This window comes from Solanum verrucosum, unplaced genomic scaffold, assembly GCF_900185275.1.
Source record: "Solanum verrucosum unplaced genomic scaffold, falcon-dt-bn FXZP01000194.1, whole genome shotgun sequence".
NCBI lineage: Eukaryota > Viridiplantae > Streptophyta > Magnoliopsida > Solanales > Solanaceae > Solanum > Solanum verrucosum.
The window spans coordinates 714,848-786,936 of record NW_026020416.1 but is presented as its reverse complement, the minus strand read 5'-3'; the positions used below and the strand labels follow the sequence as shown (position 1 = coordinate 786,936).

Here is a 72,089-nt window from a genome sequence, read left to right as displayed (position 1 = left end):
CACTAACAGTTTGGGTGTGAGTTCCATAAGAGGACCACTTGTGACTATTGCATTCATGTTTAACTGTTATTTATATTGGGTAATTGTATGTTGCTCCGAAAATGATAACTGAACTGTGTTCTGTATATGTGTACTTACTATGTGGTAATTGATTGTATATATTATGCTTACGGGAGTAGCGGCGTGGTCCTACCAGTACACCGTAGTTTCGTGTACTGATACTGCACTTGCTCTTTCCTTGTTAAGTATAGGGCATCTTCAGGCGGCTACTGACAGACCTCAGTTAGGAAATTATTGATTGTGACCGGATTCAAGGGTGAGCCAGTTCTTTTATGCTGCCATGGATCCTTCTTTTGTTTAGTCAATTCTTTTTGGACTCAGACTATATGTTTAGGTTGTTTATGTTTAGTTTTCCGGGTTCCACCACTTTTTCTTAGACTTGTTAGTTAAATAGAGTTTTTGTACAATGACTTTTAGTTCTAGGGCTTGAATTTCCACGATAATGTGTTTGTTAGACCTACAGAGTTTATGGGAACTCCGTATTTTATTTAGTCATTTAAACCTGCTTCCATATCTTTAAATGTTTAGATTTCATTAATTGCTTAGTTGGGTTGTAGTATGATTCTCCCACCGGAGGGTTAGTGTGGATACCAATCACGACGGTCTGGATCGTGAAAAAGTTGGTATCAGAGCCCTAGGTTTGTTGATCTCATTGTACCAACACAAGTTTAATAGAGTTTTGCGGAATGGTACATAGACGTCTGTATTTTTGTTCGAGAGGCTACAGGACTTTAGGAAATCTCTCTGTCTTCTTATCCTTTTGTGTATGACTTGATTCCAATTGGTATCCAATGATCCAAATTGGTATCTAATCTCCTTCACTCTTTTGTCCGCAGATGGTTAACACATGATACAACTGCGTCAGGATCGTAGCTCCTATCAATGAGCTAGCAGAGGAGTCCGCAACCAAAGGTCGTGGTCGAGGCAGGACTAGGGGAAAGGAAGGACCAGGGGCCGAGGAAGAGTGGCACCCACCAAGGGTGGAGCCCCAGCTGAGAATGTTCCTAGGAAAGAGGCCCCTCATGCACCCTAAGAAGAGGTAGAAGAGAATGTCGAAAACGAACACGATGAGGATGTTGGACTAGAGGAGGATGCATAGGCTGGGAATACCAACATTCCTCCAATAGACCTAGTGTTATTCCAGCAGATCATGACCTTTGTGAAAGGGTTGGTCGACCCCGAAGGCCTTTTCACGGTACAAACAACTTAACCACTGGCCAACCGCCCCATTGATGCTATTGTTCCCAAGATGGATGGAGCACCAGGATGCCTTCTTCCATTCCTTATTGGGTCCTGTGATGAGTGGTGCTGAGCATGAGATATTGACTAAGTTTCTGAAACTTAAGTCACATGTGTTCCATGGTTATGAAAGTGAGGATGCCTATGAGTTCATCTTTGATTGCTATGAGAGGCTTCACAAGTTGGACATTTGTAAACCAACATGGAGTAGAGTTCGTGACCTTCTAGCTTCAAGGTGAAGCTAAGCAGTGGTGGATAGCCTATGTGGAATGCAGATCTCCAGTCTTGCCCCCATTCACTTTGACACAATTCCATGCTTTGTTCCTGGAGAAGTATGTACCTCGGACTTTGAGGGATAGCAAGAAGGATAAGTTTATGGCTGTGGGGCAAGGCGGTATCACTGTAGCTTCCTATGAGGCGAAGTTCTATGCCTTGTCTAGATATGCTACCCAGTTGGTAACTTCAAAGAATGAGAGGATTCGTCTATTCGTCAAAAGATTAAACGCCGAGTTACATGTATTGTTTGTTCACATGACCTCTGCAGGTAAAATTTTTAATGAGGTGACAGACTTCCTGAAGAAAGTGGAAGGAGTACAACGTGATAGGCAGTTCAAGGCTTTGTCTAAGAAGCTCAAGAGCACATGTAACTTTCATAGTTCCTACTCCAGAGGTTCAGGTAGGCTGACACTTGCAGCCCGATCAATTTAGTCAGCCATGCCCGCTTCTATAGTTGGTTACTCGGGAACTCCACAACAGAATCTTAATCAGGATGAACAGGGAGCCGCACCTGCGTATGGAAGCAGGCCGTCTTTGGACCGCAGTTATTACAATTGTGGAAAACCTGGGCATATGAAGAGAGATTGTCCCCATCCGCGTATGTCTGACTCAGTGCAGCAGCAGACTAGAGCAGTGGTACCAGTGGGCAGTGGTACCAGTGGGCAGCGGTACCAGTGGGCAGCGGTAGTAATGGTAGAGGGCGTCAACAAGGTGGGAGAGGAGGAAATCAGGAGGCCGGGGAAATGGTAATGCAGGTAGAGGATCAGTACAACCAAGCAAGGAAGTCACCCGTCAAGATGACATGGCTCAGTGTTATGCCTTTTTGCACAAGATTAAGGTTGAGGCGTGTGATGCAACGATCACAGGTTCTATTCTTGTCTGTGACCGGATGGTTATTGTCTTGTTTGATCTGGGTTCTACTTATTCATATGTTTCAGTTCAGTTTGCTTTGATATTTGATGTGGTATGTGATGAATTTGATGCCCCCATCCATGTTTCTACCCCAATTGGAGAGTCTGTCATAGTCAGCCATGTCTATCGTACTTGGCTTATCTTGTTTATGGGTTTTCAAACTTGGGTTGATTTGGTTATTTTGGATATGACTCACTTTAATATAATTTCAAGAATGACTTTTTTGTCCCTCTATTATTTTTTTCTTAATTGTAATGCTAAGTCTGTGACTCTAGAGATCCCGGGTAAGGTAAAGTTAGAGTGGGAAGCGGTGTACAAGACTAAGCCAGCTAAGGTCATATCTTTTGTTCGGGCTAGGAAACTGGTGGGGATAGGGTGTTTGGCATATTTGGCTCATATTCGGGATGTTAAGGCTGAGACTCCCTCTATTGAGTCTTTTACTGTAGTGTCTGAATTCAAGGAAGTATTTCCTACCGATTTTCCTAGTATGCCTCCGAATAGGGATATAAATTTCTGCATTAACTTGGAACCGAGCACTTGCCCCATCTCCATACCTCCTTATCGCATGGCTTCGGCAGAATTAAGAGAGCTTAAAGCTCAAATCCAGGACCTTTTTCATAAAGGTTTCATCCATCCTAGTGCTTTCATGTGGGGTTGCTCATGTCTTGTTTGTTAAGAAGAAGGATGGTAGTATGAGGATGTGCATAGACTACCGACAGTTGAATAGGGTCACCATTCAAAATAAGTTCTTGTTACCCTGGATAGATGATCTCTTTGACCAGTTGCAGGGTGCGCCAATTTTCTCTAAGATGGATGTAAGGACTGGTTACCATCAGTTAAAGATTTGGCCTGAGAATGTACCCAAAACAGCATTTAGAACCCGCTATGGGCACTATGAGTTTTTAATGATGTCGTTGGGTTGACCAATGCGCCTGTAGCCTTCATGAGTTTGATGAATGATGTGTTTAAACCATTCTTGGATTCTTTTGTTATCGTCTTTATTGATGATGTTTTGGTTTATTCGAAGAGTAAGGAAGAGCATGCCGACCATCTCCATATTATTTTTTATGTTCTTGAAAAACAAGAGTTGTATGCCAAAATTTCCAAGTGTCAGTTCTGGTTGACTTCAATTGCCTTTTTGGCTCTGCGGTTCAAATGAAGGGGTAATGGTAGATCCCCAAAAGATCGAAGCAGTCAAGAACTGGGTCCAACCTAGATCTGTGAATGAAGTTAGGAGTTTCGTGGGGTTCGCTAGAAAATATCACTGGTTTGTGAAGAATTTTGTTTCTATTGTCACACATTTAACAAGGCTAACTAAAAAGGAGGTACCTTTCAAGTGGACTGACAAATGTGAAGTGAGCTTCCAGAAACTCAAGACTCTTCTGACACTGTCGGTGGAAGGTAAAGATTTCATTATTTATTATGATGCTTCACATTTGGGCTTGGGTGCTATGTTAATGCAGGAAAGAAATGTCATAACTTATGAATCGCGTCAGCTGAAGGTGCATGAGAGAAATTACCCAACACATGATTTGGAGTTGGCAGTGGTAGTGTTTGCTCTCAAGATCTAGCAATATTACATTTGTGGTGTCAAGTGTTAGGTGTTTACTGATCATCGTAGTCTACAACATGTATTCACTCCAAGGACCTGATTTTGAGGCAGAAAAGGTGGATGAATTCATTCAAGGATTATGATGTTACCATCGAGTATCATCAGGGTAAGGCTAATGTGGTGGCGATGCACTAAGCCAGAAGACGGTAAGTATGGGTAGTTTAGCTTGCTTGGGTGTGTCCAAGCGGCCTTTGGCCAAGAAGATTTAGACCTTGGAGTCTAAGTTCATGCAGTTGGGCATCTTTGAGAAAGGTAGGGTGTTAACTAGCATTGAGAGGAGGCCCACAATCATTGAGGAGATCAAGGCCAAGCAGTTTGAGGATGAGAGTTTGAATGAGCTCACAAAAAAGACATATATGGTAAGGCACAAGATGTGGCTCTTGATGCGGGAGGTGTGCTCAATTTTAAGGGAAGAATTTTTGTTCCTCGAGTGGATTACTTGATTCAGAAGATATTGACAGAATCCCATGGTTCGCGGTATACCATTCATCCGGGTGTTACCGGGATGTACCGAGATTTGAAACGGCTTTACTGGTGGCCTAGCATGAAGAAGGACATAGCTGAGTTTATTGCTAAGTGCCAAAACTGTCAGTAGGTAAAATTTGAGCACCAAAGGCCTGCAGGTTTACTTCAGCGAATGCCGATTCCGGAATGGAAGTGGGAAAGGATAGCGATGGGTTTCGTGATTGGTCTTCCGAAGGCCTTGGGGAAGTTTAACTCCATTTGGGTGGTGGTTGACTGACTAAGTCAGCCCACTTCATTCCAGTCAGAGTAGACTATAATGCTCAGCAGTTGGCTAAGGTTTATATGAAAGAGATAGTGAGGGTTGCATGGGGTGCCCCTTTCTATCATCTCGGACCGTAGTACGCAGTTCACATCCAAGTTTTGGAGAAAATTGTATGAGGAGTTGGGCACTCAACTAACTTTTAGCACAACTTTCCATCCACAGACGTCCGGGTAGTCGGAGAGAACTATTAGAGTGTTAGAGGATATGTTAAGGGCATATGTGATTGACTTTAGAGGGCATTGGGATAAGTTCCTACCCTTGTGTGAGTTCTCTTATAATAACAGTTGCCACTCCAGCACTGACATTGTAACACCCCGTGTCCTAGACAGACCAAAAAATGGAGAAATCAAAAATTGCAGGTGCCACCAACGTTGCCACCTACGGATCGTAGGGTGACCCATAGACCGTAGGTGGGGTCCGTGGTTGGCCACCTCCTGCCCCTCCCCAGAAAGTCCAATAAAAATTGTCTAAGGGTCGACCCACGACCAGACCCACAGACTGTAGGTCAGACCATGGGTCATGGTCCTGGTCCGTGGATCGAGACTTCAGAAACCCCCTTTCTAAAGCGGGTCAACAGTCCATCGGTTAGCCCCGACAACTTTTAAGTCAGGGGTTGTTTTGTCTTTTCCTATGCATTGGACCCCTAAACTACGTTGTTTTAGTCAGTTTTTGCCTAGTAACTTAATTAGAACTTACCCTAGTAAACTCATTCTGCAAAAAATCATCAAGTCGAACAGAAAAAAGGAGAAAGAGCCAACCAAGCCCTTTCAAAGAACGCAATGAGTTTTCTTAGTTCCATCCCCAAAATCGAAAGATTTCTCAATGAATTTCGTCACTAGGAATGTGGGATTTCACTAGTGGGTTCCTTTCACCCATTAGGTCCCTAGAATTCAGTCAGATTCTTGATTCTCTATATCATGCTTAGACCTAGGGTTTCTAAAATTTTAGATTTATGTTGTGATTCAGCTATTAGATTAATCCAAATCATATTATCATGCTTAGACCTAGGGTTTCTAAAATTTTAGATTTATGTTGTGATTCAGCTATTAGATTAATCCAAATCATATTATCATGCTTTCGTAGAATTGTTGCTTAGTTCTTACATGAAACTTAGAACCCTAGTTGTGTAGATTCGTTTAGTTCATCAATTACACTTGCTAGGTCAGTTTATTCATATATACATGCCTCAGTTAAGAATGTTTCATTATCAGTATAATAATGTTGCATTTTCAGTTAGCATGTCAGTATTTTGAGCTATGTAGTGTTACAGAAATTCAGTAATAATGTGTTATTTAGATAATCAGTTGGGAGTAGGCTTAATACCGAGTGTACTAAGGGTTAGTCACCCTCATAGTCTCAGAACTACATGCCCCACCCCCGTAGGATAAGTCCCATCTGTGGGCAACATATTTAGTGATCACGCCAGTCATGCCTTTATACCCTTGGCAAGGTATATTGGGTCTTTCCAATGGGGTGATACATCGGACTCCACAGATAGCTCTCGTGGTTTTATGTCGGTTAACAGTAGCTCCCACAGTCAGATTCTAGTGCATTGACCATGTTATCAGTATAGTTCAGTATTCAGTCTCAGCATGTCATGTACTTGCTCATTGCATTCAGTTAGCTCAGTATTCAGTATATTTCAGTATTTACCTTATGTTCTGATGATATCATTGTTCTTATTGCTTTGTTCAGTTATGTTTATGTTGTTCAGTTTATTTTATCATGCATGCTAAGTAACTTTCAAGTACTGACACATATTCTGTGCTACACCTTCTCGTGATGTAGGTTCCGGTCCTCATCATTCAGAGCACGCATAGATTGGTTCTCGATCTCCAGTTCAGCAGCATTAGTGGTGAGTTCTCATTCTTCGAAGACGATTGACATGTCCTTTATTCAGTCATTTTATTTTAGTTCAGTTTTTGCTAGAGTTAGTTGGGGCATGTCCTAACATTTTTAATTAGTAGAGGCTTTTATTCAGAAATAGTTTAGATTAACTTTTAGTTTTAGTTTGATCTTTCAGTTGTCATTAAACTCAGTTTTATATATTCAGACTTAGAATGGATATTCCCCATCATTTTATTTTATGATATGTCTTAAGCTTCCGTACAAAATTATATTATTTCAGTTATCTTAGCATGCTTATGATATGCTAGCAAGGTTAGCTTGGGGTCACTCGTGATCCAAGGTCCCGTGTTAACGTCCAAGGGGTAGCCTCAGGGGTGAAAAACTTGGCATCATAGCACTAGGTTTAGGAGTCCTAGGATGTCTGAAAAGTCGCACTAAGTATAGTCCCTTTCATGAGTGTGAAGTGCACCACACTTATCAGAGGGAGGCTACAAAGTGTTTTAGGAAAAATTCAGTTTTTATTTATTCTTATCGTGTGTGGGTATGATCTCCTATGTAACTCGACGTTATGCGTTTTCAGATCATGCCTCCTCGTAGAGCTTACCCAAGGAATGCTAATGCCCGCAATGCTAACGCAACTCATCCAGTCCCAGATTATAAGGTCTCAAATGGAGAATTTTAGAACGTCATTCAACTATTTGCCTAGAGTGTAGCTAACCAGAACAATCAGCAAGTTCCACTTCCTACAAATGGTAATGATGGATCAACTGCATCTTGGGTCCGTGATTTCGTTAGAAGGAACCCACCTGTGTTTCTAGGTTCGGAGGATCCCCAAAATTTTATTGGTGAGGTCAAGAAGATCTTTGGAGTGATGCAAGTAACTGGAAAGGATATGGTAGAATTGGCATCCTACTAGCTTAAGGATGTGGCTTACATATGGTTCATGTAGTGGAAAGAAAACATGGATGAGAATGCCACTGATGTGACATGGGAGTGTTTTACGTGAGCATTTCTGGACAGGTACTTCCCAAGAGGGTTGAAGGAGGCTAAGGCTCAAGAATTCATGAATTTGAGACAAGGTTTTATGTCGGTCCAAGAGTATGGACACAAGTTCACCCAACTCTCTAGGTAAGCTCCACATATGGTTGCCGATCCTAGGGTGCAGATGAGTAAGTTTCTATTTGGGGTATCTGACTTGGTGAGAACAGAGTGCAGAAATGCGATATTGTTAGAGAATATAACTATCTCAAGGCTCATAACTCATGCTCAACAGGGTGAGGGAGATAAGCTCAGAGAACAGGCTAAGGACAATAAGAAAGCTAGGACAGCTAACTATGAGTACTCTCAGCAAAAATTGGGTGGTGGAGTAGAAATCTTCAGCCCCAGCACCTTTATTTGCTAGAGTTCCATCCTCCGGGTCTCGATAGGATCAGAAAGGTAGGGCATCAGGCTCTAAGACACAGGGAAGTGTTTTCGTTACTAGAACCTACCCAACTTGTCCAAAGTGTGGTAAGAACCATCTGGGCGAGTGTCTTGCAGGAAAGGATGGATGTGTTGGATGTGGTAAGACTGGTCACAGATTGAGGGATTTCTTTTTTTCTAAACAGGGTCATGGAGGTAATAATAGTACTGCCCAGTCTACAGCTTCAGCAGCACCAGCAGGTCACCTGACTCAGTAGGGTACTACATCTGGTACAGGTGGCGGTTAGCGCAAAACAGGTTGTATGCTCTCCAGGCTCGCCAGGATCAGGAAGATTCTCCTGATTTGGTTATTGGTACGTTGCGAGTTTTTCATTTTGATGTATATGCTTTGTTAGATCCAAGGGCTACTCTTTCCTTTGTAACTCTTTATATATAGCAGTAAACTTTGGTGTTAGTCGAGAAACTCTCTCTAACCCTTCTCGATCTCTACTCCAGTCGGTGACCCAGTTACAACTAGAAGGGTATACATATATTACCCTATCATAGTCTCTTAGAAAGTCACCTCAACAGATCTTGTGAGTTAGAAATGGTAGACTTCGATATCATTCTAGGCATTGATTGGTTACATTCCTGTTATGCCTCAGTTGATTGTAGAACTAGGATCGTGGGTTTGCAGTTTCCATTGGAACCAATCTTAGAATGGAAGAGTAGTAGCTCAGTGCCTATGGGTCGATTTATCTCTTATCTTAAAGCTAGAAAATGATTTCTAAAGGGAATCTATATCATCTAGTTCGACTTAAGGATTCAAGCTCCGAAACCCCAACTCTTGAGTCAGTTCCAGTAGTAAATGAGTTCCCAAAAGTGTTTCCAGAAGATCTTCCCGGAGTTCCTCCCGAAAGGGAAATCAAATTTGGAATTGATCTCCTTCCAGTTACCCATCCTATTTCTACTCCTCCTTATAGAATGGCACTAGTTGAGCTTAAGGAATTGAAAGAGCAGTTGAAAGACCTTCTAGATAAGGGCTTCATTAGACCTTGTATTTTCCCATAGGGTGCACCAGTGTTGCTAGTGAAAAAGAAATATGGGTCTCTCAAGATGTGCATCAATCATAGGGAGTGGAACAAAGTTAAAATCAAGAATAAGTACCCTATTCCCAGGATTGATGACATGTTCGACAAACTTCAAGGTGCTAGTCATTTCTCAAAGATAGACCTCAGATCCGGTTATCATCAGATCAGAGTCAGAGATAGTGACATCCCAAAAATAGCATTCCAAACTCGGTATGGTCATTATGAATTTGTAGTTATGTCATTTGCACTAAACAATGCTCCTACAACTTTCATGGATTTGATGAATATGGTGTTCAAGCAGTATTTGGACTTGTTTGTTATCATCTTTATTGATTATATCCTTGTTTACTCTAGGACTGTAGAAGAGCATGCGACTCACTTGACGATTGTCCTACAAACTTTCCTTGGGCATATAGTATCTACCGAAGGGATCCGAGTGGATTCTCAGAAAATAGAAGTAGTGAAACAATGGTCCAGACCTAACTGTCCTACAAATATTAGAAGTTTCTTGGGTTTGGCTGGCAATTATAGAAGGTTTGTGGAATGATTCTCATCCATAGCCTCCCTATTGACTAAGTTGACTCAGAAAAAGGTTAAGTTTTAGTGGTCAGACGAGTGTGAGAAGACCTTCTCACTGAAAACTAGGTTGAATACAACTCCTATTTTGACTCTACCAGAGGGTTCAGACGGTTATATGATCTATTGTGATGCATCCAGAGTCTGCATGTGTTGTGTGTTGATGCAACAAGGTAAGGTTATAATATGGTTTTAGATAGCTTAAGGTGCATGAGAGGAACCATCCGACTCATGACCTCGAGTTTGCAGCCATAGTATTTTCCCTAAATATTTGGAGACATTACTTGCATGGTGTTCACGTAGATGTGTTCACATACCATAAGAGCCTTCAATATATGTTCACCCAGAAAGAGTTGAATCTTTGCCAGATAAGATGGCTTGAGTTACTCAAGGATTATGATATGAATATGATTTACCATCTTGCTAAGGCCAATGTAGTAGAAGATGCTCTTAGCAGACTATCTATGGGTAGTGTAGCACATTTTGAGGAATAAAGAAAAGAACTATTGAAAGATGTTCATAGGCTTGCTCGCTTGGGAGTTCACCTTATAAGCATATCAGATAGTGGTGTAACAGTTTAGAATGGGTCAAAATCTTCATTTGTAGCGGAGGTTAAGGAAAGACAAGACAGTGATCCCATATTACTTCAACTAAAAGGTGCAGTTCATCAACATAAATTTCAGGTTTTCTCCTAAGGGGGAGATGGTCTGATTCGCTATCAGGATGGATTATGTATTCCTAAGATATGTGAGTTGAGACAACAAATTCTCGCAGAAGCCCACAACTCCAAGTATTCTATTCATCCAGGTGCCACTAACATGTATCGTGATCTGCAAAAAGTCATTTGGTGGAATGGCATGAAAAGGGATATAGCAGATTTTGTGGCTAAGTGCCCTAATTGTCAGCAAGTGAAGGTAGAACATTAAGAACCAGGAGGTATGACTCAAAAGATTGACATTCCTACATGGAAATGGGAAGTAATCAACATGGACTGTTTACCTTGTACTCGCAGACAACATGACTCCATTTGGGTGATAGTTGATAGAGTTACTAAGTCTGCACACTTTTTGGATGTTAAGACGACAGATTCAGCGGAGGACTACGCCAACCTTTACATTAATGGGATAGTCAGGTTGCATGGGGTTCATTTGTCAATCATCTCAGATAGAGGTCATCAGTTTACCTCTCATTTCTAGAAGTCATTTTAGAAATGCATTGGTACTCAAGTTAATCTTAGCACAACATTTCATCCACAGAAGGATGGTAAGGCAAAGCGTACCATTCAGACCTTAGATGACATGTTGAGAGCTTGCGTGATCGACTTCAAGGGTAGTTGGGATGATCACTTTCCTCTTATAGAGTTCACCCATAATAATAGTTAGCATTCCAGCATTCAGATAGCAACTTATGAGGCATTGTATGGGCGTATATGTAGATCTCCAGTTGGTTGGTTTGAAGTAGGTGAAGTAGCCTTAATAGGGCTAGATTCGGTTCATGATGCTATGGAAAAAGTTCAACTCATCAGAGATGGACTTAAGATAGCCTAGAGTTGCCAGAAATCTTATGTAGATGTAAAGAGAAGGGACTTGGAGTTCCAAATTGATGATTGGGTTTTCCTGAAAGTGTCACCTATGAAGGGGGTAATGAGATTTAGCAAAAAAGGGAAGCTTAGTCTTGGATATGTAGGCCCTCACAAGATCTTGAAAAGAGTTGGTAAAGTGACTTATGGGTTAGAGTTGCCATCAGAACTAGCAGCAGTGCATCCAGTCTTTTACATTTCGTTGTTGAAGAAGTGTGTCGGTGATCCAGCATCTATTGTACCATTGGAAAATGTGGTTGTGAAAGATAGTCTCATTTATAAGGATGTGCCAGTTGAGATTCTCGATCATCAGGTTCGAAGGTTAAGAAACAAAGAAGTCGCTTCACTTAAGCTCTTGTGGAGGAGTCAATCCGTAGAGAGAGCTACTTAGGAAGCAGAAGTAGCCATGAAGGCCAAGTATCCTCATTTATTTCCTTCCAGTTCCAATTCCATTCCAGCTTGAGGTAATAGTTCCTCTCCAAATTTTTTTCCAGTAAAATATGTGTAGATTTAGTCTTAGTATCATGTTCCTTCAGTCATACTTGCATTATTTCAGTGTATTTACAAGTCCTTGGAACTTAGTTAAGTCAGATCTCAGTTTCCAGTACTTAGTGGTAGGGTTTGCAGCTCTTTCCCTACATATTCATCTAGTTAAGTCTTTATTCGAGGAGGAATATTCCCAAGGGGGAGAATATGTAACACCCCGTGTCCTAGACAAACTAGAAAATGCAGAAATCAGAAGCTGTAGGTGCCACCTACGAATCCTAGGGTGACCCACACACCGTAGGTGGGGTTCGTGGTTGGCCACCTGCATTCCCTCCCCAGAAAGTCTAGGAAAAATTTTCTAAGGGTCGACCAACTGCCGGACCCACGGACCGTAGGTTAGACCATAATCCGTGGTCCTGATCCGTGGATCGAGATCCCATAAACCCCTTCTCTGAAGCCAATTGACGGTTGATAGGACGGACCGTTGGTCAGTTGACGGTCCTTCGGTCAGTCCGTTGGTTGGCCCCGACATCTTTTAAGTCAGGGGTCATTTGAACTTTTCCCTATGCGTTGGACCCCTAAACTACGTCTTTTTAGTCAGTTTTAGCCTAGTAACTTAATTAGAAGTTACCCTAGTCAACTCATTCTCCAAAAATTCATCAAGTTGAACAAAAAGAAAGAGAAAGAATCAACCAACCCTCTCCAAGAACGCAATGAATTTTATTCCTTTCAAGCCCTGAAATCGAAATATTTCTTCGTGAATTTCGTCACTAGGTATGTGGGATTTCACTAGTGGTTCCTTTCACCCATTAGGTCCCTAGAATTCAGTTAGATTCTCGATTCTCTATATCATGCTTAGACCTAGGGTTTCTAGAATTTTAGATTTATGTTGCGATTCAGCTGTTAGACTAATCCAAATCAGATTATCATGTTTTCGTAGAATTGTTGCTAATTTCTTGCATGAAACATAGAACCCTAGTTGTGTAGGTTCGTTTAGTTTATGAATTACACTTGTTAGGTCAGTTTATTCAGGTATACATGCCTCAGTTAAAAATGTTTCATTATCAGTATAATAACGTTGCATTTTCAGTTAGCATGTCAGTATTTTGAGCTATTCAGTATTATAATAATTCTGTCATAATGTGTTATTTACATAATTAGTTGAGAGTAGGCTTAATACCGAGTGGACTAAGGGTCAGTCACCCTCATAGTCCCAGAACTACTAGCACTCTAGGATAAGTCTCCTCAGTGGGCAACATATTTAGTGATCACACCATTCATGCCTTTATACCCTTGGCAATGTATATTGGGTCCTCTTGATGGGGCGATACATCGGACTCTACGGATAGCTCTTGTGGTTTTATGTCAATTACCAGTAGCTCCCACAGTCAAATTCTAGTGCATTGACCAGGTTATCAGTATAGTTCAGTATTCAGTCTCAACATGTTATGGACTTGGTCAATGCATTCAGTTAGCTCAGTATTCAGTATATTTCAGTATTTGCCTCATGTTCAGATTATATCATTGCTCTTATTGCTTTGTTTAGTTATGTTTATGTTGTTCTGTTTATTCTATCCTGCATACTCAGTACCTTCCAAGTACTTACTTATACTCTGCGCTACATCTTCTCGTGAGGTAGGTTTAGGTCCTTAGCATTCAGATCACGCATAGATCGATTCCTGATCTCCAGTTCAGCAGCATCTGTGGTGAGTCCTTATTCTTTGAGGACGATTGACATGTCTTTTACTCATTGTTTTTGTTTTAGTTTCTGTTTTTGCTAGAGTTAGTTGGGGCATGTCCTAACATCTCTAATCAGTAGAGGCTTTTATTCAGACATAGTTTAGATTAAGTTTTAGTTTGAGTTTGATCTTTTAGTTGTCATTAAACTCAGTTTTATATATTCAAACTTAGAATGGGTATTCCCTATCATTTCATTTTATGATATGTTTTAAGCTTTCGAATAGAATTATCTTATTTCAGTTACCTTAGCATGCTTATGATATGCCATCAGGGTTAGCTTGGGATCACTCGTGATCCTAGGTCCCGTGTTAACGTCCAGGGGGTAGCCTTGGGGTATGGCAAACATAACATTGTTTAAGGCACTTTATGGGAGGAGATGTAGATCACCCATAGGATGGTTTGTGGCTGGAGATGTCAAACCTTTCGGGGTTGATTTGGTGAAAAATTCTCAGGATAAGGTGAGAAGTAATCAAGCTATTCCTCTAGCAACCTAGAGTCGACAGAAAAAGTATGCAGGCTGCAAGGTAAGGGACATGACATTTCAGGCTGGTGAGCAAGTTCTTCTAAAGGTGTCACTTATGAAAGGGGTGATGAGATTCGACAAGAAGGGAAAGCCTAGTCCTCGATACATTGGGTCGTTTAAGATTATTGACTATGTAGGACTAGTGGCTTGTAGTTTGCTTTACCGCCTTGCATATCAAGAGTTCATCCAGTGTTCCATGTGTCCATGTCGAAGAAGTATCATGGGGATGAAGACTACATCATAAAGTGGGACTCAATTTTGTTAGAAAAAGGCCTTCAGTATGAGGAGGAACCGGTTGCAATTCTTGATCACGATGGCCGGAAGCTGAGGAATAAGGAGATAAAGTCCATGAAAGTTCAATGGAAGCATCGTCTGATTGAGGAAGGTACTTGGGAAACTGAGAAGGACATGCGATCCAAGTATCCTAGTTATTAGGCAATTTAGGTACTACTCTACTCTTACCTTAGCCCATTTATCCTAATTTGTCACTCGAGGAAGGGTGATGGTTAAATAAGTATCTATTGTAATGACATGTTCCCGTCGTTATGGAAAATCCAATAGGGAACGAATTTGGGGATAGAAAACTTCTGAGTAGTAACTTGGAAATTTCTAGCCTAGGGCAAACTTGGACGGAATCTGAGTCAGATGATGTCTAGAAAAATCTGGTAATGAATGGAGGACCTAATTATGAATTTTATCATATGAGTGAATAGCCAAGGCCTTAAGGAGCCTATACGTCTTTACAGAATTGAATTCGGGTGAGTAGAACTCCCAAAACTGATCTTGGCGTGAAAGGACAGTTTTAGAATGTCCCGATTTGAAGGTGTGTTGTGAAATGGGAGCTTGAAACTCAAATTCCTAGCTTTTGTCTCCATGCAAGCTGCCAGGGAGGGATTAATCCCTCCATGGCGGGGCCGCTGTGGCGGGATGAGCTCTGCCGTGCGGGCCAGTCGCGAAATAAGTCAGGGAAAAACTCCAATTTTGTTATTTTCTGCAAAACATCGTTCTTAAGAGCTAAGGGACGAGCCATGGCGATTCTTGACATTTTTCCATGATTTCTAGCGCTTAAGGTAAGGAAATTACTACCCTAGTCTGTATTTCAATTCTTAGAACTTAGAATCTTGGGTAATTATCGGTAGGGGAGGGTTTTGGCCTGAAGTTGATGGTGGGAAAAGCCCTAGTTGAGTGTTAGGATCTTTGGTTTGGCCTTGGATTAATAGTTTGATTATTTTCCGGGTAAATTAGGCCTTGTTTATTTATCCTTGCGTTAATTACTTGTTTATAGACCAAAACAAGCTGAAAGAATTCGAAAAGGGGAGGCTCAAGGTGTCTTAGGAGTATTCAGGCTTGGTTTCGAGGTAGGTGATGGTTTGATTTCTTGTTGTGTAATAAATGTCGGCTAATTGCTTCTTTGTATGTGAATAAGGAAATGTAAATCAAATCTAATGAGATGATTATGTGTGAATAATGCATGTCATGAATCTGTTACTTGATTGTATGACTATGAGTACTGTTGGGATCATTGATCTTGTTAGTGTGGGTGCCAATCACGACAGTCTGGGTCGTGACAGTAATAGTTGGGATCATTGTTCTTGTTGGTCTCATTTGATCGCTTTGACTTAAAGCTTACTGAGATTCTTGGCTAGCAATTATTTCAAGAATTGTAGAGACGTTGAAGTCTAGGAAAGAATACATCATTGCTTTCACCGCAACTTCTTGCACTTTGTCATATAAGTACACTCCATTTTTATCTTTGTTAGTTTTACTATCCCACCATTTAACAGCGGTCATGATCTTAAATTGAATTGTAACACAAGTGATGCAACTAATGAGTCCATATCATCCATGGACACAAGAAGATCATTTGTGTGTAGTAATCTTAAGAAAATCATTAAAGTTTTTATAATTGGATTATATATTATAATAATGTGATTTTGCGGTTTAATAAATATTAGAATGGTTGGAGTGAATATTGTGTTTGAATTTAGTTTGTAAGACTAAATATAATGCTTTGGCATACACTTGTGTTATTAAAATATGTTGAAATTTTATTGTTAATACGTTTTCCTAATTTGATTATGATGTATATATGTTAATTATAATAGTTTCTAAATGCCACAAATTGATTGTGGTTATACTTATTGTGGGAGTTCTACAAACTGTCGTAACAATAAGTTGTGGGTGTTACTATTCACTACAAACTAATAACCTTCTTAGTGCATTGTAAAAATTAATCGTTTTTGTTTTATTTTATTGTAATTCAACTTAGAAATATGCATGTGATTTTTATTAGCTGCAATTGTTCCAATGGATCTTGATATACACCTTTTCATTGAGTCCTATTGTTGGACGTGTAAATGACAGAATATTTGAAAACTTGTTGAGACACTTGATAGTTTTGAAAGCTTTATTTTTATTTTTTTTAAATTCAAATTATCTTAATGGTGTTTCAACATTTGATTTTTTTTTTTGTTATGAGATATAGTCTATATCGCTTGTCTGCAATATGGTTAGTATTTTAGAAAAAAATAGTATGCTTGTGTGGTACGTAGTATATAATCTTTCTCTAAAATATTTTTTGTTGGCTAAAATGTTGTTTAAAATTAATGATCTTATAATTTATAACTATGAATCCTTTCTCATAGTCCATAATTACAATATTCCACTTGGAAATTTAGGTTGTAGCCATTTGAACATATATTTTTTTGTGACGAAATTTTGTTGTAACTAAATTGTAGGTTAAATAGAGACAATAATACGATTGTCACTAATTGTTTGAACTATTAGTGACAAAAATTAAGGTCACAATTGAATATAAAATTTGGTGGCTAGAGTTTACTATGATTAACTACGAATTCTAGTTCATCACCTATGTGTCAATATATTTTTTCCGACAGTTTTTCATATCCAAAATCTAACTAATTTTAGGGGGAAAATGATTTGTCACTAATGTATCAATACATATTTTTGCAACAAAATTTTTTTGTATCCAAAATTTATCTAATTTTAGGACAAAAAATGATTTGTCACTAATATATCAATGTACTTTTCGCGACAAAAAAACAAATTGTATACAAAATTTAACTAATTTTAGGACAAAGGTTTGTCACTAATGTGTCAATGCATTTTTTTGTGACAAAAAATTTTCGTATCCAAAATGTAACTAAATTAGGGATAAAAAATAATTTGTCACTAATTGGGAATATCATCAATGACAAAATAATGTGTCACTAGTGACTCCAACTTCGTGGATAATAGTACTCAACAAATTGTATCAATTCACTTATTGGTGGGAAACTCAATTGGACAAAATTTTGCTACGAATTTTTGTATTTCGTCACTAATAATTTAAGCCTCATGAATTTAAGCACAAAATTTAATTTTTGTCACTAAAAGTGAACAATTAGTGACAAATTTCACAGCGTAGCTAATAATTTTGTCGATATATATCATATTTGTTCTAATGTTTGTTACTACAGACGTTTGGGTAAATCATTATTTTTAAGGAAGCTTTTCGTGGTGGATCTTTGGTACGATATTAATTTGTTTAGGTTGTAAAGTGTATCTCGAGGATTCTAAATGAATACTGGCGATTTCATCGTAAACTTCAAAGGAGTGGATTGATACTGAAATGACAAGCTTATGGGTAAAGAAAGTCCCAGTAAGTATACTTGGGTGAAGACAATTAAAGATTTTAATAAGAGAATACGTATAAAAACTAGGTTAGTCCTTTGAATGTGATTGGTATAGCTGGGTTGAGGTGTCATGTCGATGAGAAGGTTGACTTTGTTGTGATGGCAAGGTCTAACTGAACATGATGATACTAAGAGTTTGTGATGGATCGTTATAAAGATACAACTATATGATAAGGATTGTTGGTTAAACAATTTTTCGTATTATAATGATGTCTTGTGAGTATCTAAGGTTCTGGTTTGCTACTATTTGGTGAGTAGTGTGGTTGCTTGGAAAATTGTAGGAGGTGTTGAGACTCCGCTCGAATAGAATTGAAATGAACTGGACTCGCAAATGAAAACAATTAGTGGGATGTAGTTTAGCCTTCGGAAAGAGACAAGAACAAAGATATTTACTCTGAGTGCAAGGGTCAAAGATGTATCTTTAGAGAGAGTGGAGAATTGAGTTTAAAGACACATGGTTACATCAACTTTGCTTCAGTTATGGTGATAGTATTATGTGTCATTCATATTAGTAAAAATTTGTTAGATAAGATTTTAGAAAGAAGACTACAGACGTTTGACTCAAGTGTGGTGATAAGTTATTTTATGATTTTGAGTTTGGTAACTGGTACGGTTAATTTTTTTAGCAAAGGATACAGTAAGATCAATGGAGAGGTGATCAAATATAGGCTAAGATATGTGAATTCATAAATATCTTCGATGTATAAGCTAATGTTGATAGATAATGGGATTGTGTTACACGGTTGGGATCAAAATTCAAGTTTTTCTGTAAAACCCCAAAAATTTCTAAGTTAAGACTCAAACCATTCATCATTTACTTGTAGGGTGATATCGCATGATTCATAAATTGTCCATATGTGTAAAAGTAAATTCTTTAGTGTTGAAATGATTTTGGATATCAATTAAGGTCACTAAAAACTCCTAGCACAAAGTTGAAAGTTTACTTACCGATTAAGTTTTGATTTAAGAATCTCCTTGGATCAACCTCAAACAACCATATCTCTTAGAATATAAAAGTTACATGGACTATCAACTTAAAGGTATTTGAATCTACTTTCCAAAACCACCAATTTCGCATCAATCCAAGTTTTGAGTAAAAAGTTATGAACATTTTAGTAATCGGTGTAGTGCAGTTCCGTTTTAGCCGCGGGAGAATTCTAAATACGGTAATTTTCTTCTCCTTATACCACTAGGAAAACCTTAAAAACGAATTTCTTAACTCATATAAAGCTCTAAACAATCTTATTTCCATCTTTTAAGCCATCATTCTCTTCTCTCTCAAACCCTAAGGCAAAACCCTAAGGAAAATCAAAGTAGAAAACTCCATTCAAGATTATTTCAATCTATTTCAAGATTATTCTTCAAGGTAAGTCTTTCTCCAAGAATTTCATTCTTTCCAACTCAGATTCCCCCATACAATTATGGATTACTAATGAAAATCATAATTCTTGGCCATAAAGATTTCAAGAAACTAATTCAGGAATCTCAAGAAAGGTTTTCTTGATTGTTCACCTCCAAGCTGGGGTTTCAAGGCTTCTCATCAAGTTATTCTTCAAGATTCATCAAGATTCATCAAGAACCTTGTTCTTCCACGTATGTAAGGCTATCATAGTTTTGAACTAGTTCGTTCTCACTATAACACCCCAGAATTTTTTTGAGCTAAGACTCGAACCATCATTTGTTGTGAGTAGGATTTTACGGAGGAATTTAAAATTTTCTTAAGTATTAAGATCACTAGATATAGCACCTTGAGTTGCAAAAATAACTAAAGAGAGTTCATTCAAGTCATTTCTAAGTTCTTCTATGTTTTGGGTCAACTTCAAACAACCAGAGTTTGATAATTCTCGTATGAGGGAGATATGCCCGTTTGAAGTCGGGCAGTCCAATTAAGGAAATTTACCTAAAATTATGAAGGGTATTTTGGTCTTTTCCTTTACCAATCAGCTTAAAATGAGTTATAGTAATATTTTTTGGACAAATCTGATTTGAGTTAGTTCTCATAAATCCATATATGCTACGGTTTTAGAAGATAGTTCATTCAAGTCATTTCTAAGTTCTTTTAAGTTTTGGGTCAACTTCAAACGACCATAAATTTCAGCACAAGTTGAGTTAGGAGACCCATAAGATATCAAATGAAAGGTCTTGGAATCCTCTTTCCAACTCCACCGAGTTTGCTAATTTTCTATCTCGTATGAGGGAGATATGCCTGTTTGAATTCGGGCTGTCCAATTAAGGGAAGTTACTCAAAAATATGAGAGGTATTTTGGTATTTTCCTTACCCAATCAGATTTAAGCATTTTTAGTATAGTTTTAGGAGTCTAAACAGATTGGAATCAGTTTACGCTTACGGTTTTTAGAGGAGTCCAAGAAGAGAAACAAAGATAAAAGAGGAGAAAAGAGAGAAGGTTCAAGGCGTTAATCAAAATTCTTGCGATTCTTCGAGGGATTTTACCAAATATTTTATCCGAAGAGGTATGTAAGCTTCCATAGTATTAGGTTTGTTCACCCACATGTAAATCATGAGTTTCTTCTACGAATTTCATCCATGAGATTTAAGTATATTGATAATATTGTTGAGTTCTTGAAGTTTTGTGCTTCATTTTTTATAATGAAGTTCTTCTTGAGTTCTTGAAGTTAGAGTTGCGAATGAGTGTTGTTCTTGGTGGGTTTTTGGTGTAGAATTTTCTGTAACTAGGTTGGGTTTGTGTCACGTCCCAAGCCTACACCCTGGACGTAGCTGGCACTCGAAGACCATTGTTGGCCTCAAGCAAACCCTTCCCTGGCTTACTAACTCAACGTAAAACTCTTAAGCATTATTACAATGATCAAATGAACTTACTCAAATAGCTTGGTAAAATAACTTAGAATGTTTTAAAGGTCAACATTCAACTTGGCCATAATGGTAACTCAAGTCTTAACATATGAAATGAAATGTAAAGACAACTGAACTACTAACTGTCTATGAAGCCTCCAAAACAAATAGGGATGTTGGGACAAGACCCCCAATCATCCTAACAATGAAATATTGAAAGAGAAATACAAGGAGTCTTCCGGAATGTAAAGAGGCTACAGACTTTGAACTGCTCACTGGATCAATGATACACTAGATGTCGATCCTAGTTACTTGTGTCTGCCTCATAATAAGATGTAGGCCAACTGGCATCAATACATTGAATGTATGAGTATGCCAGTTGAAATGCTAAACACAACTTAAGCTTGAAAAGAAACTAAAAGGAAACTGAAGAACTTACCTGGCTCAACTCAACTCAACTCAACATAACTGAACTCATTTCAATATAAAGAAGTTTTAAAACAAGTGCAATATAAAAAAATTGTTTAAAACATGATGTCAACTCTGGGCATATGCAAAGATACACTAAAACTATGAAATGTATGTAAAAATACAAATAATTGTGTATATAAGAATACAAATAACTTTTGTGGGAGTTTCTCTAACCGACAACCATCATTTAAGAGCTATTGTGATGATACAATGTTTTGCCTCATGCTGCCAGGGTCGTCCTATACCTTGCCGAGGGTATAAAACATGAACTACTAATCAGATCCACTAGTCTATGCTAAAAAGCACTAAAGGAATCATCTAAAAAGTATGACCCTTTTTAACCCATGATGGCTACATGGTTTATTGGGGTTGTGGGGTCTCTGAACGCTCCCCCATATCAGTGCTCAATATTACTCCAAATATATGATACTAGCTCTTTATGTTTAAACACATACTTCTTCTGTGATTTGAGATAATTGCTCAAAAACTTAGCTCAAAGGCTATCTTGGAAATCAAAGTTTCCCCTCTTGCTTCATTTAGAAAGTGATAACTCTTTTCTAACAACTAGCCCGAAGGCTATTTGGAATCGAGGTTTCCTTTCTTGTTTAAATGTGAAAACATTTTAAACCCTTTGGGAATACATAGTCCCCATATACTTTTGAAGAAATGAACTTCGAACTTTACTCTTAACTATTTACTCAACTTGAACTTTAAGTCTTAAAACAAAGTTAAATTTTTTGGAAAAGACTTCTTGAAAAGACTCTAAGAACTTCCTAGACTAGGCTCTTCACTTTCCTTGAATTTGAATTTACGGATTCAAGGTTATGATTCATGTTTCTAGATGATTTCTAGATGTTTAGAAGTCATTTAGAGTAGTTAGAATCAATGGAAAGTGTTAATACACTTTAGAAAGGCTTAAATGGACTGAATGACAAAAACTGGGTGAAAACGACAATACGGGCGCATCCAGGGCACGCTGCACCAGGCACCAATTTTCTGGGGCTCACTTTGGGCACACTGCAGGCGCGCCTCCCCAGCCTCCTGGCGCTATGGGGGGGCTACGCGCCTTGCCCTCCCCAGGTGAGTCTGACAAATTTTTATCTGATTTTCTGATCCTAAATCATTTTAATTCGATTCTTTTTCTCAAATTCACTTTAGATTCATGTACCCAAATCATATACACAAACTCTAACCCAAACTACTCAAGGAAACAACACTTTAACATCAAGAAACTCCTTAATCCCAACTCATATTCAAGAACGAAATAAATTCAAGAACAACTAACAAGAGTATCAAATTCTCAATCTTTTTAGGACGAAAATATGTTGAATTAATCATGTTTGGCGCGTGGGTGAACTAACCCAATGCAATGTGATCTCACATACCTTGTAGGGATCACCACCGACGAAATCCACAAGCTAATCTCAACGAATCTTTCTTTCTCTTCTCCTTTCTCCTCTTTTCTCCTTTCTCCAAGCTCTAGCGTGAAATTCACTTTTTCCTAAACTGACAAAAATCTTACTTTACCCCAATTAAACTCTTAAAAATGAATTAATTAAGTTGGGTAAGAAAAAGACCAAACTACCCTTCAAAAATCTGGATTTGGACTTTCTAATTCCAACAGCCCAACTTCCAAAGGGCATAAGTCACACAGTGGCGTTGGAAAGATCATTCCAAGATATTTCCTACCATATCTGGAAGTACCTCTAACTCATCCTGAGCTAGAAGTTATGACCGTTTGAAGTATGCCAAAACTCAACTTTTCCTAACTTTAGACAAATTCCAGATTTTCATTATTTCCTAAAATGACTATTTCCATTTCTTAGCTTCTTCCTAGCTATTTCACATTACGAGATGTTACAATATCTCCCCATTGGTAACATTCGTCCTCAAATGAGATTATCCTTACTAGGCTAAGGGTGGTAACATTAAGTTCAAACACCCAACAAGCAAATGCAAACAAACAACATGCTCACTCATAATTTTAAGAGTACTTTGAAGAGAATTAGTACCTTGGTCTGCACTTTCTCCGGATTCAAAGAGATGTGGATATCTATTCTTCATGTCCTCTTCAGTTTCCCAAGTAGCTTCCTCAATGAATTGATTCCTCCAAAGGACTTTGACTGATGCTACCTCTTTTGTTCTCAACTTGCGAACTTGGCAATCTAGAATCTGAACAAAAATCTCCTCATAAGATAAGCTATCCTTGATCCCAATATTTTCAGATGGACATGTGAAACACTGGATGAACCGCGACCAACTCTTGAGGTAGCTCCAACTCATAAGCTACTTTGCCAATCCTCTTGGATATTCGATAAGGTCCAATATACCGGGGATTAAGTTTCCCCTTCTTACCAAACCTCATAACACCCTTCATAGATGAAACTTTTAGATACACCCAATCATCTACTTCAAACTCTAACTCTCTTCTCCTAACATCGGTGTAGGATTTCTGATGACTCTGTGCCGTTTTCAACCTCTCTTGAATCACTTTCACCTTCTTCATAGCTTGATGGACTAAATCTGGTCCTATCAACCCTTCTTCACCAACTTCAAACCATCCAATAGGAGATCTGCATCTTCTCTCATAAAGAGTTTCATATGGAGCCATCTGGATGCTAGAGTGGTAACTATTATTGTATGAAAATTCAATAAGGGGTAGGTGATCATCCTAATTACCTTTGAAATTGATCACACAGGCCCTCAACATATCTTCTAATGTCTAAATAGTGCACTCTGCTTTTCCATCTGTCTGAGGATGAAAAGCAGTATTTAAGTTCACCTTTGAACCCAAACCTTTCTGAAAAAATTTCCAGAATTGTGCACCTCTATCTGAAATAATGGAGACTGGGACTCCATGAAGTCTTACCACCTCCTGAATATATAACCTAGCATATTTCTCTTCTGAATGGATAGTTTTTACAGGCAAAAAGTGGGTTGATTTTGTCATTCTGTCGAAAATCGCCCAAATAGAGTCATGCTGCCTGCGAGACCTTGGTAAACCTGTCATGAAGTCCATATTAATAATCTCCCACTTCCATTCTACAAGTTCTATATTCTGAGCCAAACAACCGGGCCTTTGGTGCTCTACTTTAACTTGTGGGCAATTTGGGCACTTAGCAACAAATTCTGCAATGCCCTTCTTCATACTACTCCACCAATACACCTCTTTCAAATCGCGATACATCTTTGTGGAACCCAGATGAATGGAGTATCTGGTGCTATGAGCCTCCTCCATGATCCTCTCTTGGAGTCCATCCACCATTGGTACACACAATCTACCTTGACATTTCAGTATGCCACCTCCCCCTTATTCAAAACCTAATACTTTTTGCTTATGAACATTTTCCTTCAATTCAAGAAAAATAAGGTCTTGGTCTTGCTTGCCTTTTACTTCTGACACTAATGATGATTCAGCCCCATTCATCACTATTACTCCTCCTTCTATGACATCCATAAGTCTGATTCCCAGGTGTGCAAGTCTATGCACATCTTTTGCTAACTCTCTATTTTCTTCCTCAACATGGGCAGTACTACCCATAGACAACTTGCTTAAAGCATCAACAACAACATTAGCCTTACCTGGGTGGTAAAGAATACTCATGTCATAATCCTTGAGTAATTCAAACCACCTCCTCTGTCTGAGACTGAGCTCCTTCTGAATGAACACATACTAAAGGCTCTTGTGATCGGTGAACACATCCACATGAACACCATAATGATAATGATGCCATATTTTCAAAGAAAATACTACAGCAGCCAATTCTATGCCATGGGTTGGGTAGTTCTTCTCATGAACTTTCAACTGTCTGGAGGCATAAGCTATAACTTTGTCATTCTGCATTAACAAACAAACAAATCCAACTCTAGATGCATCACAATACACCACAAAACCTTGTGTACCTTCTGGTAAGGTCAATACTGGGGAAGTAGTTAACCTCTTTTTCAATTCCTAAAAGCTTTTCTCAAAAGCTTTAGACCATTGAAACTTAACTGTTTTCTGAGTCAACTTAGTCAAAGGAGACGAAATAGATGAGAACCCCTATACAAACCTTCTATAATATCTAGCCAAGCCCAAGAAACTCCTAATATTAGTTGGAGATGTGGGTATAGGCCAACTCTGCACTGCATCTATCTTTGGGTATCAACTCTTATTCCATCACCGAAAACTATGTGGCCCAAGAACGCCACAGACTCAAGCCAAAACTCACATTTTGAGAACTTAGCATATAACTCCTTATCTTTCAAAGTCTGAAGAACTATTCTGAGATGGCTAGCATAATCTTTTGCATTCCTTGAATAGATTAGTATGCAATCAATGAAGACGATAACAAACATATCTAAATAAGATTTTAAAACTCTATTCATAAGGTCCATGAACATTGCAGGTGCATTAGTTAAACCGAACAACATGACCAGAAACTCATAATGACCATAACGGGTCCTGAATATTGTCTTTGGAATATCACATTCCCTTACTTTCAACTGATGGTAGCCAGATCTGAGGTCTATTTTTGAAAAACAAGAAGCACCCTGAAGCTGATCGAAAAGATCATCAATTCTCGGAAGAGGATACTTGTTCTTGATGGTAACCTTGTTAAATTGGCGGTAATCTATACACATCCTAAGGGAACCATCTTTCTTTCTCACAAACAAGACCGGTGCGCCCCAAGGTAATACACTTGGTCGAATAAAGCCCTTATCTAATAGATATTTCAACTGCTCTTTAAGCTCTTTCAACTCTGTTGGTGCCATTCTATATGGCGGAATAAATATGGACGAGTATCTGGAAAAAAGGTCTATGCCGAAGTCTATCTCTCTCTTAGGAGGGACTCCGGGAAGATCATTTGGAAAGACTTATGGAAACTCTCTTATTACTGAAACTGACTGAATAGAAGGTATCTCAACACTAGAGTCATCAACTCGGACTAAGTGATAGACAAACCCCTTAGAAACAAAATCCCTTGCCGTAAGGTACGGAATGAAACGACCCTTAGGCAGTGCTGAACTGCTTTTCCACTCTAAGACTGGCTCATTTGGAAACTGAAACTTGACAACTCGAGTTCTACAATCAACTCAGTCATAACAGGAATGAAGCCAGTCCATACCAAGAATGACATCAAAATCTACCATGTCTAACTCAACTAGATCAGCCATGGTTGTGATTGATGGAAATGGGACAATCACGATAGACTCTCTCTGCTAGAATAGACTCACCAACAGGTGTAGAAACACTGAATGGTTCACTAAGTTGCTTAGGAATAACATCAAAATTCATAGCAACATAAGCAATAAAGTCAGGCTTGGATCATACCAGTGACAACATCTGGCGAATCCTCTTTCTCTTGGCGACTGTTGATAGCATATAAGTAGTTTGTTCCTCCGCTAGTACTGGAAGTAGCCCCTCTAGGTGCAGTTCTGTCTGGTGGAGCAACTGAAGAAGACTGGGATCTATTGCCCCCATTACCATTTTCCTGCTTGTTCTTTGGACACTCTCGCATGAAATGCCCACTGTGACCACACTTGAAACAACCAGTGGATCCTTCACAACAAGTACCTAAATGGTTCCTACCACACTTGGTGCATGCAGGAGGCATACTACCCCATTGTGCCATACTACCCTGAGAATAAGCAGGTTTAGCTCTGAAATTCTTACTATTGTACTCGGCTTTGTTCTTAGATGCAGGTGCACTAGCAGATGATAGAGTAGAGCCGTTCTGTTTCTGTTGGAAGGATGACCGGTTGGCATTACTCTTCTGCTGCCTGGACTCATTCCCTATCTTAGCCATTTTGATCTTAAACTCTTCTATATCCCTCAACTTATCTTCCTCTAACTGATGCACATAGAACATCAACATTGAGATATCCATGTCACCTATCAGCATTGCAGCCCTACCTTCTTTACTCGTTAGATGAGCCAACCCAGCAACAAAGAAGTTCATTCTACTCCTCATGTCCACAACCATTTCCGGAGCATAACGGGACAATTGGGTGAATTTCAACCCATAATCATAAACTCTTAGAGAATCCTACTTAAGTGTGAGAAACTCACGTACCTTAGCCTCTTTCAGTTCTCGGGGAAAGAAACACCCCAAGAAAGCCTCCTAAAAATAGGCCCAACTCGTAAGTGGTGCATCCTCAGCTCTACCCCCTTTCCACTGTTCAAACCAAGTCCTAGAGACATTCATCAGTTGATATGCAGCTAGCTCAACTCTCTCAGTATTAGCAATATGCATCACATCAAACATCGTTTTTAGTTCATCAACAAAGTTCTCCGGATCGTCAGAAGTGCTTGAACCAGTGAAACTTGGAGGATTCATCCTCAAGAAATCACGAATCCTTGAAGTGTCAGCCTCTTCTTGTCGAGCTCCCCTTTGTTGCCCAACCTGGTTAATCACAGCTTGACTCGGCATCCTAATTGCTTCTCTAAGCTTAGCATTAGTGACTTCCCCTTGAGGTTGCACTTCAGGTGCATTTGGTAACTCCTGTTCCTCAACATTTTTCCTAGTTGGACAACCTCTGACTGCTCTTCGTGGATGCTTGATTATATGAAAATGGGCGCAAGCACGAATTAGAAGGAAACTTTTTAGAGATCAAACTCTAACACACGAAATTAGTGTGAAAGAAGTGAGAAATTTTCCTAAATGTTACAGCCTCCTAATTATAGATGTGGCGTGTTTCACACCGATAAATAGGACTCTACAGACACGGCTGCATAGACTCCCTAGGACTCATGAACTTTTTGCTCTGATACCAAGTTTGTCATGCCCCGATCCTTCACCCTCGACATGGCTGGCACTCGAAGACCATTGCTGGCCTCAAGCGAACCCTTGGCCTGGCTTACTAACTCAACGGAAAACTCTAAACATTATTACGATGATCAAATGACATTACTCAAATAGCTTGGTAAAATAACTTAGAATGTTTTAAAGGTCAACATTCAACTTGGCCATAATAGAAACTCAAGTCTTAACATATGAAATGAAATGTAAACACAACTGAAATACTAACTATCTATAAAGCCTCTAAAACAAAGAGGGATGTTTGGACAAGACCCCCAATCATCATAACAATGAAATACTGAAAGCAAAATACAAGGAGTCCTCTGAAATGCAAAGAGACTCATCAACAGACTCTGAACTGCTCACTGGATCAACGATGCGCTGGATGCCAATTCTAGTTACCTGTGTCTGCATCATAATAAGATGCAGGCCAACTGGCATCAATACATTGAATGTACAAGTATGCAAGTTGGAATGCTAAACACAACTTAAGCTTGAAAAGAAACTGAAAGGAAACTGAAGGACTTACCTGACGCAACTCAACTCAACATAACTGAACTCATTTAAATATAAAGCAGTTTTAAAACAAATGCAATATAAAGAAAAGTTGTTTAAAATATGATGTCAACTCTGGGCGTGTGCAAAGATACACTAAAACTCTGAAATGTATGTAAAAATACAAATAAATGTGTATATAACAATACAAATAACTTATATGGGAGTTTCTCTTATCGACAACCATCACTTAAGAGCTATTGTGATGATACAACGTTTTGCCTCACGTTTCCAGGGCCGTCCTATACCTTACCGAGGGTAAAAAATGTTAACTACTAATTAGATCCACTAGTCTATGCTAAAAAGCACTAAAGGAATCATCTAAAAAGTATGACCCTTTTTAACCCATGATGCCTACATGGTTTATGGGGGCTGTGGGTTCTATGAACGCTCCACCATATCGGTGCTCAATACTACTCCCAAAATATAATACTTGCTCTTTATGTTTAAAAACATACTTCTTATGTGATTTGAGATAATTGCACAAAAACTTAGATCAAAGGCTATCTTGGAAATCAAAGTTTCCCCTCTTGCTTCATTTAGAAAGCGATTACACTTTTCTGAAAAATAGCCTGAATGCTCTTTGGAAATCGAGGCTTCCTTTGTTGTTTATATGTGAACACATTTTAAACCCTTTGGGAATACATAGTCGCCATATACATTTGAAGAAATGAACTTCAAACTTTACTCTTTACACTTTACTCAACTTGAACTTTAAGTCTTAAAACAATGTTAAATTTTTTGGAAAAGACTTCTTGAAAAGACTCTAAGAACTTCCTAGACTAGGCTCTTCACTTTCCTTGAATTTGAATTTACGGATTCAAGGTTATGATTCATGTTTCTAGATGATTTCTAGATGTTTAGAAGTCATTTAGAGTAGTTAGAATCAATGGAAAGTGTTAATATACTTTAGAAAGGCTTAAATGGATTGAACGACAAAAATTGGGTGAAAACGACAATACGGGCGCATCCTGGGCACGCCGCACTAGGCACCAACTTTTTGGGGCTCACTTTGGGCACACTGCAGGCGCGCCTCCCCAGCCTCCTGGCGCTATGGGGGGGCTACGCGCCTGGCCCTCCCCCGGTGAGTCTGACGAATTTTTTATCTCATTTTCTGATCCTAAATCATTTTAATCCGATTCTTTTTCTCAAATTCACTTTAGATTCATGTACCCAAATCATATACACAAACTCTAACCCAAACTACTCAAGGAAACAACACTTTAACATTAAGAAACTCCTTAATCCCAACTCATATTCAAGAACGAAATCAATTCAAGAACAACTATCAAGAGCATCAAATTCTCAATCTTTTTAAGACAAAAATATGTTGAATTAATCATGCTTGGTGCGTGGGTGAACTAACCCAACGCTATGTGATCTCACATACCTTGTAGGGATCACCCCCGACGAAATCCACAAGCTAATCTCGACGAATCTTTCTTTCTCTTCTCCTTTCTCCTTTTTTTTCCTTTCTCCAAGCCCTAGCGTGAAATTCACTTTTTCCTTACCTGACAAAAATCTGAATTTACCCCAATTAACCTCCTAAAAATGAATTAATTAAATTGGGTAAGGAAAAGACAAACTACACTTCAAAATTCCGGATTTGGACTTTCCTAATTCCAATAGCCCAACTTTCAAAGGGCATAACTCACTCATACGAACTCGGAATCACGTAAACTAAGTAGCGTTGGAAAGATCATTCCAATATATTTCCTACCATATCTTGAAGTACCTCTAACTCATCATGACTTAGAAGTTATGACCATTTGAAGTTGGCCAAAACTCAACTTTTCCTAACTTTAGACAAATTTCCAGATTTTCATTATTTCCTAAAATGACTATTTCCAGTTCTTGCTTCTTCCTAGCTAATTCAAATTGCGAGATGTTACAGTTTGAGAATACAAAAGAGTTTGGAGGAAATCATTCGAGTTTAGACAAGGTAGGGTTGGAAAAATTGAAGAAAAGTTCGTCGGATTCGTCTGGAACGTTGCCGGGGAGACACACCCCTGTTGCACCTGAGGGGCTGGTGCCCTACGCCTGGAATGCGTCCCAAACCAGTCTTAGCCAACTGAGGTTTGGCGCGGTGGGCCACTGCTGCGCCAGGGACGTCAGGTCCTTTCCGCCTCCGTTCTTCGTTTTGTATTCGATCTTTCAAAACATGTCTGCATTCTCTTAGTGATTTTTACTATCCAACCTACATCCAATCATCAAGAAATCCTATATATCAAGTCACAATCCTTTGAATTCTTAATTCAAATTCAAGGAAGATTTAAGAGTAGAGTTCAAGATAGTCTTTGAGTTAAATCGTGAATCCTTCGAGATCAACTATCGAATTGAGTTCTTTAAAAAGGGTTCCTTCAATCCCTATTAATTCTAAACACTTTAAACTACTTCTAAACACCTAGAAATCATTAATCACAATAATCATAACCTTGAATTCATAATTCAAATTCAAGGTAGAGTTAAGAGTCAAGTCTTGGGAGTTCTTTCGAACATTTTGAGAAAGTCCATTTGAGTTTTCTTGAGGAGTCTTCTACAATTACTAATAACTTGTTTCAAGACTCAAGTAAGTGAGTATGAGAATGAGGAGAATTTATTCATAATTCTACACTATCATCGAGATCCTTCATATCATGAATCATAACTCTTGAATTCATAATTCAAATTCAAGAAAGAGTTAAGAGTAGAGTTCAAGAAAGTATTTGAGTTCAATTGTGAATCCTTTGAAATATTTGAGGTAAGTTTTGAGGAAGTAAGTATGAGAATGAGAAGAGTCATATACCTGAGTTCCATATTGTTATTTAGACCCTTGAGTTGAGTCATTCATGCCCATAAATTCTGCATAAACTCCATCAGTTGAGTATCTTTGAGAGGAGTAGTATCTTCAAGTTCTAAGTCTTGAGTATTAAGTCCATAATCATTTTGGGATTATATTCCTAATCATGGGGCTACTACATGTTACCCATGAAGGTCCTTGAGTTGAGTAGTCCATACCCATAATTCCGCATGAACCCTCCGAGTTGAGCATTCTTGTGATGAGTAGTGTCATTGAATCCTTGAGTTCTAGAGTTGTTGAGTTCCAAGTATTGAGTTCTATGCATGGTTATTTAAAATCTTGAATTGAGTCGTTCACACCCATAATTCGGCATGAACCCTATTTTAAGAAGTATTTTTACAAATTATTTTAAAACTTTTTTTAAAGACTTGAGAACTGAGTTGAGGAAAAGTAGAGCTGAGTTCGTTTTCTGTAAAATGATAAATGGAAACTAAGTATTCCCAAGAGTAAATATTTTCTTACATTTAAGATGAGATGAAATTGAGATTTCCAAAAGAGTTTTGAGTAGTTTTAGTACCATCTCTTTTAAGAGAAAGATTTTTTAGTAATAATCTCAAACACACAGAAAGAGTTATGTTTCTAAACATATGAGCTAGATATATTGTGAGAGTAGTATTGAGCACCGATATGGAAGAGAGTTCAGACAACTCACATCCCCCATAAACCATGTAGCCAACTTGAGTAGAAAGGGTCATACTTTTAAGATGATTCATTATTGCTTTTTAGCATAGACTAGTGGATCTACTTAGTAGTAGGTTCTATACGCTGACAAAGTATAAGACAGTTCTAACAGTGTGGGATAGATGTTGTATTATCACATAACTCATAGTGACGGTTGTCGGTTAGAGAATCTCCCACATAGCTACTTTGTATTTTTATATACAAACAGAGCAATTATTTTATTTTCATATAATTGAGTTATTATTGTATTTTGCATACAATTCAGTTATCACCTATTGTTTTAAAAGCTTCCTAGATATTGCATCTTATATTATTAAGCACCTTATTATTAAGTTGAGCCCTATTTCTCTCAATTGAGTTGAACTATGTTTTACAGAATTGAGTCTCTTATTATTATTGCGTTGAACTATGTTTCATTGAGTTGAGTGAGTTGAGAAGGGGTAAGTATGTTTCTTTTCCATCATTTCAAGCTTATGTTTATGTTTTAGAATTCTTCTTACATGCTCGTACATACCATGTGTTGAGCCATTTGGCCTCAGATACATGTATTCAGGATCATCAACGGGCGTTTCGTTGAGGTCATGTGATATTCCAGCCAGCTTTGGTGAGCCTTCTTATATTCCGAAGGACTTGACCTTTATCTTACATTTAGTACTTTTGAGATGTAGTGGGTCTTGTCCCGATATCCTTCTGTAATAATAGAGGCTTTATAGATAGACAAAGTTGAGTACTTTTAGTATGTATCTTCTTTGAGTTGTTTTTAAAACTCTGAGTTCATCTATTGAGTATTATTCAGAATATTTTAAAGTTGAGTATTTGTGTTATTGAATTTATTTCAGTTTTAAGCTTTTGTACGCTTAAGTTAGTATTTTGCTTGTAGTCAGCCACGATGAGGGTTCACTTGGGGATCAACAATGGTTCTAGAGTGCCGGCCACGTCCAGGGTGTAGATTCAGATCGTAATACTCGCGCCCTACATCTACTTTCAAATCAGTAAAAAAATCTAGGATTCTACCCCTATATTTGAGTATTGTTGAGATAAGTTTATTTGAGTTCTCAGGTTCTTGATTCTTTTGAAATTTTATTCCGAATTATTGAATTGCTATATTTTATGCATTAAAATTCTTGAGTAGAATTATTCATGACTATATTTCAGCATGAACCCTATAAATTGAGTATTTTTGGGAGAAGAAATATCATTGAATTCTTGAGTCTTGAGTTCTGAGTACTGAGTTTCCTTATTGTCATTAAGATCTCTTAGTTGAGTCATTCATGTCCATAATTCCACAGGAACCTATGATTTGAGTTATAAATTTTGAAAAACTTTTAAAGTAGACACTTGAGTTCTTAAACTCAGTTTTGAGAAAGTAAAGACGAGTTTTGAGAAAAGAGTATCTAAAACATTATTAGTTTAATGATCGAGTATGCCATCAATGTTTAAGAAGTATGGTATCTAGATTTACCATCAATGTTTATGCACCATGACTTCCCGAGTCATCAATGATCGGACAGGCTGAACTCAAATTGACATATCTCCCTTATCTGAGCTCAGAATTTAGCAAACTTGGTGGCGTTAGAAAGAGGACTCAGAGATCTTTCATTTGATACCTTATAGGCCACCTAACTCATCATGTACTGAAATTTATGGTTGTTTGAAGCTGACTCAAAAACTCACAATTTAAGGCTAACTTGCAAAATTCTCAATTTAACTCTTTCCAGTTTAGTTCTTTCTAAGACCGAGGTGTTACAGTTGAAGATTCAAGGTCTGGTCATGCTGCTTTAATATTGATTGTAGATTTAAGGTCAAGTCATGTTTCTCTATTATTAGTCGCATATTCAAGGTTCGGACATCTGATCTTTAGTCTGTGATTTGGGCTCATTATCATCTCTGGAGTTGATATATATTAGCTTGGTTTGTTTGTTCTTTTGGGAGGCCTATTCGAGGTTCAAGGTCTAAGCTACACACTTTTCAGCTCTGAATTCACTGGGTTTTTTTCTCAATAGCTTTAGTTCTTTGGTGTACCTATTGTCGAGATTATGGGGGTCCGCTTGGATTCTTACTTAAACTTGCAGATTTTTGGGGGTCCAGTCAGGTTTTAGTTAGTTACATGCTTTCATTTTCATTATTTTTTACACTCATATGCATTCTTGTTAAACTTACGCTCATTCGAGCGCTATTGTGTTTTAATTCTCATTTTTCATAGTCTTTATTTTCTAGCAGTCGACTTATGATTCCTATTGAGTGCCTGTTGTTTTGTACTCATGGTACACTCTGCATCTATTTCTTGATGCAGGTTTGAGTACAAACATCAACATTGATTTTGCACTAGTTTTCACAGGATTTGGAGGCGAGGATGAGCTTATGACATTTTTTATTATACATGTCTCCTTCTGTATAGTTGACTAGTCTTTTGTGTTTTGAGACAATTCTATATATTTTGTTCCACATTTGGGACTTGTACTCTTTTTGTAGTAGCTTTATACTTGCGACCACCAACATCTGAGTTGGATCCTTTGTTTTGTCTACCTATATGTATTTTGTTTCCGCTCTTTTCTCTTGTTGGTTAAATTGTTCCTCTTTTGCGTTTGGTTATTATTCTACCCTTATACCTATTTCTCACCGTTTGAGTTATCAATTGGCTTACCTACTGATGGGTTATAATTGGTTTCATCATGACCTGGCAAATTGGATCGTGACAATACGATCATCTATCTTTTAAACACAAGACATAGTTGAGCGTTATTAGAAAGCCTATGGTTTGATGATGTATGCTTGAATTTCTATATGAGAGTGAGTATCTTTGTATGATCTATAATCCTTTATTAGAGATACATTATTGTGAATTGGATTCTCTCTTGTTGTGAGTGACATTACATCCTTCGAGTAAATTATGAGATCTTAATTTCAATTGAGTTGAATGAATTCGATAAATTGTGTTATGAATCCTTAGGTAAACCTTTAAAGTTGATTCAATTGACTTTGAGATGCTTGTAGATGTTCTTGAATGAAATATTGTCCCTTAATTATGGTTGAATAGTTGATTCTAAATATGAAAAGATATCAAAGAAGATGACCTTTGCCATGTGGAAATGGTGGAACTAATTGTGATTTGTGTTTGTATATATAGTTTTTTTTTTATTATTAAATATGACCCATAGGACCAATTTTATTAATTATGCATAATAATTAAAAAAAAAAATTCACCATTGTTTGGCTGGCCCAACAGTGGCCAGCACACCATAAACTAAGAAAAAACATTGTAATTCAAAATTGAGGAAGTCCAAAAATATCTCTAATCCAGATATCCTTCTGTGAAACTCTCCATCTTGCTCTTTGTGAGAATTAGGAAGTTGGATCTCTCCAACCCAAATCAAGTTGAAGCAATCGTTGATGTCTAGTGAGCTCCCTCTCTTCTCTTTCTTTGCTTCCCTATCTTGCCCTTGCAATCCCTCTAATGTATGGTTGTCTTAAACTATGAAGCTCAAAGGTCGATGTAGTAATTTCCATGGCTGGACCAGCTCTTCACGACCCCTACTCCTTCATTGGTAAGTATCCTTGATACTTACATCCAGTGTTATGAAGCATCTCACACTTAGATATGATTTTTTGTACTTATTATTGTAGATCTGTTGCCTCTGATTTGTGAAAGAGATTTGTATTGTTACTTTCCTGACTATTCTTTCTTGTGATGTACCGACTGTCTGAAAGAAATGATTTCTATAAAAGACCAAGTTAATTGAGTTTATTGAACTCATGGTGTGATTGCCACTGATGTACGTCCATATTCCTCAGCCCCTTTACCGATTTGCTTTGTTTTGATTCGAAGATTAGGATATTGATTCTTGTCTAGGTCAGAATTCTCTTGGCCTGACTTGATAAATCTGAGAAACAAGTATAGACAAGTCTGCTTTGGTTATCAAAAGCTAAGTGGGCTATGCAGTCAGCCAAATGATTTCCTTCTCTATAAATGTGCTAAATTTAAACTTAGACCATTTCTGCTAATCCCCATATATCTTCCGCTATCACTATAATATTCCATGGCACTTCGCACACTCTAGTCAGTATTTTAAGTAACACTAATGAATCGGTTTCAAGACAAACTTTAGTTACTCCTTCTGTAGCACAGTGTGCCAAGGCTTCCTTAATTGCAATGGATTCGGATTCTAAGTTAGTGCCCTCTTGTATCTCCTCCCCTTGTGCATAGACCAAATCTCCCTTAGAATTTCTCAAACAAAAACCATAGGTACTCCTACCTGGGTTGCCCCTTGATGCACCATATGTGTTACATTTAAGGCATCCTTGTGAAGGTTTCCAACATACTAGTAGGTAGTATATTTTTGGTTTGTACTTCTCCAGAAATGTCACTATATTAGACCACCTTGTTGCCAAATCTTGCATCTTTGGATAAACAAATCTTCCAAACTTCCACAAGTCTGAGTTGACCTTAAGAACTACACTTTTGAAAGACGTTGTCTTGCCATGTTTAAAATGATTCTTCTCTTCCAAAGACTCCAAATAATGATTGTTGGCACTGACCTGATGAATGGTTTTATCATTGGACAACATTCACATGTCCACCATTTGACAACAACTTGTGAAAGTTGTAAACCTTCTATTTAAATAATTGTAAAATTAGCAAACAATCTCCACAACTTTGCAGCTGAATAAGAGGTAAGAAAAAGATGAGACAAAGTCTCTGATTTAGGTTGAGTACAACTATCACACCCAGAGCCTACACCCTGGACGTGGCTGACACTCGAGAACCATTGTTGGCCCCAAGCGAACCATTTGCCTAGCTTACTAACTCAGCGGAAGACTTTAAGCATTAAGAAAAGAAATCAAATGCAAGATAATCAACTGTCTCAAACTAAACTCAAAATGTTTTAGAAAATAAACATTTAACTTAGCCAAAGTGGCAAATCATATCTGAACATAAGTCAATAACAAGATAATGACAAATGAACTAACTCACTGACCATCTATGAAACCTCTAAAACTGAGATGGATGTCGGGACCAGACCCACGACATCATAATGAACTAAAATACTGAAAGCAATAAAAGGGATCCTCCAGAAAGCAAGGAGGCACACTATAAGACTCTGAGTGCTCAACAGGATCAACGATGTGCTGGATGCAGGCGAAATGGCACCAGGATATTGAATGTACGAGTATGCGAGGGGAATTCTAAAACAAGACATAAGCTTGAAAGGAACTGAAGAACTTATCTGGCTCAACTCAACTGATTTCAATATAAAGAAGTGTAAATAGATGCACTATACAGAAAAGCTTTAAAACATGTTTTTCAACTCTGTATATTTAGAAATACAATAATAACTCCGTATGTATGCAAAGATGCAATATGAACTCTATTTGTATATGAAAATATAAATATTTCTGATGTATATAAAAATACAAAACACTATTGTGGGAGTTTCTCTAACCGAAAACCATCACTTAAGAGCTATTGTGATGATACAACGTTTTGCCTCACGCTACCAGGGCCGTCCTATACCTTGCCATGAGTATAGAACCTGAACTACTAAGTGGATCTACTAGTCTATGCTAAAAAGCACTAAGGAATCATCTAAAAAGTATGACCCTTTTTCTACCCATGGTGGCTACATGGTTTATGGGGGCTGTGAGTTGTTTGAACTCTCCCTCATATCGGCGCTCAATACTACTCCCAAAATATGATACTAGCTCTTATGTTTTAAAAAAAACATACTTCTTTCTGTGATTTGAGATAATTGCTGAAAAACTTAGCTCAGAGGCTCTTCTTGGAAATCAAAGTTTCCTCTCTTGCTTAATTGTGAAAGCATTTACTCTTTAACAGGAAAACTGTCTCAAAGGCTCTTTACTGAAAAACTAGCTCAACGGCTCTTTTGGAAATCAAGGTTTCCTTTCTTCTTTAAATGTGAAAACATTTTACTCTTTGGGAATACATTGTCCCGATATACTCTTTTGAAAAATGAACTTCAAACTTTAAGCTTTACTCAACTCAAAACTCAAGTCTTAAAACAAAGTTAAAACATTTGAAAAAGACTCTTGGAAGACTCTATGAACTTCTCTTGACTTGACTCTTAACTTCTCTTAACTTGACTCTCAACTTCTTTTGGCTCGACTCTTAACTGATCCTTGGATTGAATTATGGATTCAAGGATTGTGTTTTGTGATAGGAAAGATCTCATGATGTTTAGGACTGATTTTAGATAGCTAAACATGAGAAATGATCAAGAAATCGCTGCCTGGAAGTAAGTTCACGAAGCGGAGATGTATTTAAATTTTTGGTCGCAAAAATAATTTTTGAGGCAGAACGGTCCGTGACCGCTCCGCAACGTGGGGAGAACTTTTTCAATCTTGAGGAACACGTCCGCGTGGCGGACCTGGTACGCAGATTCTACCGACTTGTTCCTTCTTTGTTTTCAAACCCCAAATCACCTAAATTCGATTCTTTTTCTCTAATTCTCTTTAGATTCAGATACCTAACATATGTACACAAGAATCTAATCAAACACAACTCTCTAATTGACCTTAAACTCTAAAGAACTCTTAAATCTCATCCCAAATTCAAGAACGAAAGTAAATTCAAGAACACACATGAAGAACATTCAAACTTTCAACTTTTATTACGAATTCATGCTGAATTAAACATGTTTGGCGCATGGGTGAACGAACCCAACACTGTGTGAACTCACATACCTTGTAGGGATCACCCCTTGACGAAATCCACAAGTAATTCTTGAAGAACTTGACGATTCTTGCTCCTTCTCCTCCTTTCTCTTCTTCTTTTCTCTTTTCTAAAACCCTAACTCAATATCATAAAAGTGTAAACTGAATCCTATCAGTTTAGACCCCAACTAATTACAAAAAATGAAATTAAGTCATGGGGTATGGAAAAGAGCATAATGCCCTTCTAAAATCTGGATTGGACATTTCCTTATTCGAACAACCCAACTTCCAATTGGCATATCTCACTCATACGAACTTAGAATCATGCAAACTCGACGACACTGGAAAGATCATTCCAAGATCTTTCCTACGATATCTGGAAACACACCTAACTTATTCCTAGCTAGAAGTTATGGTCATTTGAAGTTGACCAAAAACTCAACTTTTACACATTTAACAATTTCCATATTTTCTTTATACTTTCCAAAAATGACTATTTCCTCTTTTAAATTCCTTTTTAGTTCTTTCTAGTTACAAGGTGTTACAATATCTCACCCTTGGGAACATTCGTTCTCAAATGAGCTTACTCTTAGTAGGCTAAGGGTATAACATCTAACATTCAGCTCAAACACCAAACAAGCAATGCAAATACAACATGCAATCTCATAAGTTAAAGAGTACTAAGAAGAGAATTAGTACATTGTTCTGGAATTTCTCCGGATTTGAAGAGGTTTGGATATCTCTTCTTCATATCTTTCTCAGCTTCCCAAGTAGCTTCCTCAAAAAATTGATTCCTCCAAAGAACCTTGACTGATGCTACCTCTTTTGTCATCAACTTGCGGACTTGGCGATCTAGAATCTGAACAGGAATCTCCTCATAAGATAAGCTATCCTTGATCTCAATATCCTCAGTTGGTATAATAAGTGAAGGATCTCCCAGGCACTTCTTCAACATGGAAAAATTAAATATTGGATAAACAGCTGCTAACTCTTGTGGTAGCTCCAACTCATAAGCTACATTACCTACCCTTTTCGATATTCTGTAAAGGCTAATGTAACGGGGACTAAGCATCTCCTTCTTGCCAAATCTCATAACACCTATCATTGGTGAAACTTTTAAATACATCCAATTATCTACTTCAAACTCTAACTCCCTTCTCCTAACATCAGTGTAAGATTTCTGACAACTTTGCGCTGTTTTCAACCTCTCTTGAATCACTTTCACCTTTTCAATAGCTTTATGAACTAAATTTGGTCCTATCAACCCAGCTTCACCAACCTCAAACCATCCAACAGGAGATCTGCACCTTCTCCTATAAAGAGCTTCATAAGGAGTCATTTGGATGCTAGAGTGGTAACTATTGTTGTAAGCAAACTCAATAAAAGGTAGGTGATCATCTCAATTACCTTTGAAATCAGTCACACAAGCCCTCAACATATCCTCTAAGGTCTGAATAGTGCACTCTACTAGCCCATCTGTCTGAGGATGAAAGGTAGTACTTAAGTTCACCTTTGAACCCAAGCTTTTTTTGAATGACTTCCAAAACTGTGCAGTAAGATGTGCACCTCTATCCGATATAATCGAAATAGGGACTTCATGAAGTCTTACTACCTCTTGAATATATAACCTGGCATAATCTTATGTTGTATGGGTAGTCTTTACCGACAAAAAGTGGGTTGACTTTGTCATTCTATCGACAATCACCTAAATAGAATCATGCTGCCTGCGAGACCTCGAAAAACCTGTGATGAAGTCCATATTAATCATCTCCTACTTTCATTCTGGAAGTTCTATATTCTGAGCCAAACCACCGGGACTTTGATGCTCTACTTTAACTTGTTCGCAATTCGGGCACTTAGCAACAAACTCGGCAATGCCCTTCTTCATACTACTCCACCAATAAACCTCTCTCAAATCGCGATACATTTTTGTGGAACCTAGATGAATGGAATAACTGGAGCTATGAGTTTTCACCATGATCCTCTCTTGGAGTTCATCCACCCTTGGTATACACAATCTACCTTGATATCTCAATACACCATCTCTCCCTTGTTCAAAAGCCATTACTTTTTGCTTATGAACATTTGCCTTCAACTTAAGAAAAATGGGATCTTGATCTTGCTTCTCTTTTCCTTCTGACACTAATGATGATTCAGCCCCATTCATCACCACTACTCTTCCTTCTGTGGAATACATTAGTCGGACTCCCAAGCGTGCAAGTCTATGCACATCTTTTGCTAACTCTCTTTTTTCTTCCTCAACATGGTCAGTACTACCCATAGACAACCTGCTCAAAGCATTAGCAACAACATTAGCCTTACCTGGGTGATAAAGAATACACATGTCATAATCTTTGAGTAATTCTAACCACCGCCTCTGTCTGAGATTAAGCTCTTTCTGAGTAAACACATACTGAAGGCTCTTGTGATCAGTGAATACATCTACATGAACACCATACAAATAATGACGTCATATCTTCAAAGCAAATACTACAGCAGCCAACTCTAATTCATGGGTTGGGTAATTTTTCTCATGAACTTTCAAATGTCTGGAGGCATAAGCTATAACCTTGCCATTCTGCATTAATACGCAACCCAAACCAACTCTAGATACATCACAATACACCACAAAACCTTGAGTACCTTCTGGTAAGGTCAAAACTACGGCAGTAGTTAACCTCTTTTTCTATTCCTGAAAGCTTTTCTCACAAGCTTTAGACCATTGAAGCTTCACTGTCTTCTGAGTTAACTTGGTCAAAGTAGACGAAATGGATGAGAACCCCTCTATGAACCTTCTGTAATAGCCAACCAAACCCAAGAAACTCTGCATATCTATTGAAAATATGGGTCTAGGTCAATTCTACACTGCCTTAATTTTTTGGGTATCAACTTTAATTTCCTCTCCAAACACAATGTGGCCTAAGAATACCATAGACTCAAGCTAGAACTCACACTTAGAGAACTTGGCATACAACTCTCTATCTTTTAAAGTTTGGAGAACTATTCTGAGATGACTAGCATGATCTTCTTCATTCCTCGAATAGATTAGTATGTCATCAATGAATACGATAACAAACATATCTAAATAAGGCTTGAATACTCTATTCATAAGATCCATGAATGTCGCAGGCGCATTGGTCAAAACAAAGGACATGACCAGAAATTCAGAATGACCATAACGGGTTCTGAAAGCTGTCTTTGGAATATCACATTCCCTTACTCTTAATTGATGGTAGCCAGATCTGATATCTATCTTAGAGAAACAAGTAGCACCCTGAAGCTGATCGAAAAGATCATCAATCATTGGGAGAGGATATTTGTTCTTGATGGTAACCATGTTCAACTGATTGTAATCTATACACATACGAAAGGAACCATCTTTCTTTCTCACAAATAAGACCGGAGCACCCCAAGGTGAGACACTTGGTCAAATAAAGACCTTATCAAGGAGATCTTTCAACTGTTCTTTAAGCTCTTTCAACTCTACTGGTGCCATTATATATGGAGGAATAGAGATAGGATGAGTATCTGGAAGAATGTCTATACCGAAGTCTATTTCTCTCTCAGTAGGGACTCCGGGAAGATCATCTGGAAAGACTTTTGGAAACTCTGAATAGGAGGTATCTCAACACTAAAGTCATTAAATCAGACCAAGTGATAGACACACCCCTTAGAAACTAACTTCATTGCCTTAATGTACGAAATAAAATGACCCTTAGGCATTGTTGAACTACTTTTCCACTCTAAGATTGGCTCATTTGGAAACTAAAACTTGACAACTCGAGTTCTACAAGCAACAGAGGCATAACAGGCATAAAGACAGTCCATACCAAGAATGACATCAAAATCTACCATGTATAATTCGACTAAATCAACCATGGTGTCCTTGTGATTGACGGAAATGACACAATCACGATATACTCGCTCAGCTAGAATAGACTCCCCAACATGTGTAGAAACATAAAAAGGTTCACAGAGTTTCTCAGGAAGAACATCAAAACTATTGCTCCTGGTTCTAGAAAAGCATAAACATCAAGAGTCAACACTTTAATCATACCAGTGACAACATCTAGAGAGTTTTCTTGCTCTTGACGACTAGTGATTGCATAAAGACGGTTTGTTCCTCCACTAGTATCGGATGTAGCTCCTCAAGGTGCAGCCTTGTCTTGTGGAGCAACTGATGAAGATTAGGCTCTATTGCCCTGATTTCCACTACCTTGCCAATTCTTAGGGAACTCTTTCATAAAGTGACCATCTTGTCCACACTTGAAACAACTTGACTGGCCATCATGACACTTACCTGGGTGGGTTCTACCACACTTAGCATATGTAGGAGCCAAGTTACCTCTTTGTGCCACACTACCCTGAGACTGCACAGGCTTAGCCCTGAAATGCTGTGAATTCTGACTACTGTACTCACCTTTGTTTCTGGGTGCATGATATACCGTGAGTTTACGATATTTCTAATACATTTCACTTACAAGTTGTGTGTGTCTAAGGCCTTTTTATATTACTTTTTATGTGTTTTTATCATGTTTTGCAGGAAAAGTGTTCAGGCGCGGAAGTATAGAGACAGCTGCAAGAAATGCAGAAACAGGGCATTCACAGAGGTGATCTACGGACCGTAGGTCCAATCACGGTCTGTAGATAATGACCGTAGATCAGCAGGCATGGGATTGAGGACAAATAAGGGAAATCTGACCAAGTGTGGAACCACGGTGTCCATTGACGGTCAGTAGATTGATCTACGGACCGTACTGTTGATCCGTAGAATGATACTGCAAGGGTTTCAGCACCTGATTTTTGAAGATTCTAAGTATGGAGCTACGGAGGGGATTGACGGACCGTAGATCGATCTACAGTCCGTACTGTTAGTCCATCGTTTGATTCATAGAAGCTTATTTTTGGAAGCATAAATATTTTCCTTAATTGTTTCCCTTTATTTAGTCCTAGCTGACGGAAGGGACTTACAGATCGTAGATCCATCGACGGTCCGTAAGTCAGTCTCGTGGATTGAAGACGCGTACCTGAACAAACTTTCCTTAATTTGTTTCCCTTTTAATTTAGGATTTGTTTTCTATAAATAGGACATGTAAACCTCATTTTTGGGGGTTAGACATTATTATTCTATTTTTACCTTGTGACTTTGGAGATTAAGTTTCAACCCTAGCAATTATTGATTTCCTACATTCGTTTTGAAGATTTTGGCTTTGCAATTCAAGTTGAAATTCTGGGTTTATTATTCTCGTTACGTAAGTTCATGATTTATTCATCTAATATTATGAATTGTGTTCTTGCTAGTATGGGTAACTAAATCCACAACTAGGGTTGTGGGAACCATGAGCGATTAACAAAGTATGAATAGTAAATAAGCAATTCTTGAATAGTGTTTTGCATGCATTGATAATTCTTTCGTTTAAAAGTCTTTTTAACGAGTGCACGCGTTAGAACTCGCCTTGTTGCTACCTGCGGATCAAGGAGGTAATCAACAAGAAAAGAATTATCAACATAGATTTAGTGTGATACTATCTAATAGGCTAGTGTCGATTGGTGTGAAGTAATAACTAAGCCAAACATCGAGTATGATGTCTAATATGAGGTAAAGGTAAGGGTTAGTAAATTATACACACGTAGTCAGATCAAGGTGCGGGGTGAAATTCTTTAGATGCGGATCAAGGATTTAGAAATACCTAACTTATCACTTTGCATGTAATACACTAGGAAAGGATTGCGATTACTAGGATTACTGAGTTATGAGCTTGTGGGGAACACGTTTACCCTAGTTAATCTTCTCATCTGATAACAACCGAAATTGACTTTTGATTATTGATTACTTACTAAATTCTTACAATTTGTTTCACAAATCCCCCCTTTTTTTATTTCTTGTTTCCGGAAGTATTTTGGCTAATTGAATATAATTGTTGGTTAAAGTAAAGTCTAAACCATTTTCCTCGTGGGATCGACCCCAACCTACAAGTTGGGTTCTTTACTTGATAACGATCGCTTATACTTCTTTAGGGAGGTGTAATTTGAGCGTATCAAATTTTGGCGCCGCTCCGGGAAACTGGCTTTTAGATTTATTTTCAACTACATTATTGAACGTTAGTCAAATATTTCCTAATTTTACTTTTTCCCTTTGTTTTTGTCTCTCTCAGTTTCCGACTCTAGTGTATGCCAAGTACACGGAGCCAAGGCGAACCACTTACTCCGTACGATCCAGAGTTGAACAGAACTTTGGAAGAATGAACAATCAAGGACTTCCAGTTAATCCTATTGGAGGAAATCTAGATGAAGCAGTTGAGTTACAACAACCAAGAGTAGTTGGTGGGGAAAACGGGGTCTAGCTGAAAATCAATTGGGAGATGTAGTGAGAGTGCATGGTCCACCAGGCCCACAATAACATGACAACTATCGGGGCAACTTCGATATAGCAGACTCTGATGGACCCATTGTCCTACCTCCTCTACCTCCAGGGACACATTTGTGGTGACTAGCAGTTTGATGCAGATGCTTACAGCAAGAGGCTTATTTTCAGGATCGCCATCGAAGGATCCACATGCTCACTTGGCCAAGCTAAGGGTGGTTTGCAAAAGTTGTGTAGGTAGACCAGACTTGATATGAATGTCATTGGATTACGAGTGTTCCCTCTGTCACTGACAGGCGATGCTACAGTATGGTTCACTGAGCTTCCGTATAACTCAATATTCACATGGGACCAACTGGCAGAGGTGTTTAAAGCAAAGTACTATCCAGTGTCTAAGAAGCTCAATCACAAAGATAGGGTCAAAATTTTGTGGATTACCTGGAGAGTCTGTGAGTAGCTCGTGGGACAGATTCACTGCCTTCATAAGAAGTGTCCCAAACCACCGTATTGATGATGAGTCACTGAAGGATATTTCTATCGAGGACAGGATGATAACAATAAAGCAGTACTTGACACTATTCCGGAGGTTCATATGGTGATTGTACATATGCACAGATTGTTGAAAAACTGGAGAGGATTCTCGTAACAATAAAGCATGGAGCACTCGGAGGTCAGATACTGGGAGAAACACAGTTCATAGTACAAATAACAACTCTGCAGATGACATTCGTGAAGAGATGGCCCAGATGAGGACCGAGTTGGGGTTGGTATTGAAGCATGTGAGCGGAGGACCAGAAAAGGTAAATGCTGTGAATTATTTAACTAGAACTCCACCACCAGTGGAAGATTATTACTATGAAGAAGATGTTTATGCTGTGAATGATCAGACGGGGGGTTTTCGACCAAATGCCCAAGGATCCAACACGGAAAATTGGCGCCAAGGTCAAGGAAACCAAGGTCGGAACTATGGAAATTACAACTGAGAGGGTCACTATGTCCGGGATGGGAACTTCAATCGCGACAACAACTACAACAGGAACAACTATGGCAACAGAAATGATCGGGTTGGACCTTATGTTCCCCTCAAAATCGGGAATCTGGTGCTAGGGAAACTGGAGGCAATATGGCGCGTATTGAAGATATGATGCAGAAGATGATGAGAAGGTTTGATGCAACTGATGAGAATGTGAAGGAGATGAGAAGCGACTTGTCTGGTATTGGACAAAAGGTTGATGCCCATGCAGTGTCAATAAAGCATCTAGAGCAGCAGATGACTCAGTTGTCTACTGCAGTGAACCCACGTCAACCTGGGACTCTTCCTAGCAACACCATCCAAAATCCAAAGAATGATGGTCATTGTATGGCAGTTACTACTCGAGGGGGTAAACAAACCATAGATCCACCTAAGCCGTCTGTGGTGGAAGTTGAGATTAGAAAAGAAGACGATGTGATAGCGGTTAGTCCAGAGTCTGAGAAAGCAATAGAGCAAGAAGTGAGATATCTCAGAAAGTGGTCCCCATACCTAGACCTCCACCACCTTTTCCACAGAGGTTAGTGAAGAAGACTGAGGATGGTAATATCACAGGTTTATTACTATGTTGAAGCAACTCTCTATCAATGTTCCTTTGATAGAAGCCTTGGAACAAATGCCTGGGTATGCGAAGTTTATGAAAGATATGGTGACAAAGAAAAGGTCTGTGAGTTTTGAAGATGATGATAGATTGCAGCATTGTAGCGCTATTGCTACAAGATCCCTTGTGCAGAAGAAGGAAGACCCTGGTGCTTTCACGATCCCATGTACTATAGGGTTGTTACACTTTGCTAAGGCATTGTGTGATCTTGGTGCTAGCATCAACCTCATGCCCTTGTCTATTTACAAGAAGTTGGGTTTAGGGGACCCAAAGCCCACTGCAATGCGGTTACTAATGGCCGATCGAACTGTGAAAATGCCATTGGTGTACTCCACGATGTGCTAGTGAAAGTGGAGTCTTTCATTTTTTCGGTAGATTTTGTGATTCTTGACTGTGAGGTTGATTTTGAGGTTCCCATCATCCTTGGGAGACCATTTCTTGCCACAGGGCGTGCGTTGGTTGATATGGAAAAGGGACAATGAAATTCAGACTGAATAATGAAGAAGCAACTTTCAATATTTGTAGGTCCATGAAGCAGAGTGGTGAGCTCCAAACAGTATCTGCCATAACTTACAGAGTGGAGACTGGGACTGAAGTGCAAATTGAAGAGCGACTAGGTGTTGAGGCACTAGCAGCAGTTATTATGAACTTCGATAGTGATGACATTGAAGAGTATGATGAGTTGGTAGCCGCACTCGATAGGTATGAATACCGGCCCAAACCAAAGAAGTATGAATTAGACATGAAGAATGCGAGTCCCCACCCGCAAGACCATCTATTGTGGAGGCACCGAAATTGGAGCTCAAGGCTCTACCACTGCATTTGAGGTATGTGTACTTGGGCAAAGGGAATACTTTGCCGGTCATCATTGCGGCAGATTTGAATGCAGGACAAGTAGAGTGCTTGGTGACTGTGTTGAAAAGGTTCAAGCGAGCTATTGGGTGGACTATAGCGGATATCATTGGGATTCCCCCCGGTATTTGCTCTCACAAAATCCAACTCATGCCAGATCATAAGCCCAGTATCGAGCACCAGAGAAGACTAAATCCACCTATGCAAGAAGTAGTCAAAAAGGAGATCATCAAGTGGCTGGATGCAGGAGTTATTTATCCCATTTCAGATAGTAGTTGGGTATGTCCTGTGCAGTGTGTGCAAAAAAAGGTGGTATGACTGTGGTTCCAAATGAAAGAAATGAGCTTGTTCCAATAAGGCCTGTTACTGGATGGAGAGTTTGTATGGATTACCGGAAGTTGAATGGTGGACAGAAAAGACCACTTTCCTATGCCATTCATGGACCAGATGTTGGATAGACTTGCAGGAAAGGGTTGGTATTGTTTTCTTGATGGGTATTCGGGCTACAATCAAATCTCTATAGCTCCAGAAGACCAAGAGAAGACCACCTTCACGTGCCCATATGGGACTTTTGCTTTCAAACGGATGCCATTTGGGTTATGCAATGCCCCAGCGACCTTCCAGCGTGTATGATGTCGATATTTTCTGATATGGTGGAGGACACTATTGAAGTGTTCATGGATGATTTTTCAGTTGTAGGTGACTCTTTTGATCGGTGTCTAGATCATTTGGCCGAAGTGCTTAAACGGTGTGAAGACTGCAACTTGGTGCTTAATTGGGAGAAGTGTCACTTCATGGTTAAAGAAGGTATAGTGTTGGGACATCAAATTTCAGAGAAAGGTATTGAGGTTGATAGAGCTAAAGTTGAGGTAATAGAAAAACTTCCGCCACCCATTTCAATAAAAGGTGTTAGAAGTTTTCTTGGACATGCAGGATTTTATAGGAGATTCATCAAAGATTTCTCAAAAATTGTGCATCCTTTGTGCAAACTGCTCGAGAAGGAGAGTAAGTTCTATTTTGATGATCTTGTCTTAGAGCATTTGGAGAGCTGAAGGAGAAGTTGGTTACAACACCTATCATTATTTCACCGGATTGGGGACAACCGTTTGAGGTAATGTGCGATGCGAGTGGAGTGGCGCTTGGTGTAGTATTGGGTCAAAGGCGTGAGAAAATTCTTCACCCTATTTACTATGCTAGCAAAGCTCTAAATGTGGCCCAGAAGAATTATACTGTGACCGAACAAGAACTCCTTGCGGTGGTTTTTGCATTCGAGAAATTTCGTTCCTACTTGCTTGGTACTAAGGTCATAGTGCATACTGACCACTCTGCATTGAGGTATTTGATGGCGAAAAAAGATGCAAAACCAAGATTGATTAGATGGGTACTGTTGCTGCAAGAGTTTGATTTTGTGGTAAAAGATAGAAAGGGAACCGAAAATCAAGTTGCCGATCACTTGTCCAGATTAGAGGAAGAGGCCATGCTAAAGCTTGGAGATAGGGCCGAAATTAATGATGCTTTTCCAGATGAACAGGTATTGGCTGCTTCTCATGATCTGATTCCTTGGTTCGCGGACTTTGCTAATTATTTGGCAAGCGATATTGTGCCTCCCGATTTGTCTTTTCACCAAAAGAAAAAGTTTATGCATGATGTGAAGAAATTCTTTTGGGATGAACCTTATTTGTATCGTAGTTGTGCTGATGGGATTATTCGTCGCTGCGTGCCCGAGGTAGAGATGTTGAGTGTACTTGAAGCATGCCATTCATCGCCTGTTGGTGGGCATCATAGTGGTATTCGGACTGCACATAAGATTTTGCAGTGTGGATACTACTGGCCTACCATTCACCAAGATGCTCATGATTTCGCCAAGTCTTGTGATCGTTGCCAAAGAGAAGGAGGGATTTCAAAGAGGCAAGAGCTCCCTCTGAATCCTATATTGGTGATAGAGTTGTTTGATGTATGGGATTGATTTCATGGGTCCATTCGTGAGTTCATATGGGATGAAGTATATTCTTGTTGCGGTTGACTATGTATCGAAGTGGGTTGAAGCAGTTGCGCTCTCCAACAATGAAGGTAAAAGTGTCACCGGTTTCTTGAAAAAGAACATCTTCTCCAGATTTGGTACACCGAGGGCTATTATTAGCGATGGAGGTTCTCACTTTTGCAATAAGTTGTTCAAGGTACTACTTGAGAAATATGGTGTCCGCCACAATGTAGCCACCCCTTACCATCCACAGACTAGTGGTCAAGTTGAAGTATCCAACAGAGAGATCAAACAGATATTGGCGAAGACCGTGAATGCCAATAGAACGGATTGGTCAAAGAAGCTTGATGATGCTCTATGGGCATACCGCACTGCATACAAGACCCCCATAGGTATGTCTCCCTACCAACTTGTATATGGGAAGTCTTGTCATTTACCAGTAGAACTAGAGCATAAGGCGATGTGGGCAATGAAGAAATTAAATTTGGATTGGGGCGCCGCATCAATCAAAGAATGGATGACTTGAATGCACTTGAGGAGTTTCGCCTAAAAGCTTATGAAAGTTCAGCCTTGTACAAAGAGAAGATGAAGAGGTATCATGATCAAAGAATTGAAAAGCGAGAATTTGTGGTTGGTGATCTTGTGCTTCTATTCAACTCTAGGTTGCGCTTGTTTCCAGGCAAACTCAAGTCCAAATGGACCGGACCATTTTTGCTCACAAAATTGTTCCCCCATGGGGCGGTTGAGCTGGAAAAAAAGGATGGCACAAGGTTCATGGTAAACGGGCAAAGGATCAAGATCTATTTGGGAAATGCTGAAACCGTGCAAGAAGTGATTGAGGCCTACAATCTTGATGAAGTCTGAGTAATCAAGAGGTTGCGTCGTGCCGCGACGTTAAATCAAGCGCTGCTTGGGAGGCAACCCAAGATGTACAATCTAGCCAACGATAGGATATAGTTTTTTCTCTCTAGTAGTTTGCGCTGTTCATTTATTCTTGTATCAAATTTTAGTTTTGTATTAGTGTTGGCTAGAATTAGAATAGGGTCCGTGTCTAAAAAGTGTCTAGAAAATGTAAAAAGAATAGCCTATTGGTTGCTACATGTGCAGGTACACCACGAAAATTCTGCAGAAAATGGTCTGGTGCAGAAGTCTACGGACACAATCGACGGTCCGTCGATCCATCAACGGACCGTAGATGGTGCCCGTAGATCCCAGGTAAGTTTCTAAATTTCAAGTATATGAGTGATCTACGGACCGTAGATCGACTCACGGACCGTAGACGGGGTCTCGTGAGTCCATACCTCAGGCTGTCTGACCCGACCCGGATTTTCCCATTTAAAAACCCCCATTTGTTTTAAACCATTCCCATTCCCTCCATTACTCCCAAAACCGTTTCTAACATTCCCTAACTTCCCTAAATCACTCCATAACTCCTCCATCATATCATTCCTTCCATAATTCCCCAATTTCCCTTCCATTTCAAATACAACCCATCCCATAATCTAACAAAAAGGGTCCGGTGTTTGGTCAGTAACGAAGAGGTGCCTCCTTGGTCTTGCTAATCTTAGTATCATCACGCCATCGCCCACTCCTTGTTGCTTGTAAGGTAATAGACTTTCCCTTCACTTTGAATTTCGATTCATAGATTGAATATAGAAAGTCGGGAGTTGGGTCTTGACCTTGGGTAATTGTTAGATGAAATTGCATGATAAACTTGAAATTTACAATGCCCTTGGAACGATCGATAGTGATTGTGTAGCATTATTGTATGTGATCGTAAAAACTACATGCTAGTTTCGACCTAGGGTTCCACAACTAGTCTAAATTGTTTGGTATAATAATCGGTCGGAATCTTAAGAATGAAGAACTAGCATAATTTAGTGTTGTAAATGCATGATGAGATTGTGTTAATGTTGAAAACTAAGGCCAAAAATGTATGATACCTGGCACTGATGGCATCCACGACACCCCGTCTACGGAACGTAGATCCATCTACGGACCGTAGATGGGGTTCGTAAATGGATGCACATGAAAAATTTCACCAAGTGTGAAACCACGGAGGTGGACTACGGTCCGTAGGTTCATCTACGGACCGTTCTGCACTTCCGTGGTTTCCAACTGCGACCTATATGACAGGCCCCCTGATCCACGGAAGAGATCACGGACCGTAGATCAGTCTACGGACCGTAGGTCTCCTCCGTGGATGACCACTGTAGCATCTGTCTAAATTTTTTTGTGGGCTTAGTTGAGGGTCGTTACCAATCCTAAAAGTTTTCTTTGCTGCATATGGTTAGTTTTGGCACTAATATCGCTCCCGCAGGTACAATGGCACCCAAGAAGATGGTCACCTACTCAAAGAGGGGCAAGTCCAAATCTGTTGCCCCTAGTTTCCGGTTAATTGATGAGGACACAGACGCCGACACTGATCCAACATATGTGCCTCTCAACCCTAGGACTTCTCGCGCTGCACCCAGAGGCACCCCCCGGAAGGTGCTTCCCGACGTAGTCACTGTCTCCCAGTCTGATGAGGAGCACACACTGATCGGGTCACCAACTGGGGCTGCTTCCAGTTCAGAGGGGTCTATGTCCGGGTCCGAGTCTGCCCATGCTTCAGGCTCTGGGTCTGCCCACTCTTCACGATCCGAGTCTGCCCATGCTACAGGGTTCAATGCCAAATCATCCACAGGGTCTGGAGAGAATGACCAAGCAGCCTCGTCTGATGAGGCAAATAGCTCAGAGTCCATACCTGCACCATGGAATGATGACCCCACTCCTGTAGCAGGCGAGATAAATAGGTGGTGTGTAGAGGGTCAATGGCAGATTTATAGGGATGCTAAGATGGTCAACGACAAACAAAAAATGGCCCGACTAATTACAGAGGAGCGCAGAGTCCTCACGGGGAGCCTGCATACTGTTCCAGACATTCACCGGTGTTCAACCTTCACAAGTGTGACTGGATGGCTCGAGACCCAGGGACGTACAGCGAGGAGATTGTGCGGGAGTTCTATGCTTCCTATGCTGCCACTCTCCGGGGTTCCATTTCCAAGCGGTCAAAGCCACTAGCGCAGGATTCGCTCACTTCCACCTTGGTTCGAGGGTGCCCGGTGGACATATCCCCTGCCACGATCAGACGCTTTCTCTATGGTCCTACTACAGGTCACTCTTGGTCTCTCAACACAGCTGAGTTTGACTACAGATGGGACATCGTGCGGAGTGGTGCTTTCCAGAGGAATGTTGAGCAGCGAGAGGCTGTTCTACTATGGTTGGCCAGGTACATTGCTGCAGATGGCGAGCGTGCGGAATGGGTTGCCGCTCCACGGTTGGGCATCCGGAAGGCCACACTAAATTTTGTGGCCAAGTTCTTCTGGCTGCTGGTGCGTAACAGAGTCTCACCTACAAAAGCTGATAATCAAGTCACTTGGGACAGAGCGGTCATGGTTGCAGCATTGGTAGCGGGTGTGGAGATCGACTTTGCCCGCATGCTGCTAGCAGAGATTCACGAGAGGGCATTCAGGACCTCCACCACCTACCCCTTCCCCTGTCTAATTTTTCATTTGTGCAGGGACTCTGGAGTGCCGATCTGGCATTGCGACAAGTTAGTCCACCCTACAGGGGCATTGGACATCGGCCTTATTCGAGATGAGGCTAATGTGGCAGCACCTCGCAGAGAGCCTCAGGTTGAGGTACCTCCTTTGGGTGCCGATCTTGCAGACACAGTGGGGCAGGCACAGGGTGATGACCTTAGCATCCCCGATCACACCGACACTGTCCCGGGCTCCTCATCTCAGGCAGCTAGTATGGCTCCTAGCTCTTCCCGGTCCACACCGCAGTTAGGAGCTACTGTTGTCCCTTTGGCCAGAGTACAGAAGTTAGAGGCGCAGATGGCCACACTGCTACATCACATCCAGCCGTGGATGCAAAAGTCAATAGCTGAGTCTGAGGCTAGGATGGAGCGCAGGATGGAGGGGATGATGGACCGGAAGGTCCAGGCTGTTAATAAGCGTCTTGATGCCTTTGAGTTGCGAGTCCTCGAGCGATCAGCTCCGGCCATAGACCTATCTGCTTTGCAGGCTGACATAGCCAGCCTCCGGACTGACGTTGATGTCATTCTTGTGCACCTTCAGTTGAGACTCAGGCTGCTCCTACTGCACTGGCTGATGATACAGTGCTAGATGCTCTATTCAGTGGGACCGCCGAGGAGGGGCCTGCACCGACACATGCCAAAGGCAAGCGGCACCGTTCTCATCGCACGGAGGAAGAGAAATCTCACAAGAGACAGCGTCGGCAGGAGAAGGAGGCTAGGAGGGCTTCGATTGCAGACGAAGAGTTGCGCCAGCAGAGGGTGCGTGAGAGAGTTGCAGGGGCATCGAGCTCTGCCCCAGTTGCAGAGGTTCAGCCCGTTTTGAGGGACATGGTGAGCACCACTGATGGTGCGGAGAGATTGTTAGAGAGCACTACTGAGGGTGCTATGATTGCTGATGTGGGCACTACTGAGGGTGCCCCACTGTTGTTCCAGCGGGTTCCGGGAAACCGGACCCCCCTGCTTGTTGATGATTCGCCGCGCTTTGCGCCACAGGTTTGCTTCACCCAATACATTTTCTTTTAATGCTTATGTATGCATTGGGGACAACTGCATCTATTTTTGTTGGGGGTGGGGTAAATGGATTGTGAGTGATAGGGTGAAATCTGAATAACCCAACTCATGAATCCTCTCTTGGGGTTTTCTTGCCTGTGTTTTTTTCCCCAAGGGACTGTTTAATTTTTGTTGAACCGGCATGTCTTAGGATCGTATGTGTAGAAGCATGATGAAGAATGAAGCATGATGGCTTATGAAAAATGATACCCGTCAGATTTTGGGATGTATGCTAGAAAGTTGTAGGCTACGATTAGTTGATTGTGTTGGCTCTGAGTATGACATAGTAACAATCGACTTGATAGCATGACTTAAGCTGAAACTTGAACTGGGTAATCCAATAACCTGATGATGGAACTATGTGCCAAGAGTGTGTGAGAATCGTTGAGTGTTCAAACAGTTTTTGTGCAAAGCTAGAACTTGCCTGGTTAGTCCTGTTAAGACAATTCAATCTAGAGGTTAGGAAGTGATCATAGGCCATTGTTCTGAAAAATCCACAAATAGCCTAAAAGAAGGATCCAACCAAATGAAATAAATGCTCCCTTTGATCCAAATAATTTGAGCCTAAAATTAAACCATTTCTTTCTAGACCCTTCCCATAATCTACTATGTTGGCCCCGGTCCTCCTTGGACATATGCACTTTGACTTAGGCCAAAAGCCTAAAGTTGAGGGTGGCTAATGTAAGCAACCTTAATCTTGGCCCTGACCTGACATCGGGTATTGTGTACCTCAACTAATGGAAAATCCATAAGTTGAGGGTGGCTATGAAAGAGGGAACTGAAAGAAAAATGGGTATGAAAAGAGTGAAAGAAAAATGGATAAAAGGATGTGACTTGTTGAAAGCTAAAAGAAAAAAAATAAAAAAAAAAAAGTAAAAGGAGCTGCAAAGTCTGAGGTCACATTCGTGGTTGAAGAAAATTAAGGGAAAGAAAGAAAATGATAGGATGACAAAAATAGGGCAAAAAGAGGTTGAAAGCCGAGTGTAATGTCAAGGAGGCAGAAAGTCACTAAGCAGTACCCAAATGTACCACACCTGACCCTGAGCCTACGTTACAAGCCAAGAAAGCCCTATAGTGATCCTAGAGTCTATTTTGGAGAGTCTAAGCAGTGAAAATAAGGGCAAGCTTATGGCATTGAGCACTAACTGTATTTGAAATTACTTCTGAGCGTGAGTGTTGAATAAATCATTGTACCATGATATCATTCATTCTTGGGAAAAGGAGATTTCGTTTGAAGTAAGGGCACTAGTTACATTGTCGAAAGTTGGTACTTTGGTGATAGTGAGAAGGTGTATGTTGTGTGTCAGTTGTCCATCTGTGTCATGGTGTGATCCACATGAATTGGCTCGTCGAGTCTAAGAGAACAAATGTGCTCCCAAACAATGAGGAGGGTAGGGAGCCATGTGATTGCTTGGGTTTGAAAATGCTTGCTTCTACACAAGTGTCGTTTAGAGTTGTAGTGCGTCGCTTGAGGACAAACAACGAATTTAAGTTGAGGGTGTTGATATACCGTGAGTTTACGGTATTTCTAATACATTTCACTTACAAGTTGTGTGTGTCTAGGGCCTTTTTATATTGGTTTTTATGTGTTTTTATCATGTTTTGCAGGAAAGGTGTTCAGGCGCGAAGTATAGAGACAGCTGCAAGAAATGCAGAAACAGGCATTCACAGAGGTGATCTACGGACCGTAGGTCCATTCACGTCCGTAGGTGATGACCGTAGATCAGCAGGCATGGGATTGAGGACAAATCAGGGAAATCTGACCAAGTGTGGAACCACGGTGTCCATTGACGGTCCGTAGATTAATCTACGGACCGTACTGTTGATCCGTAGAATGATACTGCGAGGGTTCCAGTACCTGATTTTTGAAGATTCTAAGTATGGAGCTACGGAGGGGATTGACGGACCGTAGATCATCTACGGTCCGTACTGTTAGTCCGTCGTTTGCTTCAGAGAAGCTGATTTTTTGGAAGCAGAAATATTTTCTAAGTCTGGCTGACGGAAGGGACTTACGGACCATAGATCCATCGACGGTCCGTAAGTCAGTCTTGTGGATTGAAGACGCGTACCTGAACAAACTTTCCTTAATTTGTTTCCCTTTTAATTTAGGATTTGTTTTCTATAAATAGGACATGTAAACCTCATTTTTGGGGGTAGACATTATTATTCTATTTTTACCTTGTGACTTTGGAGATTAAGTTGCAACCCTAGCAATTATTGATTTCCTACATTCGTTTTGAAGATTTTGGCTTTGCAATTCAAGTTGAAATTCTGGGTTTATTATTCTCGTTACGTAAGTTCATGATTTATTCATCTAATATTATGAATTGTGTTCTTGCTAGTATGGGTAACTAAATCCACAACTAGGTTGTGGGAACCATGAGCGATTAACAAAGTATGAATAGTAAATAAGCAATTCTTGAATAGTGTTTTGCATGCATTGATAATTCTTTCGTTTAAAAGTCTTTTTAACGAGTGCACGCGTTAGAACTCGCCTTGTTACTCCTGCCGGATCAAGGAGGTAATCAACAAGAAAAAATTATCAACATAGATTTAGTGTGATACTATCTAATAGGCTAGTGTCGATTGGTGCGAAGTAATAACTAAGCCAAACATCGATTATGATGTCTAATATGAGGTAAAGGTAAGGGTTAGTAAATTATACACACGTAGCCGGATCAAGGTGCGGGGTGAAATTCTCTAGATGCGATCAAGGATTTAGAGATACCTAACTTATCACTTTGCATGTAATACACTAGGAAAGGATTGCGATTACTAGGATTACTGAGTTATGAGCTTGTGAGGAACACGTTTACCCTAGTTAATCTTCTCATCTTGATAACAACCAAAATTGACTTTTGATTATTGATTACTTACTAAATTCTTACAATTTGTTTCACAAATCCCCCCCTTTTTTATTTCTTGTTTCCGGAAGTATTTTGGCTAATTGAATATAATTGTTGGTTAAAGGAAAGTCTAAACCATTTCCTCGTGGGATCGACCCCAACCTACAAGTTGGGTTCTTTACTTGATAACGATCGCTTATACTTCTTTAGGGAGGTGTAATTTGAGCGTATCAGTGTAGGTGCACTAGCAGATGATGGAGCAGGTCCCTTTGATTTTGCTGAAAGGACGAACGGTTCACATTACTTTTCTGCTGCCCGGACTCATTCCCTGTCTTAGCTTTCTTATTTCTAAATTACTCACTATCCCTTAGCTTCTCTTCCTCAACCTTCTGCACATAGACCGTCAACCTGGATATATCCATGTCCCCAATTAGCATAACTACCATTCCCTCCTTGCTTGATAGACGAGACAACCCAGCAACAAACAAACTCATTCTACTCCCCATATTTGTAACCATCTCCGGAGCATAACGGGATAGTTGGGTGAACTTCAACCCATACTCATGAACACTCAGTGACTCTTCCTTAAGGGTAAGAAATTCCCGTACCTTAGACTCTTTCAGTTCTCGGGGGAAGAAACTCCCCAAGAAGGCCTCCTCAAAACAAGCCCAACTCGCAGGTGGTTTATCCTTAGCTCTACCCACCTTCCACTGGTCAAACCAATTCCTAGCAACATTCTTCAGTTTATATGCAGCTAGTTCAACTCGTTTAGTATCGCGGCAACGTGCATAACATCAAGCATGCGCAAGCACGAATTAGAAGGAAACTTTTTAGAGATCAAACTCTAATGCAAGAAATTAGTATGAAAGAAGTGAGAAAATTTCCTAAGTGTTGCAGCGTCCTAATTATTGATGTGGTGCACTTCACACCGATAACTAGGACTCTACTGACACGGATTCATAGACTCCCTACGACTCCTGAACTCTATGCTTTGATACCAAGTTTGTCACTCCCCAAGCCTACACCCCGGACGTGGCTGGCACTCGAGAACCATTGATGGCCCCAAGCGAAGCCTTGGCCTAGCTTACTTACTCAACGGAAGACTTTAAGCATTAAGAAAAGAACTCAAATGCAAGATAATCAATTGTCTTAAACTAAACTCAAAATGTTTTAGAAAATAAACATTTAACTTAGCCAAATTGGCAACTCAAATCTGAACATAAGCCAATAACAAGATACTGACAAATGAACTAACTGACTGACTATATATGAAGCCTCTAAAACTGAGATGGATGTCAGGACAAGACCCACGACATCCTAATGAACTAAAATACTAAAAGCAATAAAAGGGATCCTCTAGAAAGCAAGGAGGCTCACCACCAGACTCTGAGGGCTCAACTGGATCAACAAGCTGGATGTTGATCCTGGTTACCTGTGTCTGCATCATAAAACGATGCAAGCCAAATGGCGTCAGTACATTGAATGTACGAGTATGCGAGGGGAATTCTAAAACAAGACATAAGCTTGAAAGGAACTGAAGAACTTAACTAGCTCAACTCAACCAAACTGATTTCAATATAAAGCAGTGTAAATAAATGCAGTATAAAGAAAAGCTTTAAAACATGGTTTTCAACTCTGTGTATTAAGAAATACAATAATAACTCTATATATATGCAAAGATACAATATGAACTCTATTTATATATGAAAATACAAATATTTTTATATATAAAAAAAATACAAAATACTGATGTGGGAGTTTCTCTAACTGACAACCATCACTTAAGAGCTATCGTGATGATACAGCACTTTGCCTCACACTGCCAGGGCCATCCTATACCTTGCCATAGTATAGAACCTGAACTACTAAGTGGATCCACTAGTCTATGCTAAAAATCACTAAGGAATCATCTAAAAAGTATGACCATTTTTCTACCCATGGTGGCTACATGGTTTATGGGGGCTGTGAGTTGTCTGAACTCTCCCCCATATCGATGCTCAATACTATTCCCAAAATATGATACTAGCTCTTATGTTTTAAAAAAACCATACTTCTTTCTGTGATTTGAGATAATTGCTCAAAAACTTAGCTCAAAGTCTCTTTACTGAAAAACTAGCTCAAAGGCTCTTTACTGAAAACTAGCTCAAAGGCTCTTTACTGGAAAACTAGCTCAAAGGCTCTTTACTGAAAAATTGGCTCAAAGGCTCTGTTGGAAATCAAGGCTTCCTTTCTTCTTTAAATGTGAAAACATTTTATTCTTTGGAAATACATTGTCTCGATATAATCTTTTAAGAAACGAACTTCAAACTCGACTCATTACTTAACTCAAAACTCAAGTCTTAAAACAAAGTTAAAACATTTATAAAAGACTCTTGGAAAACTCTATGAACTGCTCTTAACTTGACTCTTACTTCTCTTAACTTGACTCTTAACTTATCTTGGCTTGACTCTTAACTGATCCTTGAATTGAATTATGGATTAAAGGATTGTGATTTGTAATAGGAAAGATCTCATGATGTTTAGGAATGATTTTAGATAGCTAAACATGAGAAATGATCAAGAAATCACTGCCTGGAAGCGAGTCCGCGACGCAGAGATGTATTTAAATTTTTGGTCGCGAAAATAATTTTTGAGACAAAACGGTTTGTATCCGCTCCGCGACGCGAGGAGAACTTTTTCAATCTTGAGGAACAGGTCCGTGACGCGGACCTGATACACAAATTCTGCCGACTTGTTCCTTCTTCGTTTTCAAACCCCAAATCACCTAAATTTGATTATTTTTTTCTAATTCTCTTTAGATTCAGATACCCATCATATGTACACAAGAATCTAATCAAACACAACTCTAAAATCGACCTTAAACTCTCAAGAACTCCTAAATCTCATCCCAAATTCAAGAACAAAAGTAAATTCAAGAACACACATCAAGAACATTCAAACTTTCAACTTTTAGGATGAATTCATGTTGAATTAAAGATGTTTGGCGCATTGGTGAATAAACCCAACGCTGTGTGAACTCGCATACCTCGTAGGGATCACCTCTTAACGAAATCCACAAGCGATTCTTCAAGAACTTGACGATTCTTGCTCCTTCTCCTCCTTTCTCTTCTTCTTTTCTCTTTTCTAAAACCCTAACTCAATATCGTAAAAGCGTAAACTGAATCCTATCAGTTTAGACCCCAATTAATTAACAAAAACGAAATCAAGTCATAGGGTATGGAAAAGACCATAATGCCCTTCTAAAATCCGGATTGGACATTTCCTTATTCGAACAACTCAACTTCCAATGGGCATATCTCACTCATACAAACTCGAAATCGCACAAACTCGACGGGTTGGAAAGATCATTCCAAGATATTTCCTAATATATCTGGAAACACACCTAACTCATTCTGAGCTTGAAGTTATGGTCATTTGAAGTTGACCAAAAACTCAACTTTAACACACTTAACAATTTCCATATTTTCATTATACTTTCCAAAAATGACTATTTCCTCTTTTAAATTCCTTTTTAGTTCTTTCTAGTTACGGGGTGTTACAACAACACCAACATTTAGAAACAATATTTATCCCCATATGTTGTAGTACCTCATCTATTGGGACCCTAAACTTCCACATTCTCCAAAGAAAGAAAGACATTTTGAAAGGCAACTTTTTACTCCACATGAACTTAAAATTGTCTTCCTCCTGATCCTTCTGCTTGATATAATTCCAAGCACTTCTTACAGAGAAATAACCATTTGGTTCAAGCGTCCAAACTGGCTTGTCTAATCTGTTTGTATGCTTTGGTGGTGGAAAGTTCTTAATAATAAACTGAACATAGTCTTCAGGAAGACAAACACCCAACTTCTGCTTATCCCATCCTTGTGCATCAATGAACTGCTCAACTTCTATCTATTTTACCCTGCTTCTGAAATAATGTGATAAAGAGAACCCATTGTAGTCCAGTTGTCATACCAAAAACTAGAGTTTCCCTTTTCAATCTTCCACCCGATTTGATGTTTAATATGTTCCCTGACAAAGATTAACTTCTTTCATATACTTGAATCTCCTCTGCTCTGAGCCACCACTAGATGGAGTTTTTACAATATTTGCTAATCATATAAGTCCCCATATCGAAGGTTTAGTCCTTAAATTCCACCACAACTTGCAAAAAAGAGCATTAGACACATCAACAATAAACCTGAAACCAACTCCATCTCTGCCTTAGGAAGACATAGATTGTCCCAACTCACCCAGTGCCTACTCTTCTTGTCGATGGTGTTCTTCCAGGAAAACTTAGCAAAAATGCTATTGAAGTTGCCTTATTACTCATTTAGTAGAATTAAGGGCTGATATTAAATGAATTGAATTGCTTGTAAAACATGATTAATGAGGACTGCCATTCCTCCATAGGATAAGAATTTACCTTTCCAACTTTGAACCCTATTTCCTATCTTCTTAACAAAAGTATCATAGTAGAAAATCTTATTCCTTTCATAAAAATAGGACATCCTAAATAAATGAAGGGGAAAGTACCTTGTCTAATGCAAGTGATCTTCTTTATTTTAGCCACAATTCTTGTTGTCACCTTTTCATGAATGTAGAAGGTACTCTTGTCAAGGTTGATAAGTTGTCCAGAAGCAACCTCATATTTCTTCAGCACTTGCATCATTAACTTCATGGATCTCTTTTCTGCTGATACAAACAAAATGGTGTCATCTGCATAGGCCAAGTGATTGATAGGATCACTCCATTTAGGAACACCAAAACCTTTGAAATCTTCCCTCTCATTAAGAGCATTAAGTTCCCTAGTTAAAGCTTTAGCTGCAATAATAAATATTGTTGGTGATAGAGGATCACCCTGCTTCACTCCTCTAGTAGATTTAAAAAAACCCTTATCCTGCCCATTGATAAGTACAGAATACCAATTATTTGCGAGTAATATGTATATCAAGTCAATTAGAATCTTATTGAAGACAAACTTTCTAAACACCTTAAAAATAAATAACCATGATAATTGTCATATTACTTTAGTCATATCCAACTTCACTACCACATTAGCGGTTTTGTTCTAATTTTGATATCTCTGATAATTTCTTGTGCCAATATGATATTTTCCACAATGCTCCTTCCTTTAATGAATCCTATCTGATTAGGCGAAATAAGAAGAGGTAATAAAACCACCAATCTTCCATGAATAACTCTGGAAAACACTTTATTTATAAAATTACTTAGACTAATTGGTCTGACATCTGAGAAGGACTTTACCTGGTCCTTTTTAGGGAGTAATACAAGATTCGTATGGGTGAAAATCTTGATAACTCTTGCCCCCCCCCCCCCAAAAAAAGCTTGTACAACCTCAATTATGTCTTTCTTGATAATCTCCCAACATATTTGATAAAGCATACCTGTGAAACTATCAGGACCACTACAACTTTCTCCATTAAGAGCAAAACTACTGCTTTTACCTCTGTCATCAGGAAATTTAGTTAGTTCCTTATTCTAATCTTCATTAATAACACATGGTATGTGATCTAAAATGACAAAATCTTGTGAGAAACAATCTTCTGAGAATTGGTTTTGAAAAAACCTCACTGCCTCCTTTGCAATGTTATTTTGATCTTCTATCCACTCCCCTTCTGCATTTTGGATTCTATTCAACTGGAGCCTCTTCCTTCTCCCATTTACATAAGCCTGAAAGAATTTAGAGATTTTCTCTCCATCTTCAAACCATTTCATACTAAATTTTGTCCTCCAGTATTCCTCCTCCAAAAAAAGATATTTGGACAAGTCTGTGTGTGCCTTGTGTAACCTTTCCCTATTATGTTGGGTTGGAACCATCTCGAACTGCATTTCCTGAATCTGTAAAAATTCTTCTAATGTTGCAATTCTTTGAAAAATGTTGTCATAGTCTCCTTGATCCATTAGACCAAAAAACCTTTCAACTTCTTGATTTTATAATGCAATACATAAAAGGGGTTGCCTTCAAAATCTGCAACCCACTGATTTCTAACCACATCCATAAAATCCTCATTCTTTAGCCAAAATTCAAGAATTTGAATGGTTTTTAAATGACCCCTCCATTCTGTGAACATTTAACTTCTATTGGTGAGTGATCAGACCCTTTTTTTATCAAGTGTTTCACTGCAATAGTTGGGTATATGTCTTGTAATTTTTTATTACTAAGAACTCTATCCAACGTCTTAAAAATACAGGAATTGTCAGTTCACCCATTCCTCAAGTATAAGTGCTTCCAGAGTACCTCATATCAAAGACACCACATTTATTTATACAATAAGAATAATCTTCAGTCTCTTGGAAAAAAATTGGTAAGCCCCCTAATTTCTCTGCCTCGGAAAGAATGACATTAAAATCTCCTCCTATTAGCCAAGGATACGGGTATTGATACTCAATGTGTTAATGTAGCCCATAACTCCCTTCTAATATTGTCTCGACATGCAGCATAAACTATAGTGATCATGACTTCTTCATTCCAATTTTGATGCTTAACCTTAACTGTTAAGTGTTGGAAATTGTCTAACAGAATATTAATCTATATTTCCTCTCTAGCAAAAAAACAAATCTTGCTTGAACAATTTGCTGTAGTAGAATGATGCTCCAGGACCCTTCTATAAGTGTCAATATTTGATGAATCTTGAAAAGTTTCCATCAAACCAATTATCCAATAATGATTTCTCCTATTAAGATTAGTCAATCTCTCAAAAGCTTGTTGAGTATTGACTGATCGAATATTCCCAAAAATAGTTTATTCATTGGTATACTTGTTGAATTTTTTTGAGGTGGCTAGCCTCAATAATAATGGTCTGATAGAAGAGGCCTCCTTTATATCCTTGTTTCATTTAACTTTATTGTTACTACCTTTTTATTGCATCAACCTGCTTTGGTGATAAACCACTCTCCCTTGCTATTTTATGAATGTTGTTGATTATTTCTTCTCTAGTTCCATCCCCACTTATTTCTCCATCTATGTGTCCTTCAAACTTGGAAATATCAATGAAGGATTGAGGAATTGCTTGCGAACTTGACATTACCTGGACTTTTGTTATTGCTACCTCAACATATTTTCATTGTTGATTGTGTCAGTACTCTTTCTTCCTGAGTTTTGTGAGGACCTTAACATATCATCATAATTTTTGTTGCACCTGTTGCTACTGCTAGTGCCACTATTACTGCCTTTTGAAGTGTTACTATCAAGAGTTCTCAATTTTCCCGAGTTAAGCAATTGCCCCTCATTTATTGTTTCTTGAACCTCCTCAATGTTTTTGTTATCTATCTCACCTTCTTTTGTCTTGTCTCTATGATGATGGTTGATATTTGTATTCTTGACTTGATCTGAAGGACTCAAAACATTCTCTGATGTACGTATCTTCTCTATAGCATTGTCCAATTCGTTTGTCGATGTGTTACTTGGAAAAAAAAGGTTTTTCCCCTCTCCTACAATACCCTTACTATTATTCTGTTCATGTCCCTTTTGTTTCTGATTGTTGACCTCTGGGATAGCCACACCTTCATCTCCTTTATTGTATTCCTAATTAGTGCTTGGATCCTTCTCTGTAATCTCCTCTTGATGTTTTTCTAGTTGGGCAAAAGTATTTGATAACAAAACCTGATTATTGCTTGATGTTTCCTGTTGTGGTCTTTTCCCTCTGTTAGGGGTGAAGACTCTCATGTCTTTCGTTGGATTCCATTTTTGCTTGATGTTGTTACCTTGATGCTTATATTTTTGCTTTGAAAGTTCTCCTCCTCCGTTGCATTATCATTAGAATTATGACTCATTTTCTGATTTTGAGAGCGAGGTCCCACTACCTTGTCACTGGTAAGTGTTCAAACACCATCCTGGTATTGATATAATATCCCTATCTCTTTAGTCTCCTTCGCTTCATGTGACTCTCTCAATTCAAGATGTAAAATATAACATTGTGATTCTTTATGCCCTTGTAATTTACAATTTGTGCAATATTTTGGCATATGATTATATCTAATGTTAATCCATGTTGATATTATTCCTCCAGAATTAGCCTTTTTAATTCCAACATTAATCCTTTTGGGGAAATCTCTCAATAGGTCTACTTCAACCTTAATCTTGGCACAACTAGGTCTAGATTTATTCTTCGTTGCCATGTCCACATGAAGGGGTTTCCCCCCTGCCCTTGCCATGGAAAAAAGAGATTATTTGACAAAAAAGTTTGGTGATAATCTAGGGAATGAAATTCATGCTAGAGCCGTAGTTGTTTCAGCCTCCGGATTAAACCAAGGATCCCATTTGAGAGGTCTCATTCGGTAAAAATCATCCCTTGCTCAAAGAAAATATGCAGGTTTTGACATTACTTGAACATAATCTTCCAAAGTAGTGAGTCTAATCAAAACAGGTTTGTCACGTAGAAATCCTAACTTGCACTCGGCCTTTATTTCACATTGCAGGGGTATAGTTCTCCTTATTTCTTCCATTTCTGGCCATCCGTATGAGAATTTTGCAATGATAGCAAATTGTATGTTTTCCTTTATGATCATGTTATTAACTTCTTCCTTTCCCCATAAAACAATAGGCTCTCCATGGACATAAGTGATATTTTTAATGGGAATAATATGATCAACAAAACTAACTTCTAGCATTAATGAATTCAAATATGTAGGTTACAACAGAACTGGTGGGGGTTTACTACCTGGAAGTGGTGGCCAGCCATTGCTGGCTATAACCATGTCAAATTCGGTCGATGATAGGCAGATCTAGGGTTGTGAGAGGCGCTACAGTGTGAGTGATCAGTCCATGATTTGGATTCATTTAGGGCTTCATTTTAATATATTTAGTGTCCTCAAATGCATATTTTGTCCCAATAACTGATGTAAATCCTTGAATTTCAGGTATTTGGATTGAGGAACAAAGCATAAACACTTGACCAAAAGGAACAAGGCAGCTGAAAGAATGAGGAAAAGAACGCCTGAAGATCACCTAATCCATTAGGTGAGTCACTGAATGGCTAATGTCTCACCTAATGTTCATGTGTACCAAGCCCTAAAGAAGAAAATCAAGTCGGCGATGGAAAAGAGCAGTCGGCAATAGAAAAGAGCAGTCGACGAGTCGATGAATGGTTTTGCGATGCATTGCCATATCGCCCAAAGTTTCAGAACTTGAAGATGCTGAAGTCCAAAACAAAAAGGCGATGGAATTAATCAAAGGGAGGATTGCCGAGTGGATCGGTGATACCGACTGAATGCGCTGAATGGTCCTTCGCAGCATATTTTTGGCGACTATAAATACGTTTTTATATTCTTAGTTTAGTATGAAATTTTTAATCTAGTTTTGTATCAATCATTTTATTGTTCAGTTTTCAAGTTTAGAGCTTAGAACTGAGTTTTTGAAGACAATATTTCCTTAGCTTTGAAGATTTGAAAATTTCCATTTCTAAGAAATTGGAAGTGGGTGTTGAAGATTCTTCATCTTAGACCTTTGTAAAGACAATATCAATCTTGCCTAGTTGATGGAAACACAATCTGGTAACGATTTTTACCTTTTTATGATGTTTAGCTAAAACCCCAATTCTTAGGGTGTGATTATGTGATTATGGGTTGATTTACCTGCTGGGTATTGTTAATTGATAGTGTAAATGATGTTTAAAAGTGATTTCGTTCTGTAATCGTGGCTTAAGCAAAGGGTTTTAGTTGCAAATGCAACTCTACCTTCATATATTTGGCTTGCTCGAAAGAGAGGTTTTAAAACCAAGATTGTTGAATTGATCATTTGTGGGTATTGAGTTGTCATAGGTTCAACTCGAGAGAGTGAACCCTAAACCCTTTTCCACACATTCAGCTCGACGGAGTGAATGGACTAAAATGAAGGTAGTTACTAATTATTGCTTATTGGTGTTCGAGAGAAACCAATTTGATTTGGGGTAAATTGTTCCAGAGAAAGTTTATCCTCACTAAAGTCTAGCTTATTCACTGATTTGTAGCTATTCATATGAATTGCAATTACCCAATTGTCTACCTTAGCCCATAATCCAATCACATCTCAAGAACCCGTCTCTATATTTGCTATTTATCATGTTATTTGTTGTTGTAGCTGATAGTTGAAATCAATCCCCCTGATATTTGACACTTGGTCACCCCTAATTGAACCATGTTTTTATTCGTATATGTTTTTAGCTATGATTAACTTGATCATATTCATGTTTTTCTATTGATTCTCAAATACGTACCACTCCCTTGGGACTCGACCCCAACTCACATAGTTGGGTTATATTACTACTTAACGATCATTGACACTTAGTATTGGATGAAGTGTCTTTGATACGTTATAATAATTAAAATGGCTTCGCTGCCGGGGAGTAGAGTTACTTGAGAATTTTTAGTTAAGTTGAATTTTGTTCTTGCTAGTTTTAGTAAACTTACTTAATTTTTAGTTTGGTTTGCGTGTTGCTATTTTGAGCAGAGACTTGGAGCATATTTGGTAGCAACAGTAACCCAATGGATCACCCTCTTTCAAGATTGATGATGTTTAGGGATAACATCCTAAATTTCAAGTAATTAGAGGGTGAGTCCATATATGAGTTGTGGCAAAGGTTTAAAATCCTATTACAGCAATGCCCAACTCATGAGATTCCTGATAAACTGCTTCTGGAATGTTTCTACCGGGTCTTATCCCCAAAAATAGAATAATGGCTGACCAACTCTCTTCGGGCTGCTTGATGCGACACTCCTATGAGACCGCAGCTTAACTCATTGATTGTGTGGCCAAAACCAACAAGGCGACTGAGAAGGACCAACACTTGGCCACATTCTTGGGTCAGCTAGATATCTTGGCCCAAAAGGTCAAGGACTTGGAGGTACTGTCCAAAAAAATGGACAGGTACATCCCCCCTCACAAGTGTCGAAATATGAATAAGCAAGAGGGCGGGAAAATTGAAGAGGTCCTCTTACTTTTTCTACACAAAGTTGAAGGACACGACAGAGTGTTGGAGGAGATAAGAGAAAATGTCTTGATGTTGAACCAAATGACAACCTCACATTCTATGCTCATTTAGCTACTAGGGTTGGACCAAGTGCTGAATGACCTCTACCTGGAACCAGAATGGGGGTTTCCTTGTGAGAACGAGGCAAACTTCACTAATGGAACTTAAGTGGGGACTCGCGCATGCCACGATGTTAACTAAGGTGCTTCTTGGGAGGCAACCCAAGGTTTTATCACTTTTGTTTTTGTTTTGGAAATAATGGTGTGTTGATTGTGCAGGTTAAAGTGTGGAAAGTGGTTGAAAAGTGCAGGTTGGCGAGATAAAGGTCCAGTCGGCGAATTGCCGAAGAGGTCAGTGACCCAACCTACACCACTGTTGGACTCAAGACAATATTACATTAGAGTCTGTAAAACTCGGCGAGCCCATGAAATGATTGACGAGTAGTCGACCATGTCGGCAATCACAATCTAATCCGCCGTTTGGATCCCCACATTAATTGGAGATCTTGTAAAACTCGGTGAGGTAAATTACCACTCGGCGTGTCGCCGAGTGGGTCGACGAGCACGACTAATGTCGTCGAATGGGCGAGAATTGGATAGTTTTTAAAAGGCCAAAGGTTTAAACTTTCAAACTCTTCACTTTCCCTCACTTTTGATCCTCCCAAAACTCACAGTCGCGCTTTAGTTTCTATATTTTTGCATTTCTATAGTATTTTAGTCGTTGATTTGTGCTCGGATTGGTATTACATTGTTGCCTAACATTTCAATATCAATTTCATCGCATTTAAAGTTGGGCAAGAGCTTCCACCTGGAAACAAAGGTAAGGGCAAGGCCATATCTGATAGGGTGACTACTGGCTCCCAGGCTGCCCTATCTGAGCCTGAGGATGACCAACCCCTACAGTCCCGGTGGGCTGAGATTCGAGCTAGATCTCACCCTGACTCAGTCAGAGTCCCTCATACTCCCACACCAGCAGATTTAGTGCTAGCTCCGGCACCTCTTATGGATCCTGTGCCACCAGTCATCCCTCCTCCCAAGCGTTTGAATAGATTGAAAGGTGATGGTTTGCAAACCATCCTCGAGGAGAAGTTGTTATCGATAGAGGGCCTAGAAGTCAAGTGCTCAGATGTGCAGGACACCCTGAATTTCCACATATTTGAACAGTTCACCATGCCCTGAGGCCTCTATATTCCTTCATGGGTCCGGGAATTCTACACAACATATAGTGACTTGGTCTCAAAGAGCAAGAAAAAGGCAAGCGAGTTTAAACTATTAAGTCGGTCATGGTTCGGGGTAAAGAAGTTGGGTGTAGAAGTGAGTACATCTACACTGTTTTTGATAGGACTGTGCACTCTTCAAGTCCCTAAGAGGGATTGCCGATTGCTCAATCACTAGATGAGTTAAAGGGCTAGCTGGCACCTCTGATTTCGTATACCACCCTGTGGTGGATCGAGGCGGGAGTCTCCATTTAGAAGAGAGACCTGAGTATTGCTACCCCATTCTGGTTTTGGCTTTATCAGTAGCACTATGATGCCATCCTAGAACGAGTCTCTCCTCCGCCATCCTAACGCGACATGCCTTGGGTCTATCATATCGAAAAGGTGCATTGAATTGGGACTTATCATTGAGCAGGAGATGACCATAAAGGCCAATAGAGGCAGACTTCTTTTCCATTCCCAGTACTGATCACGAAGCTATGTCGACATACTGGAGTGCCTCGGGATGCTGCGAGAGATTTTGAGGTTACCCTTTCTTCTTCCACTGACATTCGGCATATTGAGGTTGAGTCTACTAGAGAGGAGGTTGATAGGAGGAAGGCAGCTCCAGTGGACACATCCCCGGAGGTAGATATAGATTCGATACTGCAGAGGCATCTTTGCCTACTCTGGCTTCCAGGTCTTCAGGTACTTCTGCCCCTTCCTCTTCTTCACAGGCTCTAGGCACCTCCACTTCCTCCCAGCTGGCCAAGATTACTCAGCGAAGATCCTGAAGATCGGGCATCTGGCCTATTCAGCTGACGTGAGGGAGACCCGATTAAGAGATCCATACCTTAGATGATTGAGAGTGTTATCACAGCTGCACTGACCCCTTTCCAGACTTCCATTGATACTCTCACCACAAGAGTCCAGGCTTTTGAAGTAGACAGGGGGAGACCTCCGAGCTTACGCTTTGAAAGCTGAAGTTACTGATTTGAGGAAGATGTAAACTATCTAAAGTTTACTGACTTCACTTCATTACTGAAGGTTGCAGAAGATTTGGATGCTCCTGAGACTTCTGAGATTCCTCCGACTACCACCGGAGATGTGCCTAGGGATGATCCAGCAGTTGATGAGTCGGAGGCAGAGACCGACGAGGAGTTGATAGAGATATATAGAGACTTGCCGGATCATGAGGAGACGATCATGCAGTCAGTGATCCAGACATCGCTGACAGAGGCATTATGGGTGGATCTAGTGGAGTTGTTCCTTCTGAGGTGACTCCGGCACTGATGCGCAAGATCAGATTGATGCACGGGGCACTGATGCCCAGACAGATGGAGCAACTGTGTAGACAGGATCCCTCTTTACCTCTCTCTATGTCTTGCTTTATTTTAACTTTTGGATATTTTATTTTTGTTTGCATTTGAGGACAAATGACTTTATTTGTGGTGGGGTGAGGCCCACCTTTTGTGTGACCTTTTGTGACTCTCTTGTTTTGTGTATATATTTGGGCTTTGAGCTATAAGTGTGTGTTACACTGTTTTTGTGGATGATTGAGCTTGTGGCTCCTTGTTTTTAATTGCAAATGATTTTTGGACCCTTCCGAAAAAATTGTGCCACCTCTTGTTTGTGTTAAATGTGGTTGTTCTCTTGCAAATTTGAGCATCATTTTGATCAATACCGATGACTTTAATAGTGTTCATAATCAACAAAAATGAATGTGCGTTACGATGAGGCCAAATGAAGTTGCATAGAAAATATGTGAACTCTTTGCATCTCGTTGTGACTAGCCAAGTATCTAATTGAGTCTCTTATGATGAACATTGCACACTAGCGAAAGTGTGGCGTCTTGTTTGACATTAGTGTCAATGCCTTGTGTGATGAGCTTACCGTGAATCATATGTGATGATACTAGAATTTTCCCCATTGGTCCGGTTAACTAAGTGAGCAACCTCTTGAGATGATCTTAGGAAACTTTGAAGAGTGTGAAACAATTTGACACTATACCTCTTTTGTTGGCCTACCTTGTGAGTGTGTGAACTCCGCTTGAGCACCCCTTGAGCCTGAACCTTTTCTTGGAAGAAACTTGATAAAATTGTGACCTTTCTTGATCCATTACCTATAATTCTCATGATTTGTGTTTGTTTGAATAGACAACTTAGTCTAAAAGCCTAAGTTTGGGGTGTGGTGAAAGAGAAGGTAAATCAACAAGTGCAAGAAAGTTCCCTTTGACCCATGGTTTTGAGAAAAATGGAACCCCTCCATATAAAAAAAGAATAGAGAAAAACAAGAAAAGAATGAAAAAGAAAAAGAATGAAAAAGTTGTGAAAATACAAAAAAAATAGGGTTTCCAACAATCCATGGAAAGTGAATAATGGGTACTTTTGAGCACGAATGAGGATGATGAAGAAAAGGAAAGAAAGTGTTGTTCACACCAAATGTCATGAGGATTACAACCATTGAGCCTAAATGACTATACATTTGCACTCAGCCCCGTTACAAGCCTTGAAAAGACTTTTTTTATCTTGAGTGAGCTGAAACAAGGGTTGATTGGAAAATATGGGCAAACCTATGGGTGAAGTCATGCATTGTGTTCATCTTTGTGAGTGTGAGTGTTGCACTTGATTCCGTAGCTTTAAATTGTGAACCATTGTGTGTGAATATGAATCATTCTTTGTGTGAGGGCATTTGAGTACCTTTGTTGAGCTTGAATTTGCATTTGAAGCAAGTATTGTGAGCTTGAGATTCTTTGATAATGGTGAGTCACAACTTGAATCTTTGAGTGAACAATTGATCCTTGCATGAGTAAGTTGAGTCTTTTTGTGTGCATTCATGATTGAGTGTTGTGTAGCACTGTTTGAGACATCCTTTTTGAACTGCTGAACTTGAGTTTTACTTGAGGACAAGCAAAAGTTTAAGTTGGGGATATTGATGAGTCCACGATTTGGACTCATTTGGGGGTTCATTTTAATAGATTTAGTATCCTCAAATGCATATT

General features: G+C 39.3%; 1 protein-coding gene across 1 annotated transcript; it reads right to left on the bottom strand.

Annotated features, from left to right (window-relative positions):
• Positions 1–35,716: 35,716 nt before the first annotated feature.
• LOC125840839 (uncharacterized) lies at positions 35,717–39,973 on the bottom strand. The gene is made up of 2 exons (XM_049519809.1): positions 39,624–39,973; positions 35,717–35,846 (listed from the first exon to the last, which is right to left on the bottom strand). The coding sequence occupies exons 1-2, from the start codon at positions 39,971–39,973 to the stop codon at positions 35,717–35,719; spliced, it is 480 nt and encodes a 159-aa protein (XP_049375766.1).
• Between the last annotated feature and the right edge of the window lie 32,116 nt (positions 39,974–72,089).

Coding starts and splice junctions, on each gene's coding strand:
- LOC125840839 (XM_049519809.1), bottom strand. CDS start 39,973: ATGACTCCTTATGAAGCTCTTTATAGGAGAAGGTGCAGATCTCCTGTT. Junction 35,847..39,623: donor GAGTTGGAGCTACCACAAGA/GTTAGCAGCTGT, acceptor CTTGTTTCTCAG/ATTTATCAAGTCAGGCCAAG.